Source organism: Micromys minutus, assembly GCF_963924665.1.
Source record: "Micromys minutus genome assembly, chromosome: 1".
Taxonomy (NCBI): Eukaryota; Metazoa; Chordata; class Mammalia; order Rodentia; family Muridae; genus Micromys; species Micromys minutus.
The window spans coordinates 143288377-143360465 of record NC_137969.1 but is presented as its reverse complement, the minus strand read 5'-3'; positions in this window follow the sequence as shown (position 1 = coordinate 143360465).

Genomic DNA, 72089 nt, shown 5'->3' with positions numbered 1-72089 from the left:
CATACTCTAACTTAATCTGTTTTGATCCTGAAGGTGATATTTCAATGCACATCCATCTTACCCTTTTGCCTCATTTTTCAATTTTCTTGGAGCAGCTGCCAAGAGGTGTTATTTATTCGAAATCTCCATACTTACCACTCCCTGACACGTTCTTGATTTATTTGTTTACTTACGTTTTTTCTTAGCAGAACACAAGCTCCAGGGCAAAAATTAATTTTTTTCTTGCTGTATCCCTAGTACCTAGGACTAGTACAAAGCAGCCTCTCTTAATAAATTCCTGCAAAATGGGGCCATTGGTTACTATGCCAGGGTGATGTTGGTGAGGGCCTCATGGGAGAGTGAGGTCACCCCATACCATCTCTTTGTGAGTGGTGGAATATTATTCTCTTAGCTTGGCCTTTTAAAATTTCTGATTTATGTACATGGATCTTTTGCATTCATACACACGTATACACACACACACACATATGGGCCAGGTACCTACAGAATACAGAATAGGATGTCAGAGGCCCTGATTTATGTACATGGATGTTTTGTCCTTTTGTCTACACACACACACACACACACACACACACACACACACAGGCCAGGTACCTACAGAGTACAGAAGAGGATGTCAGAAGCCCTGCAGCTGGATTTCTAGATGCCTTTAAGCTGCTATGTGGGTACTGAGAATCCAGCCCACTGGAAGAGAGGCCTGTGCAGTAAACCACTGGGCCACCTCTTCAGTTCACACTGCCTGTTCTCAAGAGAACACTATACCATTAACTAGTACCTGCCATCTGTGTTGCTATCACCTGATTTGCTTCTGGATCCTTAAATCAGAATGCATTTATGTCAAATGAGCTCGGAATAACTCTGTCTTCATAATGCTTCCCTTTAACAGGAAGAAGGAGCACTGAGTCCTGGTGGAAAGAATGAGGATCTGTTTGCCAGGTGTGCGCCTGGGGCCTGGGCTGAAGGCTGCAGCACAGCGCTGTTCTTCTTGCTCTGTGGCTTTAAGCTTATCCGGTGCATTCACTGAATCACTGATGTGCAGGACTGAGGTGCAGTGTTGTCATCATGAAGCCGAAAGGTTCTGGCTTTTCTTGCACTAAAACCAGTGAGTAGACAGATCATTTGCAACTTTACCTCCAGTTTTAGCTTACATCTGGCCTTCCCTTCCCCTCCCTTCCCTTCCCTTCCCTTCCCTTCCCCTCCCCTCCCTTCCCCTCCCCTCCCTTCCCTTCCCTTCCCTCCCCTCCCCTCCTTTCCCTTCCCTTTTCTTTCTTCTTTTTCCTTTTTTGATCAAGTCTCATATGTCATAGGTTGGCCTTGAACATGTAGTGGAGGAAGGTCTTGGACTTCGAATCCTCCTGTCTCCACCTTCCATATTCTAGAATTACAGGTGTGAGACAGCATGCACAGTGAATGCAAATACTGGGAATCAAAGCCAGGGCTGTGCATGCTAGGAAGGCATTTTCCCGCCCGAGCTACATACCAGCATCTTGGCATTGTCTTTTTGTGTTCTTTGCAAACTATTTATCAGGCTCAGATTCTCCTTTGCCCTCTGGATTTAGGCATGCATAAATTTAGGTTTATGTATCTGTGTTCTTGATACTTTTATATTCTTAGTTATCTTCCTGTGTAGCCAAACTTTGGTGATGTTAAGGTTTTTAATTAGTGATTATTTAAAAAAATTTTATTGGATATGTTTTATTTAAATTTCAAATGATATCCACTTTCCTTGTTTCCTTCATATAAACCTCCTATCTCCTCCTCCCTCCCCCTGTTTCTATGAGGATGCTCCTCTACCCAGTCACACACCCACCCAACTACCACCCAACTACCCTATCCTGCCTCCCCACACTGACATTCCCCTACACTGGAGCATCAAGCCATTGGGTACAGAGAGCTGTGGCACACACACACACACACACACACACACACACACACACACATACACTTCAGTTCAGGTAAAAAACAGTCTTCCATTGTGGTGCGTGTGGTGACCTAAACTTGACCACCCAGAACCAACATGGTGGAAAAAGAAAACAGACTCACATACATGCTGTAGCATGGTCAGGTACAAGGACATAGAGAGTTAAAAAATAAATGTAAACAAATGTCAGAGCATTTTCTTTATTTACTACTACTAATGCTATTTTTTTAAACCAGAATTTCACTTTGTAGCTCTGGCTGTTCTGTCCTGAAACACTCACTATGTAGATAATCCAAGCTGGCCTTGAACTCATAGAGATCCTCCTGCCTCTGCCTCCTGGGATTAAAAGTAAACACCACAATGCTCAGGTCCTTTTGCTGCTCTTTGTGGTGACATCTGCTTGTACCCCTAGACAGTGTCATCATGAGACTCTGTTACCTTCAGTGGTCATAATGCCATTGTTTATTATTGAAAATTCACAACAAATGCAGTTAATACTTTAAAAATGTCTACCATCTATTTTGAATGTAGAGGTTTGTCTTTGTTTCATTTATTGTGAATACTATGCTTTCACAGAACTTTCACTTCTGTGCTTTTTAAAAGCAATAGTAATTACTGTTTGATAGGCAACTCTTTTATTGTTTGAATTTTTATGTTAAAAATATTTTACTAATTCTTCAAAATTTTACATAATGGATTTTGATCTTGTTCATCTTTCCTCCAATTTCTCTTAGATTAACTCACATCTCTGTAGCTCTCTCTGTATTTTTTAAAACTCATCAAGTTCAATTTATGTTGCTCAGATACTCTATGGAATGTTGCCTGCAAGAAAATATAGTTGACTGACCAGAGGTCACACCCTTCAAGAGAACTGACTCTTCCTTTCCCAGCAGGTATAAAAAGGTGCTCCTCAGATAGTGGGTGGACTTCGAGTACACATATCCACTCCATGCTGAAATTTTGGCTAACCAGTGCTTTTTGTCCTACTGCTGTGAGTTCCCAAGTGCAATTGTCTATTGTGTCTGGAAACACTGCATCCTGTGGTCATTCTCCACCTCTGAGTCTTACAGTCTTTCTGCCCTCTCTTCTGTGATTTTCCTTGAACTGTGTAGGAATAAAGATGTTCCATTTCGGGCAGAGCACTCCACAGTCTCTTATTCTCTGTACCATAACATGTCGTGGGTCTCTGTGTTCATAAACTGACAAGCTTCACTGATGACGGTGGAGAGATGTGCCAGTCTGTGGATAAAGCAGGAGGTTCTTTGGAATCCTTTTCATTGTATGTCATTTAACAGAACATCAGTAGAAGGTTCTCCCTCAGAGACCATGACATACCTAGTCACAGGTTCTTGGCCCCAGTAATAGAAATGTTGTAGGGTATTCACTAGATAAAACACATTAGACATGGTTTAATAGGAAGTCTCTATTAGCTGGTCTGCAACTACACTGGGTGTCTGGGATTCCAGTACAGCCTGGGACTTTCTCAGAATGAGTTTTAAGCACAAAACCTATGTCCTGAATTGACACACTTCAGTTAATAAGAACAGTTATCGAGAAAGTGGAACTACAGAGGCCAAAAGCAACATTAGTACAATTAGAGATTTTCTCTGAACTCGATGGGCTGTGATGAGTTAGACCTTTGGTTTACTTTTGGCAGGTGGTGCTGTCTGTGTGTTGAGTTTTACAGCCTGAATGGCTCTTCCGTCATGGAGTCGGTGATACTAAGGTCTGAGGACCTGTTACAGTACCATATTCTTTTTTTTTTTTTTAATTGAAAAACTTTATTTTAAAAAACAAAGATAAATGTACCGATTTTAAAAGCATTTTTGCATAAAAGTATATGAATACACTTTTGTCAGTACTTGACTTTTTTAAAGGTTTGATAGTATGCATTAAAATGTTACTAGTTGCAATGAGCATAAAGTACAAGTAAAACAAGATGTAACCTGGAATTAGTCAAAGTTTTCTTGGTGTGTAAAGATTAAGCATAATGGTTTTCCATTTTCTTTCTTTTTTTTCTTTTCTTGAACGTCATATAGTCTGTAAATTGTTTCTCGGGTCTTCAGAGCTTTCTGGGGTTAGTATCCAATTATCAGTGACTGCATATTATGTCTGTTCATTTGTGACTGGGTTATCTCACTCAGGATGATATCCTCTAGATGCATCAATTTTCTTAAAAATTTCATAAAGTCATTGTTTCTTATAGCTGAGTAGTACTCCATTGTGTAAATATACCACAATTTTTGTATCCATTCATCTACTGAAGGACATCTGGGTACTTTCCAGCTTCTGGCTATTATAAACAGGGCTGCTATGAACATTGTGGTGCATGGGTCTTTGTTGTATGTTGGAGCTTCTCTGGGGTATATGCCCAGAAATGGAATAACTGGGTCTTTAGGTAGTACTATGTTCAATTTTCTGAGGAATCGCCAGACTGATTTCCAGAGTGGTTGTAGCAGTTTACAACCCCACCAACAGTGGAGAAGTGTTCCTCTTTCTCCGCATCCTTGCCAAAATATGCTGTCATCTGAATTTTTGATCTTAGACATTCTGACTGGTGTGAGGTGGAATCTCAGGGTTGTTTTGGTTTGCATTTTCCTGATGGCTAAGGATGTTGAGCACTTCCTTAGATGCTTCCAGCCATTCAATCTTCCTCAATTGAGAACTTTTAGTTTAGCTATGTACTCAATTTTTTAATAGGGTTGTTTGATTCTCTGGTGTCTAGCTTCTTGAGTTCTTTGTATACTTTTGATATTAGGCCTCTGTTTGATGTGGAGTTGGTAAAGATCCTTTCCCAGTCAGTTGACTGCCATTTTGTTTCCTTGACAGTGTCCTTAGCCTTACAGAAACGTTGCAATCTCATTAAGTCCCATTTTTCGAAATTTGACATTAGAGCATGAGCCATTGGTGTTCTGTTCAGGAAAATTGCCCCTGTGCCTATGTGTTCTAAGGTTTTCCCTACTTTCTCTTCTAATAGTTTTAGTGTACCTGGTTTAATGTGGAGATCATTGATCCATTTGCACTTGAGCTTTGTACAACAAGATAAGAAAAGGTCTATTTTCATTCTTCTGCATGCTGAGTGCCAGTTGGACCAACACCATTTGTTGAAGAGGCTGTCCTTTTTCCATTGAATGTTTATAGCTCCTTTGTCAAAAATCAAGTGACCATATATGTGAGGGCTCATTTCTGGATTTTCTATTCTATTCCATTGATCTACATGTCTATCTCTGTACCAGTACCATGCAGTTTTTAACACAATTGTCTTGTAATATAGCTTGAGGTCAGGGATGGTGATTCCTGCAGATGTTTTCCTGTTGTTGAGGATGGATTTCACTATTCTAGGTCTTTTGTTATTCCAGATGAAATGCACATTGCTCTTTCCAACTCTATGAAGAGTTGGGTTAGAATTTTGATGGGGATTGCATTGAATCTGTAGATTGCTTTTGGTAAGATGGCCATTTTTATAAAGTTGATCCTTCCAATCCATGTGCATGGGAGATCTTTCCATTTTCTGAGATCTTCCTCAATTTCCTTCTTCAGAGATTTGAATTTCTTGTCATACAGGTCCTTCACTTGCTTAGTTACAGTCACACCAAGGTACTTCATATTGTTTGTGACAATTGTGAAGGGTATCTTTCCCCTAATTTCTTTCTCCACATGTTTGTCCTTTGAGTAGAAGAAGGTTACTGATTTGTTTGAGTTAATTTTATATCCAGCCACTTTGCTGATTTTGTTTATCAGGTGTAGAAGTTCTCTGGTGGAATTTTTGGGGTCACTTACGTACACTATCATGTCATCTGCAAACAGTGATGTTTTTACCTCTTCCTTTCCAATTTGTATCCCTTTGATTTGCTTTTGCTGTCTAATTGCTCCTGCCAGCACTTCCAGTACTATGTTGAATAGGTAGGGGGAGAGTGGGCAGCCTCATCTAGTCCCTGATTTTAGTGGGATTGCTTCAAGTTTCTCACCGTTAAGTTTGATGTTGGCTGTTGGTTTGCTGTATATTGCTTTTATTATGTTTAGGTATGGACCTTGGAGTCCTGTTCTTTCCAAGACTTTTAACATGAAGGGGTGTTGAATTTTGTCAAATGCTTTCTCAACATCTAATGAGATTACCGTGTGTTTTTTTTCCTTGAGTTTGTTTATATGGTGGATTATGTTGATGGATTTCCATATATTAAACCATCCCTACATCCCAGGTATGAAGCCTACTTGATCATAGTGAATGATTGTTTTGATGTGTTCTTGGATTCAGTTTGCAAGGATTTTGTTGAGTATTTTTGCATCAATGTTCATAAGTGAGGTTGGTCTGAAGTTGTCTTTCCTTGTAGGGTCTTTGTGTGGTTTAGGAACAAGGGTTACTGTGGCCTCAAAAAATGAGTTAGGTAGTGGTCCACCGTACTCTATTTTGTGGAATAGTTTGGAGAGTATTGGTATTAGGTTGTCAATAAATGTCTGGTAGAATTCTGCACTGAACCCATCTGGACCTGGGCTTTTTTTTGGTTGGGTGGCTTTTGATGACTGCTTCTATTTCTTTAGGTGTTATGGGATTATTTAGATGGTTTACCTGGTCCTGATTTAACTTTAGTATCTGGTATCTGTCTAGGAATTCATCCATTTCCTCCAGATTTTCCAGCTTTGTTGAGTATTGGCTTTTATAGTAGGATCTGATGATTTCTTGAATTTCCTCAGTTTCAGTTGTTATGTCTCCACTTTCCTTTCTGATTTTGTTAATTTGGATACTCTCTCTTTGCCCTATAGGTAGTCTGGCTAAGAGTTTATCAATCTTGTTAATTTTCTCAAAGAACCAGCTCTTGGTTTTGTTGATTCTTTGAATGGTTCTTTTTGTTTCTATTTGGTCATTTTCTACTCTGAGTTTGATTATTTCTTGCCGTCTACTCCTCTTGGGTGTATCTGCTTCCTTTTGTTCTAGTGCTTTCAACTGTGCTGTCAAATTGCTAGTGTATGCTCTCTCCAGTTTCTTTTTGGAAGCACTCAGAGCTGTGAGTTTTCCTCTCAGTGCTACTTTCATTGTATCTCATAGGTTTGGGTATGTTGTATTTTCATTTTCATTAAATTTTAGAAAATCCTCAATTTCTTTCTTTATTTCTTCTTTGACCATGCTATCATTTAATAGAGCACTGTTACTTTTCCATGTGTATATGGGTTTTTTGTTATCTTTGTTGTTAAAGACCAGCCTTAGACCATGGTGATCTGATACGATGCGTGGGAGTATTTCAATCTTCTCATATCCATTGTGACTTCTTTTGTGACTGATTATATGGTCAGTTTTGGAGAAGTTGCCAAGAGGTGCTGAGAAGAAGGTGTATTCTTTTGTTTCAGGATGAACTGTTCTGTAGATGTCTATTAATTCCAATTGGTTCATAGTCTCTGTTAGTTTCACTGTGCCCTTGTTCAGTTTCTGTTTCTATGGTCTGTCTATTGATGAGAATGGGGTGTTGAGGCTCCCACTAGTATTGTGTGAGGTGCAATGTATTTTTTGAGCTTTAGTAGGGTTTCTTTTATGAATATGGGTGCTCTTGTATTCAGAGCATATATGTTAAGGATTGATAATTCCTCCTGACAAATTTTCTCTGTAATGAGTAAAAAGTGTTTTTCCTTATCTTTTTTTTTTTTGACAACTTTTGGTTGAAAATCTACTTTATTTGGTATTCGAATGGCTACTCCAGTTTGTTTCTTGGGGCCATTTGCTTGGAAGTTTTTTTCCCAACCTTTTACTCTGAGATAGTGTCTGTCTTTGTCTCTGAGATGAGTTTCCTGTATGCAGCAAAATGCTGGATTCTCTTTATGTATCCAGTATGATAGCCTATGTCTTTTTATTAGGGAATTGAGTTCATTTATGTTAACAGATATTAAGGAACAGTGGTTGCTGTTTCCTACTATTTTTGCTTTTAATGGTAGAATTGTTCCTGTGTGTCTTTCTTCTTTTGGTTTTCTTGCTTAGTTATTTTCTTGTTTTTACTAGGATGTAGTTTCCCTCCTTGTATTGGGTTTTCCACCTATAGTTTGTTGTAGTGCTGGGTTTGTGGTCAGATATTGTGTAAATTTAGTTTTGTCTTGTAATATTTTGGTCTCTCCATCTATGGTGATTGAAAGTTTTGCTGGGTACAGCAGCTTGGACTGACACTTGTGTTCTCTTAGGGTCTGCATGATGTCTCTCCTGGTTTCATAGTCTCTGTTGGGAAGTCGGGTGTGATCCTGATTGGTCTGCCTTTATATGTTACATGACCTTTTTCCCTTACTGTTTTTAGTATTCTTTCTTTGCTTTGGGCACTTGGCGTTTTGACTATTATGTGTCGGGAAGAATTTCTTTTCTGGTCCACTCTATTTGGAGTTCTGTAGGCTTCTTTTATGCTCATGGTCATCTCATTCTTAAGGGTAGGGAAGTTTTCTTCTATGACTTTGTTAAAGATATTTACTGTGCCTCTTAGTTGATATTCTTCGCCCTCTTCTATTCCTATTATCCTTAGGTTTGATCATCTCATTGTGTCCTGGATATTTTGGGTTAGGAGCTTTTTGGCTTATGTATCATCTCTGACAGTTTTGTCTTTGTTTTCAATTTTGTATTTGGCCCCTGAGATTCTCTCTTCCATCTTTTATAGTTTGTTGGAGATGCTTGCATCTGTGACTCGTAATCTCTTTTTTTGGTTTTCTACCTCCAGGGCTGTCTCTTTTAGTGTTTTCTTTATTGTTTCTATTTCCATTTTCATTTCCTTCTTAAATTCCTTCATCTCTTTGGTTCTGTTTTCCTCTAGTTCTTTGATTTCTTTGAGTGTTTTTGTGTTTTCTCTTTAAAAGCTGCTATTTCTTTATGCTTTTCCTCCTGTTCTTGTTTAAGGATCTCCATCATCATCTTGAGGTATAATTTCAAGTCTGAGTCTTCTTTTTCTGGAGTGTTTGGCATTCTGCTGTTTGCTGTGATGGGAGAGCTGGGTTATCATGTTGTCAGGTTGTCTTGGTTTCCACTGGGTAAGTTCTTTTGCTTTTCTCTTGCCGTCCTTTTTTCTGTGATTATTTGTGGTCTTGGTGTCAGTGATTGGTTCCTGTCTCTCCTGTGTTCCTGGCCTGAGTCCCTGGATCTCTGCTGTTTCTAGTGGCAGATGTCTTATGTGTTTAGTCCACACCCATGGGCCATCTGCGTGTAAATTGAGTCCCTATGGCAGAGTTCTTGCTCCCCTGAACCAATGGGGGGGTGCAGTTTCGGTGTGCTTGGCCCAGACCTCTCTGTGCCCCAGCTACACGCAGCACAGTGTCGCCAGGCCTGCATTTCTGGATTTCTGCTGTTCCTGGTTGCAAATGTCCTGAGTGTTTGGTCCTCATGCACCACAATATCATATTCTAATGACCTGTTACCCAGTGCATGTCCAGTTCTGGGGACTCAGTATGATGGTCAATTTTTATTATCAACCTGACTGAATTTAGAATTGCTGTGGAAACATACCCATGAAGTGTTTATTAGGTGTCTACAGACAGATTGAACTGAGAAAAAAGACCCACCCTTTATGGGGGTGGCATCATCTTCATGGGTGATATAAATACCAGCACTCTCTTCTTCCAAACTAGAATGCTATCTGACCAAGTGCCTCAAAAGCCCCAATCTCCTTCTCCTCCATAAAGGACTGCATCTTTGAATTTCCAGCCAAAGTGAACTCCTTCTCCCTTAAGTTGCTTTTGTTAGGTATTGTGTTACAGTAACACTAAAAATAACTTACATATACAAAAGAGCTTCATCAAGATGTAAGCAACAACTATCAATAAAATGTGCTATATTGTAACTTAGAATGACATTACTTAATTTAATATAAAAAGCAGGAAAATTAGAATAAAAGGTTTTATGCTTTGTCACAAATGTAGAATTTCTGAAACAACATTTTATCTTTTTTGCATTTCTTTATATATTTTTTTTGAAAAATGTTGATGTTGCACATTAAGGTTATCAATTTATAGAACATATGTGCCCCAAATCTAATTTGCAAAGCTATTGTTATGTTTAAATTAATTAAATAGAAGTTACTTCTTGCTAGAAAAAGCCTGATTTAGAAAACTTTAATATATTAACATGCATTTAAAGATACTATATAAACCAGTGAAAAAGGATTTGAAGTGCATATTGTTTAGAATGCACCCAAACCCCAATTAAAGGGGGGTTTATTTAGGCTTCCAATCTCACAAAGCCAGACTGATCTCTGATGGAGGAAGGAAAAAATGTCTTAGCCAGATTTGCCTGGGAAAACAAGCATAGTGAAGATTAAAAAAAATCTGGCAATAAATAAAGTTATTTGTAGTTTATGATTTTGGAAATGAACTTCACCTGGGCAGTAGTGCCCATCCTTAATTCTAGCGCTTGGGAGCCAGAAGCAAGTGGATCTCTGTGAGTTCAAGGCCGATCCTGTCTACAAAGAGAGTTCTAGGACACCAAGGGCCCTTACACAGAGGAACTCTTTCTCTAAAACAAATAAACAAATAAGGAAAAAAAGAAAGAAAGGAATAAATAAATAAATAAAGAAAGAAAGAAAGAAAGAAAGAAAGAAAAACCAGAAAACTCAAATCTCTTTGGTTTTTGTTTCTGTGTCTTATGGGAAAATAATATGATCTTCAAGCATGCTATGAATTTTGGTCATGAAAAGAAATGATGGTTGCTGTTCTACAGAGCTATAGGAGAAGATAGAGAACACATGGAATGAGAGGAGATTGTCCAAACCCCGCCCCCCACACACACACAAGAACTTACTCTCTTCCAGGCCTTAGGGAGGATGTTTAACAAAGACATTCTTAGTGCAACCTTAATGGCACAGGTGCCCATTACTTGTTTTTCGAGTTCATCAGGGGAAGGTTTATAGGTAGAGTTCCTCTGGAGACAACCACAGTGACATGGACAAGAAGGTAGGTTATCTCTTTTAAAGCAATATATTGAGGATGCTAGAAAAAAATGTCAACCTCCATAGTTCAGAATATTTTAAAAACGTAATTTTATATTCACGTGCTTAGATTTTTTTTTCTTCTCTAGAAAGAACAGAATATTGCTCCTCACGATAACATGGAGGAGAAAAATTGGCTGATCCAATGGGCTGTAGGAATGGGCTCCCGAGTGCAGTTGTGAAATCCTGTTCCCTGGCTATCTCATCTGCCTGGTATGTTAGGATAGCGATTCGAGGAGGGTTCAGGAGAATCAAGATGACCTCTCAAACTCCATCCAGTCCACACACTGCCCATGTCTGCAATGGAATGTCCATGGTTGGCTAACAGAAAAACAAAAACATCCCTTATTAAGGAGACATTTTACAAAACAAAAAAAAAAAAAGGAAGAATTTGTAATGCTTGGAAATTTTATTTTATAAATAAAAGATCTGTGCTTCATTATCATCTTTATTTGTAATCTGTATTATACAATGATGCCTGCTTTTTTTTTTTAATGACTGATGCACTTCTGTTGTATAGAAGCTCACCAGACCATCACTCAGAGCACTCGACTGACTCGTTCATTCTTGCTAGGCAGGCACATACCTGTGTCTTTGTATTCTGAAAGCCAATGTGGTCCTGGACCAAGGGTGAGGTTAACTCCTGGAATTAGCTCTTGAACTTTCCATGGATCAGATGGGTTTGGAAGTGCTCTCCCTAAGTCTGCTCCTGTAATGCCTTCTATCCTTCCTTACACAAGGTACTTTACCCAGGTTTGAGTCATTGCCATAATTAATCTATTAATCTTCAGTGTTGGCTTTGTGCTTATGCCTAAGAACAAACATGTTTCTCCTGGGCTTCCTCCCTGAAGAAATCTGAGTCTCCCTCTCCCAACAGCCATAACATGTCAATAGTACCTCAGCTGTGGGTAGGAGTCCTGACCATCTCCTTCCTCCATCTTAATCATAATTATTATAATTATCAAGTTTTATTAAAGGATGATATTCCCACCTATAACTTTATCAGTTTTTCTACCTTCAAGAAGATGTACATAACTGTTTTAATATCACATGCTTGCACGGGAGCTCTCTAATGGTTGGTGCCTAATACATAGGGAATACATTCTTGTGTGCTGTCGGGTGACTCTCATGCGTCTTCTCAGGGAGGTCTCATAGCCGTAATATGTGTTGTGCCTTTATGAGGCCATATGAAGACTGTTCTCTTATGTCTTTCCATGACCACACAGTAAGAATGGTTTTGTTTTAACTTAAGGACAGTTTATAGAAATTATACTATTCATCAATGTTTATAAGTAGGACAGTAACAGGTCTACTGCATTTTAATATCTTAAAGAGCCTTAAAACAAATTCTAAGGGAAGGTGGTCATTTGTCTATCGGCTCTTGCATGTATTTACTGGTCCAGCTTCCACTTATTCTGACTTGAAGTTTACTTAAGTCTTAGGGTTTCTATTCCTGCACAAACATCATGACCAAGAAGCAAGTTGGGGAGGAAAGGGTTTATTCACCTATACTTCCATATCGCTGTTCATCACTAAAGGAAGTCAGGACTGGAACTCAAGCAGGTCAGGAAGCAGGAGCTGATGCAGAGGCCATGGAGGGATGTTGTTTACTGTCTTGCTTCCCATGTCTTTGCTCAGCTTTCTTTCTTATAGAACCCAGGTCTATCAGCCCAGGGATGGCACCACTCACAATGGGCTGGGCCCTCCCCCTTAGTCACTAGTTGAGAAAAGGCCTTACAGCTGGATCTCATGGAGGCATTTCCTCAACTGAGGCTCCTTTCTTTGTGATTAACTCCAGCTTGTGTCAAGTTGACATAAAACCAGCCAGTACTACTTGGGAACATGTCTGACTAGATTTGGAGCAGGTGTTTTTAGGAGACGGAGAACAAAATCCTGGGTATAACCTCGTTTGCCTGGATTGGAGAGAGACCCCTGGTGATGGGCATGTCTTACTGAAGTTCTGCTTTATAAGGATTAGTACCCCTTCACTGCCCCAGAAGCAATGGCCAAGAACACCAGGTTCCTGTTTACTGGTCCTTGCTTTATGTAGTGTCATAAGCAATGGGTATGTCTGTATTCCCTGCCACAGACAATGCTGTGATTGCTTCCAATGTCTTTTAGTTCCTTTGAGAGGCACAGTCAGATAACTTGGCAGTGATGATTCAGCCTGAGGAGGATTAATTAATTTCCCTCATTTAATACTGCTATTTCAGATAGAAGCGACACTGTTGGGAGATGCAAAGTCAGAGATCATGTGTACTTGCAAGATGTTCAATGTCTATTTTTAGCAGAGGCACACACTTTTTATATTAAAGAGAAAGCCACAATTACAACTGTACTCTCCCAACTTTTAGTGATGAATGTTTTCAGCCACTATCTTTGTGACCCTCACATAAATTTATGGTTTTGAAATGAATGTTTTGAAAAGAAAACAAAGCTCTACTAACTCTGGCAGAGACTTCCATGTTTTTTGGACATATTCTGTAAACATTCTTATGAAGATTATTTTTCAGAAATACGGTTATTAAATTACCATTTGCATTGCCAAAGTAGATGAGTCTAGTGTTACTATCTAGCTTTTAGTTTTGGTTGGTTTTTTTCCTTTCTCTTTTTCCTTTGAGGAATTGTAATGATTTGAATAAGGAATGTCCCCCGCCCCCAAGTCTTGTGCATTTGAATGATTGATCCCTAGTTGGGGGTTCTGTTTGAGGATGTGGTCTTGTTGGCACTGGACATAGACTTTGTTCAAGTAGAGACACTATTTTGAATTTCTCAGCTTTCTAGTCACAGTTTTGGTTTAAGATGTGAGTTCCCGGCTTACTGCTCCAGCCTCCATGCCTGCCAGTTGCCACACTACCCCACTGTGACAATGATGGACTATCATCACTCTGGAACTGTAACCCCAAATGAGCCCTTCTGTAGGTTGACTTGATCATGGTGTTTATCATAGAAATAGTAAAGTTACTAAGGCAAGTAAAGTTACTTGTCTGGGAAAGCCATCCAGGATGCCAATGGTGGCCTTATTGGTACATGCATACAACTTAAACTCATTTTGTGAAGCATTTGGTTGTTATTTACTTGGCTCCTCTAGGCTTTTGAGATACAAGATGAACAAAGCAACTTAAGACAGTGGTTTCCCAAGCACTATTGCTGATGCCAAGTTGTACTTACTGGCAGGAGCCTGATATGGATGCCTCCTCAGAGGCTCTGCCAGAGCCATACTGATACAGAGGAGGATGCTCACAGCTAACCATCAGACTGAACACAAGGACCCCAATGAAGGAGCTAGAGAAAGGACTGAAGTAGCTGAAAGGGTTTCAACCCCATGGGAAGAACAAAATGATCAACTAACCAAACCCTCCACAGAGCCCAGGGACTAAAACACTAACCAATGAGTTAGCAGGAAGAAATCCATGGAGCAAGGCGCATATGCAGCAGAGGATAGCATTCTCTGGCATCAATGGGAGGAGAGGCCTTTGGTCCAGCGAAGGCTTGTTTTCCCAGTGTAGGGGAATGCCAAGGTGCTGAGGTGGGAGAGGGTGGTTGGGAGAGGGAGCACCTTCATGGAGGCGATGGGAGGGGGATGGTATTGGGGGAGGGGAATAACATCTGAAATGTAAATGCAGAGAATATTAAGAATAAATAAATAAAAGAAAGAGCCTGAAGTGTGGGAGTACCATGCTGAGCCATTGAGAGTGGAGGGAGAAGAGATATTCCATTAAAAAAAAAAAAAGACAGTGGTTTCTTGCATCTCAGCTTTTATCATCTCAGGATGCTCTGACTCAGTAGGTTGGAGTTGCAGATCAGAAATGCATTTATTTGGACATTTTCTCAGTGCGGTTGAAGCAACCAGGCTAGGGACTTTAAACATATTTGATCAAATGCTCCTTTAAAATGTGGCTATTCTGATTAATAGTTCACAAGGCTACACAGAGGCACATGTGCGGTGGTAGGAGGATTGATAAGAGTCCTGAAATCCATGGCCAGAGGTAGTAATCCTCTGTTTCCTCCTGAGCAGCACCAGGGACCGCGTAGGAACATAAAAGGAGCAATGAAAGGTGGAGTGGGGGTTTTCAATGATTGTCTTAGCTGTCCCTGCTCCTCCCACAACACAGACAGGGAAGCTTCTGCAGAGCACACCCGGCTCCCCAGTAGGATGAAGGTGCTGGTATCTGGATTATTATTTCCACGCTCACAAAGACACACTGAAGGCTGCCTCCTCTGCAGCGTGGAACACTATCCTTCGCAAGGCAGAGGAGAGGCAGAGCAACACAGCCCTTTGTGTTAGAAAGTTGATCCATTCATGAGGGCAGAGTTCTGGATACGAAACACATGGGTTTTGAAGGGAACAAGACTTTCAGACCTAAGCTAGTTCCATAGAGAGCTGCAGCAGAGGGACGCAGGAGCACAGTTTATCCACCTGCCCAACACACCTTAGCTAGACATCAACCACATTTTGAGAATGACATAGTGAAAGGAGGGAGTAATGTCTTTATAGACATTGTCTAAATGATTTAGCTAGTGCATAGAGTGAAAGTTGAGCAATGGATGTAGAAATGGTCAAGAGCTGTAGTGATTCATTAACGAGACAGGATTAGAATGCCAGAGGAAGGCTATGGCAATAATCTTGGGAGCAGATGTCAGTCATACGGGATTCACACATTAGTTTTAAGCGTCTCCCGGCTCCTTAAGCCCACCCACTGTCTCCTTCTGCCACTGGAGGCAGCAGAAGTGATTAGTTTCAGATTAAAATTATGTGGCTACACACAGACTTAATCAGCGCAATGGAACTATTGTTTTTGTGTATCAGCTTTAGCCAGTTTACAGGGAGGAATGTAGGCAATAAGGAAAATGGTATTGACCATAGGCACTGTCTGAATGTCTCCTTAGAAATTATTGTCCTAGTGATTGGACATATTTTAATTACTTTTGTTATTTTATTTAAAGATGAGCCTAGAGCATTACAAAATTACAAACCCTTGGGTAGATTAAAACAACTGATTGATCTGGGTGGGTTAAGGACCGAGTCACACTGTAAACAATGGGGGCAGGGAGACAGCTCAGAAGATAGATGCATCTACTGCCAATCCTGGTGAGATGAGTTTGTTATCCTTAGGACCCACAGGGCCGCAGGAAAGAACTGACTTGACTATGTTGTTCACTGACCTCCATACACCTGTCAACACACACACACACACACACACACACACACACACACACACACACACACACTAATATAAAAATTAAAAAATAAAGTCATGAAGCTAATGGTATGTCACCTATGTGCACAGCTACCTTGAGACTCTTTTCAATGTCTCCTAGTTATAAGGACAGCACAGTTCCTTCGTTTGCAGAGCCTTTCAGAGGGCAGCCATACCAGGCTCCTGCCAAGATATCTTGTCATCAGCAATAGTGTCAGAGTTTGGTGTCTGTATATGGGATGGATCCCATAGTGGGGCAGTCTCTGGATGATCTTTCCTTCAGTCTCTGCTCCATTTTTGTCCACAAGTTTCCTTTAGATGGGAACAATTCCTGGTTAAAAGTCTTGAGATAGTTGGGTGGCCCCAGTTGGGATGGAAGCTGGCATAGTGGCACACATCTTTTTCCCCATAACTCAAAGGCAAAGGCAGAGGCAGGAGGATCTCTGAGTTCTATGCCAGCCTGGTCTACCTTGAGAGTTCCAGAATACCCAAATCTACACAAAGAAAATCTGTCTTAACAAACACAAAAACAAAAACCAAACACACAAACAACAACAACAAGAGTTGGAACAGCTCAGTAAAGAGCACTGGTCACTCTTCCAGAAGACCCAGGCTTGATGGTTAAGGAGCCAGATGATATTTCATAACTGTCAGTAACCCTAGATACACTTTCTTTGGCAACTGTGGACACCAGCTATACATGTACATACACACATTCAGGCAAAACATCCTATACATTGGAAAACAAGAGTTGAATGTTCAAATGTTGGGGTACCTTAGCAAGCATGGTGTCCCAGGGAACTTCAGGATTTAACAATTTTGATATGTAAACATTATAATTATTACACTGTATCTCATTTAAGTCAATCAATCAATTTCTTTTCTAAGAAGCCCTCACTATTTTGGTCCCAAATTTCCTTTTGTAGTCTAGATATTGAGTCTAAGAAGACATATGCTTTTATAAAGGTTGTTTGAGCAGAAAATCAATTTCCACAGCAATTCAATAGTTTTGTATAAGTTTATGTTCAAGTACATTCTTCTGGGACCCAGAAGGACCATATAAACAGTAGTGATTGGGTAGAGATGGGGAAATAAGGTCAAATTGTATGAATTAACTGAAAATAAAACATTTCTAATAATATATCTTTATAATTTTCTTTTCCTTACTTCTGATTTTTAAAAGAGAATCTCGCTGTATAGGTTTGGCTAGTCTGAAAGCCAGTATGTGAGTTAGCCCATCTTAAGACTCACAGAGATCTCTCTGTCTCTGCCTCTTAAGTGCTGGGCTTAAAGGCATACACACTACACCAGGGCCCAGTAGTGTATCTTCAAACTAAGAGTGGTGCTGTTTTGCTCAGTGACACAGAAAGCTTCTCTGACTTTAGACTATGAATGTTTGGTTCTGTTTAATGGCAGGATTTCTGAATGGCTGGACTTTTGCACATAAAGACAAACTGCTAAATGTTGCCTTCACAGTTACAAGACGCTGGTATTGACACAGGGGGACTGAATGGAGTTTCTTATGGCTTGCTGAGGCTGGCCCATATCCTTCCTTCTCAAGGCAATGTGGGCATCTTTGATAAAGTCTGCACCACTGATGATGTGACAGTAAGGACCAATGTAAACACCCATTTCACTGTCAAAGTCCAAGACGCCAAGGAAACCACCATCGGGGAAACATGGCTTCTGACTCTTATTAGGGATGCCTGCAGAGCCATCAAGAATAATTCGTCAATCTCGGAAGCTCCCTGGGAAAAACCTTTTTTGGCACGTTGGCCAAAAGCCACTCCTGATATTTCTGTAGTTGGGTTTGGATTAGATTTACCTCTCACACACATGGCCAAAAAACATTGGCCAACTAAGCCAGCAATGAATGAATATCACCCTTTCAAATTATTCTGAGAGAGCCTTTGTTTTTCTCTCTTCCTCTGGAGTTGAATCAAGTGCATTGACATGTTCTCTGGAATGTTAGTGTGTGTCCATATACTAGGAAAAATATAAGCACTTGCTCTGTTTTCTTCGTTTTTATTTTCTTCATTTTTAAAAAATACACCTCTCAAAAAAGTGGTGATTCACGTCTTTGACTGAGATGAAGTTGAACGGTAGTCACAGTATCAGAAAGGATTCTTTCATGATTGTTGGCTAAGTCTTTGATCTCAGCATAGGACAATCTGCAGGGCAAAGCATTCCAGTGTCTCTGCCTAAGAACGAGAGCTGCCAAGCATCACAGGTGCTCCATCTTTCTAGAGAATACCAGAGTTTTCCTCCAGCTGAAGTTTTTCTTGGCAAGAAAACCATGTTGACAGCCCTTGGAGTTCTAAAAGGGGCTCACAGCATCGGAATTCACTGGGTTTTAGGGCTGTAAATTGTTTTATTTGGTTGAGCGTTGAAGGAAAATGATTTTAACACCACCATTCCATTCAAGACTGAAGAAATGGCATCAAGAACAGAGTGGAGTCTTACTATTAATGACTGGTTTTTGTATCGGGTAGTAGGATTTTGTAGTGATACACATTTGATTTCAGTTCTTTAGTTCATAAGCTAGGTGTCAGTCATCTGTAATGATCTCAAGTGCCCTTGGCCTGTCTGCTGTGATTAGAAATCTACTAAGTCTGCTTTAAGGAGAGCTTTGGCTCCCAGGGCAACGTGATGTTTCAGGGAGTCAAATTAATTCTCTACTCAACAAAAATGCAGGCCTGCTGTTCTTCCTGCTTTAGGAGGAGGGTATAGAGAACTGTTAGGGCCTTTGGTCAGTGCCACCACTGATGACTTAGGCTTCAGTTAGGAGCTGAAAATTAATGGACTAACCTCACATCCCTTCTTTCTCTTCACACTCCCTTTCCCCTCCTTCTTGCATGTTGTTCATTTGGTTTTAAGTTTATGCATGTGTTTTGCCTGAATGAATGTCTGTGCACAACACACATGCATGGTAACTGTGGAGGCCAAAAGAGAGTGTCAGATGTCAGATCTCTTAAAACCAGGCTTCTAGATGGCTGCGAGCCTCCATAGGGGTACTGGGATTCAAACATGGTGCCCCTGGAAGAGTAGCAGTTGCTCTTAGCCCCTGAGCTGTCTCCACAGTCCTCCCTTTTTGTTTTAGTCCTACATCCTCCTCCTCCTCATTATCATCTACTCACAATAGTGGCTAACATTTTGTGAATTCTGTGCCAAGCCTCTGTGTTACACACTATTGTTGTTCTCATTTTACACAGGAGAAAAATAGTGCACAGGGAGTCAATAACTTGTAAAGTCATTCCAGAAGTGGGCAATGAGGCCATATTCCAATCTGAGTACTCAGACTGCTATGCTAATTGCTCTAAAAATACCTTTCCATGTGCACGGCTGTTCATTTGTCTTAGTTGTATCATCTTAGTATTTTTTTTTTATTAAAGTCTTTCCCCTCAAAACAATTTTAAATAATAGCAAGAATAAACTGTTTTTTTTTCCCCGTTTGCTGAGGGTCTCTTAGGGACTACAGATTAAAATTTGTGCCATAGTATTTTTCTTCTCCCAGAATGGTCTCCATGTTTATTGGTAGCTGCAGAGGCACTGGAAACAGACACTGAGAATAATAGGTTTTGACTTCCAAAAGCCACGATTGATGGCGAACACATCTCCACTGCTTGCCATGGGTATTTTTATAATATTGCATTTCTGCTATTCTAGATTCCTTTGCAAATGTTTCACTTAAAGAAAGGCAGCTGTAGCATTTCTAGAGAGAACTCAGAGGTGTCTGTCTCTAAAGGGAGGTACTGCGAGACCAGTTTTATAAGCACAGATGTCTGCAACTGTCTAGGAGGAAACCCAAATATATCTTCACAACTCTTGAATTTTTATCATACTTTCCACAGCTGGGTCGAAACAGTCTGGTAGAAAAGCCTGTAAACAAGCGACATTCTCTGGAAACCTATCTGTCTCATTGTGGCAATGACAATGTGCTTCAGTGTAGGGCCACTTTATTAACTCGAGTTAGCTCCCATAAGTCAATTGCTTCTTAGGGAGATACCAGCACTTACTACCTCTTGAACTTTCAAAACAAGCAAATACCAAAGTTGATAACAGCTTCCCACAAGTTTCAGTGTGGCCAAACTCCCCTTCTGAAAATAGTGTCTGTGATGGGACATTTTTATGATTGGGAGCCATTAAACCAATAGAGGTAAAACAAAGCAAAGTAAAGCTTAAGTGTCCAGTTCGCCACACTCATGCTTCAGCTCCACTGTTTCACACTCTGTGTTCACTCCGCCAGCAAATCCTGTCGTCTCACACTTTCTCTACCCAAGTCCCGCCATTTCTCATTTTTTTGCTGACACCACCTTGGACTAAGTTGCCCCCAAGGCTTTTCCAGTTTACATGAAAAGAGAGCTGATTTGTGATGGTCTTCCATCCAGTGAAAAGACTTCTGTCAAAAGGTTATGCTGTTATATATAAAAAAGTAAGGTGTTGTGTTTTTGGGTTTGAAACTCTCCAGAATCTCCAGATATAATTTAAAATGAAATTCAATGTTCTTGGCTGCATATATATTGTTTTTGCTCCAGATCTTCTAAATTGGTCTCCTTGGAACCCTGGAGTCCTGGAGCTCTGGAGCCCTGGAGCCCTGGAGCCCTGGAGCCCTGGAACACTGGACTACTGGAGCACTGGAGCCCTGGAGCACTGGACCACTGGACCACTGGAGCACTGGAGCCCTGGAGCACTGGAAAACTGGAGTCCTGGAGCACTGAAGCACTGGAGCACTGGAGCACTGGACCACTGGACCACTGGAGCCCTGGAGCACTGGAGCCCTGGAGCCCTGGAACACTGGAGCACTGGACCACTGGAGCACTGGAGCACTGGAGCCCTGGAACACTGGAGCACTGGAGCACTGGAGCCCTGGAGACCTGGAGACCTGGAGCACTGGACCACTGGAGCCCTGGAACACTGGAGCACTGGAGCTCTGGAGCACTGGAGCACTGGAGCCCAGGAGCACTGGAGCACTGGAGCCCTGGATCACTGGATCACCGGAGCACTGGAGCCCTGTTGCATGCAAACCCTTCCTTGTCCCCTAAGTTTCTGGCTTAGCAACTGGCTTGTATTCTTTCTGTTCACAAATGTCAAAGAACGTGGGGGTGATGGAGGTGTGTGGGGGTGATGGAGGTGTGTGGAGGTTTTGGAGGTTTGTGGAATTGTGGCAGGTGTTTGGAGTTGTATGGAAGTATATGAAATTGTGTGGAGGTAAGTGGAGGTGTTGGAGGTGTGTGGAGGTGTGAGAAGGTGTGTTCAGGTGTTGGAGGTTTGTGGAGGTATGTGGAGGTGTTGGAAGTTTGTGGAGGTGTATGAGGTGTTGGAGGTGTGTGGAGGTTTTAGAGGTATTGGAGGTGTGGAGGTGTTGGAGGTATTGGAGGTGTTGGTGGTGTTGGAGGTGTGTGGAAGTGTGTGGATGTGTGTGCTGCTATGAATTGTGTGGAGAGAGATTGTTTGCAGGCTGGACCATGGCTTTGCCCATGTTCTACCATTGTTTTCCTAGCACACAGTCATTTTATGGCAGATGGCAGATACATTAGTGATAAAGCAAGATGAACCAAGCACCTCATAGCCTCTGCTTAGGGCATGTTGACCAACATTTAATAGCTTTATCTTACCTCCATTACCTCCCTTGGTTTCTCTAATGAGGAGAAGAAGGATGACCCATCCCTGTATGGCTTTAAATAGCCACAGGTAGCTATGAATAAATTATAAGGGATGGATTATTAAAGGACATTTTGTCTTATCTAGGTGGGCAGTTTGTATCAATATCAGTTGGCTCTGAGTTTATTGTGTGGACCTTTGTGGAGTAAGGATTTTCTGATATAGATCCGATTGATAAATTATGAGCTCCTAGAGTTTTGATTTTATCAGGGTTACTGGGAATTGTGACAATAACTACAGGGGGCAGATACTGGGAATGTGAGAAGTTTGCAGCAGAAAGTTACAAGAGGCAGCCGCTGCTGGAGCCAGAGACTAGCTGACTACAATGTGGAGGCAGAGAGACAGCTGGGGATAGAAAGTAGCAAGAGGTAGATGACATGATGCATGAAACCATTTGTCTTTTTCTAATATTTATTGATATGATGAGGTCCTTGACTAATACAGAGTTCTACTTTTTCTTTCCTTTCATATGAATTCTGAGACACTAGTTTTGTCTAAAAATCACATTGAACCAATAGATTGGGTAGGGTGAAATTAGCATTGTTCTTATTACACACTGGCATGCTTTGGAGTCAGACTTTTATCTGTGACCACAATCTCCCCTTCATTGGTAGTGTGTGGTTTTCAGCACACAGATCATATTCCCATTTTCTTGGATTGATAACTAAGTATTTGGTTTTCATTTGAGTCACTGGAAATGACTATTTTGAGGAGCTTGATTTTAAGACGTCTTCTGTTGGTATCTGTTAGTTAAGCAGTAGGTTTCATCGTGTTTCTTATACATGCTCTCAGTACATTTCAGTCACGCCCATCAGTCATGTGCGGCCATGCATACAGCTATCACTCTCTTGACCTTCTCTTAACTCTGTTGATCTGTCAGGAGCTAGGTCAAAAGTTTTTAAGATATCTCTACTTATTTTTCATTTTATTACATTTAAATTATGTGGTTACTTAGTAAGATCTGTGTTATTTTTACCTTTTGAATTAAGTCTGCCGAGTTATAGCTACCAGTTATAAATATTCGATGTCCACTTGCAAAGAAGGGATTATGGTCATGAAAGATAATTGAATCTATGGTTTGGGTATAGCTTACTTATTTTTAAAAATGATTTATTTTTTATTTTTATTCAAGTCAGTATTTTTGCCTGCATGTAAGTATGTGTACATTTATGTTTCTGGATCCTGGAGCTCAGAAGAGAGCACAGAATCTCCCGTAACTAGAGCTACAGTTATGTGCGAGCATGTGGATGCTGGGAATCCAGCCTCCTACATTTACTTATTTTTATTGTAGCTTCATTTTAATCTACAGTTAAAAAAACTACTTTTATTTCAAACAATATTTATTCAGACATTTAAAAATAGCATCTGTTTCTTTTCTAAATTGTTTTCTAAACTGTTTTAGACATTGGTAGAGACTGTTTAGTTTTCCCCCCACAGTCATTTATCAGACAGGTATTGTACCACCAGCCATCCATGTACGACTTCATACATGACAATAGTACCACCAGCCAGCCATCCATGTGTGACTTCATGCATGACAATAATACTGATGTATTGTCCATGGATACCTTTTGGTTTGTCACATTCCTTGTAACTATATCCTGTCTTTTTATGCAGAGATAATAGTTGGGTTGTTAATTTTATGGAGTGAGTAGAAAAGAGATAAACATATAGTTTTCTTTTTTGTAAATTTAATTTAATTAAAAATTATTGGATATTTTCTTTATTTATATTTCAAATGTTATCCCCTTTTCCAGTTCCCCCTCTAGAAAACCCCCATTAGTCCCCGCTTCCCTTGCCCCCCAAATTTTTAGAGATTTTTAGACAAGTACATTATGCTTGTCTTAGCAGTATACGTTTGAATAATTTATTGAGGAAGGAAATGTGTAGTTTATTTATGAATGTAAGACATTTTCTCTACTGAATTCTCGTAATTGGATGTCTTCTTTTTTCATTTTTATCTTTTTTTTATTGGATATTCTCTGTATTTACAATTCAGGTGTTATTCCCATGCACCAATTCCCTCCCCCTCTCCCTCTCATTGCCTCCATGAAGGTGCTTCCTCTCCCAACCTCCCTTTCTCACTTCAGCACCTTGGTGTCAGGAGCTGACAGAATCAAGAAACTTCCTTAGCCAGAGTAAAGCCATTTTACACAGATCTCAGCCTACGTTTCTATTTCCCACAGTAAAGGGCTTTTCCCAGAAATTAGGTGATCTCACTTTGGTCAGGTAGCTAGCCGAGTAGACAACGGATTCTGCTTGGCAGAACATTCCCTCCTGCACCTGGGTCGTCCCCCTCCTCAACTAATTCTTCACAAAGTGTATTGTGAGAAATTCTTTAACTGGAAAGTTCCCTTAGTTCCATACCTTACTTTCCCAGCCTTATTTCCTTCTTCTACCTGTATAAAACTAGCCTGTGAAAAAATAAAAATTTGTCATCTTGATCAGACCACTTGACTTGCTGGCCTTCTTCGCACTTCTTGTTCACCCATTTTCTCCTAGGTGATCCCCACTTCCCGTTGACTGTCCTGCGGGTCAGGCCACCTTAGCATTCCCCTACACTGGGAAAACAAGCCTTCTCTGGACCTTTCCTCCTGTTGATATCAGAAAATGCCATCCTCTGCTGCATATGCACCTGGAGCTATGGGTTTTTCCATGTGAACTCATTGGTTGGTGTTTTAGTCCCTGGGAATTGTGGTGGTTTTGGATAGTTACTAATTTTATTCTTCCCATGGGGTTGGATGCACCTTCTTTGATGTGCTGTTTATATAGCCTTCTTATCTTCCAAAAAACTATGAAATAGTCTGCAGGGAGGATATTTTTGGTTGCTATTTTAATCCTTCTTTGTATATATTTGTGTTATTAAGGAAACATAGATCAAAATCAAAGCCACAGTGAGGTATTGTCATATGCCATAGATTAATATTACAAGCAATAAACAAACAAAGCCGTAGATGTAGGGAAATTAAAATCTGTATGTCCATGCTGTAGGTAGGGGAAGTAAATTAATCAATGTAGGAAAGACTGGGTGTTTTCATCAGAATTTATATATATACTGTAGCTGTCCTCAGACACACCTGAAGGGGCATCTGATCTCACTATAGATAGTTGTGAGCCACCATGTGGTTGCTGGGATTTGAACTCAGGACCTCTGGAAGTGCAGTTAGTGCTCTTAACCACTGAGCCATCTCTCCAGCCCGGGTTCATCAGAATTTAAATTAGAATTAGAAGTTTATAGCAGCCTTATTCATAATAACCAGAAACTCAAAGCAACCCAGATGTCTGTTCCTCAACTAAAGAATGGATACAGAAAATGTGGTGATCCACACAATGGAATACTACTCAGTCATTATAAACAAAGACATCATGAACTTTGCAGGCAAATGGATGGAACTTGAGAATATCATCCTGAGTGATATAACTCAGACCCAAAAGAACGTTCATGGTATTTACTCACTGATAAGTGGATATTAGCCATAAAATATGGAATACCCACAATACACACCACAGACTCTAAGAAGTTAAACAAGAAGGAAGACTCAAGTGAGGATATTTCAGTCCTACTTAGGAAGAACAAAATAGTCATGGGAGGCAGAGGGAGGAAGGGACCTGGTGGAAGATGGGAGGAGAGGTGAAAAGGGGGAAGGGCAGGATCAGGTTTGAGGGGAGAAAAGAGAGAGGCCCACTGGGCCAGGAGAATCAACAGAAATATGTAGCTGTGGAGAGTATGGGGCTAGGGGCGAACCTCTACAAAGTCCAAAAAGGACCTAGGGTGATGGCTTGCATATGTTTAGCCAAGGGAGTGACACTCTTAGAAGGTGTGGCCCTGTTGGAGTCGGTATGGCCTTGTTGTAGTAGGTGTGTCACTGTGGGTGTGGACTTTAAGACCCTCATCCTATCCTCCTGGAAGCTAGTATTCTGCTAGCAGTCTTCAGATGAAGATGTAGAAATCTCTGCTCCTCCTGCACCATGCCTACCTGGATGCTGCCATGTTACTACCTTGATGATAATGGACTGGACCTCTGAACCTGTAAGCCAGCCCCAATTAAAAGTTGTTCTTATAAGAGTTGCCTTGGTCATGGTGTTTGTTCACAGCAGGAAAACCCTAGGACACCTGGGATCAGGGAGACTCCCAGAAATCAGTGTGGGTGACTTTAATGGAAAATTCCCAGCACTGGGGAGATGGAATCTGAAGGGACCACCTCCAGTAGTTAGACAGGACCCCCAGTAGGATGGGGACACCCACCTACCTACAAAATTTTCCACCCAAAATTGTTCCTGTCTAAAAAAAAATGCAGGGACAAAAGTTGAGCACAGACTGAAAGAATGGCTGAACAGTGACTGGCCCTACTTGTGATCCATCTTATCGGTGAGCTCCAAACTCTGACACTATTACTGATGCTATGTTGTGCTTTCAGACAGGAGCCTAGCATGGCTGAACTCAGAGAGGATCTACCAGCAGCTGACTGAGACAGATGCAGATACTTACAGCCAATAATTGGACTGATGTTGGGGACCCTTATGGAAGATTTAGGGAAAGGACTGAAGGAGCTGAAGGTGATGGCAACTCCATGGGAAGACCAACAGAGTCAACTAACTCTGGGAGTTCCCAGAGACTGATCCACCAACCAAAGAGCATATAGAGGCTGGCCCAAGGCTCCCTGGCACATATGTAACAGAGAACTGCCTTGTCTGTCCTCAGTGGGAGAGGACTTGGTGCCACAGGGAGAGGGGATGCTCAAAGAGGCACCCTCCCAGAAGTTAAAACAAGAGGGACAGGGGAAGAACTCTGTGAGTAGAGACCAGGATGTGGGCATCATTTGGGATAAAAAAATTAATAAAAAAGAATTCTCAGCAATTCTATTCCTGGGTATATGTCTGAAAAATTAACACTAGGTGTTGAAAAGATGGCTCAATGTGTAAAGGTATATGTCACCACACATGGAGCCCTGAATTTGTTCCTAAACATGCCTATGTGCACACATGTGTATGCAACATACACATACATAAAACAAAATATAAGAAAGAAATAAAACTAGTACCTGGAAGAGATACTGTGCTTTTATGTTGATTCTGAAATTATCCAGTAAGTAACCAAAATATGAAACCACCCTAATGTTGACTAGCACACAAGTGGATAAGGAAGTTATACGTACTTGCAATCAAATATTATTCAGCATATGGCTTAGCATCTTTGCTTTCAATCAACAGGAAATCATTTTTGGATATTTGATTTTGCTGTCCATTGTGAACAAAGATTTACTTAAAATTCTTGTGCAAACAGATGTGTGGTGGTTTCAAGACTGAGTTGAGTTGCTGGGCTTGTGGGAGGGTTAGGAGGGAGGGAGGGAGCAGGCAGACTGACACAGGGTCTCATGCAACCGAAGCTTCTCTCCAACTTACTACAGAGCTGAGAATGACCTTGGTCTCAGTCCCCTTGCCTCTACCACGTGCATTCTGAGATGACAGGCATGTCATACTTGGCTCACTTCTGAGTCTTGTTGCACCAGCTCATGGCCAGAGGTCTTTTCCCAGCCTCTGAGTACTTTTCCTGTGTCTCACTGCTGTAATATTTTCTACCCCAGCTTTGTTGATATTTTGCTGGGAACTTGGTATAGGAACTGCTAAGAAGCTGCCTTTGCTAAATGACCCAAACACAAGCCCCCTCGTCAGTGTTCTGTTGCTGTGCTGTGCCGTGTGCAGATCTCCTCAGACTTCTTCATCTGCTGCAGTTCTCTCCATTGTCACATACGTCTACCCTGCTACCCCTTTCAGCCACCCCGCCCTGAGATCTTGAAAGAATTACTTTCTTGTTTCATCTTCCTTTAGAAAGTAACGAACAAGACTATTACAAATGCATCCTCTTTGAATTCTCTGCACAGCCAGAAGCTTCGTATTGGCCTTTATAAACCTCCAGGGAGGGGAGCCATACATCCAGACAGTTACTGTTTCTGTAACATGTGATGAGTTCTTTTTATAGAAAGGAAATACATTAATTTAGGGGACTGCAGAGAGAGTAGCAGGCATGGTGGTTGTAGGAAAAATACCTTTTAGGGGTGAGTTTTAATGATCTGAAGAAAAGCCCTGTTTCCAGGTATGGGAATATTAAAGGAATATCGGCAGAAGCTAGACAGGGCCATATGATCTTTTTCTATATTGATTGTATTGATTGATGCTGCATTTTGTCTGACTCTATCTTTTCTGTGGCATAAGTAAGCATGCAATGTGGAGTCAGCAACAGCCCTGATTTTCCCTGCGGTGGTAAAGATTGCCAAAGGTCTGACTCTCCCACCATTGTTTGTCTCTGTGCCAATTACAAGACCTCTTCCTTGGGACTGCTTATTTAAAAAGCGGTAGATAGATTAATCCTATTAATAAACCATCGTCACTGGCCAATAGGATTATAGTTGGGTGAGTCTCACCCATTCTTTATGGCATCTTGCTTCACAGCATCATTTGCTTTAGTTCTTGCCTGGGATGTTGTGGGTAGATGCTGCCAGCTAACCATGTTAGTAGAAGTGAATTTTGGTCTGACCCTCTATGTACCCACTCTCACAGCAACTGGGCATTTGCCATCCTTGTGAGATGAAAGTCCTCCTGGCACTTGCTGGTTACCCAGAAACCCCTTGGAATTTCATTCTCTTGGCTCCCATGACAGCACTTTATACACTGCTCAGCAGTAGGACCATCTCTTTTCTTATCTCCTTCCTTAAACACTGGTGCTTTCTCAGGCTAAGGAGTGATAATACGTCTCTTTCCAGTGTGTGTGCATTCTGAACGAGTAGAGAAAGAGACAAAGGCAGTGGCTGGAGATCAAGGTTCCAGTCCCTTTCCAATGAAGTTCTGTCAGAGACTGCAGCTTGAGAACCCACTGCCTTTCTGCTGCAACTAGATGGCCTTCTTTACCCAGTCATGTCTGGTGAAGCAGGACACCCTGGGCCTTTGCTTGCAGGGTCAACCCTGCCTCTGTTGGGTTGAGAGTTTTGTTTCCTCTTGTTTGATAAAAGCAAGACTATCTACACAAGCTATGCTGTAAGTCAACTTGCTTGAAGACAAACAATGGCTGGAACCTAGGCCACATTTGTCCAAATGCATTCCCTCATTTAACAGATCTGAGAAGTCACTGATCCATCCTTGAAGGTGAGCATGTGTGCCATGTGTCCTAGGTTCTTGGACCATCTGATATAAGATATGTAATTAATATCCCTCCTCGTTCCATACCCAACACGTCATCAACTCCACCCACACTTCCAGCACTACATCTTTATACCCAAGTTACAATGATTGCTCCTTCAAAGCTTTCCCATTCAGAAAATTGTCAACTAGAACTTTTATTTAAAGGACACAAAATGTTGGGAAAAGATATGGTCAGAAAAATCTAATTTAAATTTACAAAGAAAGTCATATATATTTGTCATTACTAACACACTGTTTTAAATTCTGTGTATGGCTCAATAGAGTTTATTAACATTCACATTTCCCACACTTATGTTTTTCTATTGGGAGGATACTTTAAAAAATTCTAGCCCAGTCACAGAAGAACAGACATAATATGCAGTCACTGATAATTGGATACTAACTCCAGAAAGCTCTGAACACCCCAGAAACAACTTACAGACTATAAGAAGTTCAAGAAAAACAAAGGCCAAAAAAAAAAAAAAGTAAAAAAAAAAAAAAACAAAAAGAAAAATCATTATGTTTAATCTTTATACATGAAGAAAACTTTGACTAATTCCAGGTTACATCTTGCTTTACATGTACTTTATGCTCACTGTAACTAGTAAGATTTTAATGCATACTATCAAACCTTTAAAAAAATCAAGTACTGACAAAAATGTATTCATATACTTTTATGCAAAAATGCTTTTAAAATCTGTATATCTATCTTTGTTTTTTAAAATAAAGTTGTTCATTTAAAAAAATTCTAGCTTTAGAAATTGTCAAGAATGCCAATTGTTACCAACTGTGCCACCGTGTTGTACAATAGACTTCTTGAACTTATTTCTAGAAATATATGTTCAGTATTAGGACTTGAGAAGTGTACACTCTTAAAGTTGTACATGTATCAGAAGTATAATGAAGATGATGTCTTTTTATTTGTTTAAAATTATGTCTTACTCTCTCAATGACCTTTATAACAAAGTCCCTTTAGGCCTCAGGCATCAGCAATGGTAGCGTTGTTCTTGCATGAGTTTGAAGCTTAGTTTGGGAGTCTTCTTCTGAAATGTGGAAATACTTCTGGTTCTGAGAGGAATGACTGATAGTTTTTGCAGGGCATTGGTTAGCATTTCAGGGACATCTCAATCGAATGAAAGAATTCTTAATGGCCTCCATCTCTAATCCTGGGTCAAGTGACAGCCATTGAGGTTGTAGAACTTTGCAAACCCGAGTCTGTCCATGCTTCTTCCTCTACATTGGAAATGCCCTTTACCCATGGAAATGCTGCAGGGAACCCCGGTGAGGTATCAGGAACTGCTCTGGACTGGGTGAAAGGGGGAACACACTGAGGACTTGATGTCAGCTCAGGTCCGGCAGGGAGAACAAGAGCTAGGGAATGAAGCAACATTTAATGAGTTCCTCCTGAGTGCAGGGGATGATTCAGTGCATGTGGGGAGGTAATGTTCATATTTTCCCCTTGTCATTTGCTTGTCTTCTGATCAAGTAGCTGGCATAAAAAGAAAAACGATTGTGGGTCATTGCGCTATTGTGTCAAGAAATGTACTCAGATATGGCTAATGCTTAAGTTCTGGAAGATGCACGTCATCTGTTTGGTCTGCAGCAGCACTCGGCTCCTTGTGGTCCTTGGGATTTCCCTTCAGGTTTTATGGATGCTTTATTGGTGACCTGGAAGAACACATAACCCAGCCGAGCATTCTCTTGGTGGTTGGAAAAAGACTCGCAACTGGTAGAAGTGAGTTTGAGTTTCCAGTGCCTGACCTAAATCTGGGGTCTACATTTCATGGTTGCAACACTATAGTGGTTGTACAACTGTTTCCAAATTCTTTCTCAAGAAATCCTCTAGGATGTTAGATGCAGAACCATTTGCTTACTTCTTTATATATTCAGCAGAATTTATTGAGTAGAGATGGCATCCAAAGCACCAGAGTTACAAAGACAAGTAAGATATGATCTCTGCCTTTGAGACACCAAATCCTCCAGTAAGGGAAACAGACAAAAAAAGTAGGCATTGTGGGATGATGTAGGGATAGAGCTAACCAGAAATCACAAAGGTAAAGGAGTCAGCAGCCGCCTTGAGTTCTGAAGGGGAAGCAGACGTTTGGCCACATCTTAAAGAACATGTAAGGAGTCTGCCAGGAGGAAGGGAATCTAGGTAAAGAAGTGTGTGCTGAGTCATATAATTGCTAGCTTGTGAGGCTATTTTTTTTTTTTTTTTTGGAGTGGAAAGTAACAAGCGTTTTTAACTTAGAAAGAAACTCATCAACATGGAATGGCAGTTTTCTTTCAAGCCAAGTGAGGTCCCTAGAGCAAAAGTTGGGGAAATGGTTTGTATCCGGGGAAACATTGCAAACTATGTGAGCTAAAGACAGCTTTATAGTTACTTGTCTGGACGCTCACATATTTTCACAATAAGATTTTTTTCCTCCCTTCAAGTTCCAGTTTGGAATCACATCAGGGTTCAGAGTCCTTCAATTGTTCATAGATGTGAGATAGGGACATCATGTCTAATGTAATCTTGCTTTGACGATATCTTTATTGGATTTTTCTCTCCTTCCTCCAGAATTATGTACCAATTGTGAGAAGCCAGACCAAAGGCTCTGATGTGGTCAAGGATAAAGTCTGGGTGAGCCAAAAGTGAAGGGGCAGAGATATTAGAAGAGTCAAGGTCCAGCCAGCAGCATGCTTAACCTCATCATACCAAAAGATTGCTAAATTCTTATGAGTAGGGGAATTGGCGGCGAGTGAGCTCTCTTCTACTCAAGGACAAGACTGGGGATTTGTTTATTTGCCTTTGCCTATCTTGGACAGACTGAGCAATTGGGGGAACAGAGGGAGCTGGGATTTGGTGTTGTTTTGGGTTTCTTCTGATGTCATTTAAACATTTCTCTTGTTCCTGACAGTTCTTTCCAGTTTTTAAGGTAAAATTCTCTGTCGATGTGTACAAATCATTAGATGTTTCTTGGGGGAAAGTCATGAGCTCTTACTATTTAGTGATGATTATCATATAACGTATCATAGTTACTTTGGATTGTATTTGGAGTGGCTAGACCATACATGTTGTATGAAATGTTAATTGGTATGTGTTGATTTTACTGGATAGGTGGCTGCTGAACTACATTATGTAATGCTACCAGGAGAAATGTCTATATGGGATGCTTTCTAACCCTTGCAGCCTCCGAATGCCCAACTGCATCTTGTTCGCCTTGTTCACTGCAAAGGAGCTCCGATTATTCCCGACTCCCTAAAACATAACAGAATCCACTCTCAATAATTCATACAAAAGTCACAATTCTGACTCTTCATTTCTCTTGATTATGGCAGTCATATTTTTATCTTTAAAATTTATTCTTTGAGAACTTCCTATGTGCATACAATGTATTTTAGTCACATTTACCACCCTCTTTCAGATTCTTCCAGATTATCCTGATGTTCCCTTCCCCAAAATAATGTTCCCTTCTTTTTTATAAAATAGCCCATGAATGCTGTCCATTTAAGAAAGGCTGTGGTGCCATCCACTGGAAGATGGTCAACCTACTAAAGACCACACCCTTAAAGAAAACTGACTTTTCTACTAGCTGCCATCAATCATTAATAGACCCTTATCTGGGGCTTAAGGGTTTTGAGTTCCCCTCTCTGCTTCCATTCTGGAATGTTGACTGTCTTGATATTGTACAGATCTGGTGCTGGCAGTTACAGCAACTGAGTTCATGACTAAACTGTCATGTCCAGAAGAGTGTTTTGCCTCTGTCCTCCCAGACCTCTGGCTATTATAATCTTTCCTTCCTTCTGTTCTCTCTCCTGTAATGTCCCCTGTGCCTTGCACAGTCTCTTTGCGCATGTAGTTGTTTGTCATGACTAAATGAACATAAGGTATTAATGTAAGTTCTGAGAATGTGGCTTATAGATTGTCGTTTTGATTGGACCACAAATAAATTCAACCAATAAAAATTTATTAATGGGTCATTTGTTTATAACTGTGATCAACACTTACCCAATAAAGCTCAAGGATTGATGTATATGTATGCTTACACAATTAGTTATCATGGCGAATGGCTTATAATACAGTAAAAAATGGATCATCTGAGCCGGACATGGTGGCTCGTGCTTTAATACCAGTGTTCGGGAGACAGAGACTCACATCATTGTGAGTTTCAGGCAGGGCAAAAATACATAGAAATTAAAAGTATTTGAATAGATAAGTCTATAATAAGGACAGAAAAAAATCAAACGAGGACCCAAAAGTGAGAAAGAGATGACTTTGGAAAACCACAATTTTCTTTATTTTATGTGTTTGTCTAAATCCAGGAGAATTACTCACTTCTAGCCTTCATAATTTCAGCCTATATTTAACTTGGATGGGCAAGCATTGTGAGCTCTAAGATTTTGGGTTGGATAGTGATAAGAATATAGAGTTTTTCTAGGTCTCTGAACTATCTTAGAAAAACACCCCTCTAATAGATGCACTAGTGTGTTAGCAGTCTTAGAGAAGCTTAACAGGATAGTTTGTCCATTACATTCCCTAAACAAAAGTGGATTAGAGAGATTGTCAAGAAGGCTCAGTGGGTATAAGGTCTTATTGCATAAACACCAGCCTCTTAGCCTGAGTTCAAACCCTGGAATTTACTTAAAAGTGGAAGGCAAGGCTCTAGAGAGATGGCTTAGTGGTTAAGAGCAATGGCTGCTCTCCCAGAGGACCTGAGTTCAATTCCCAGCAACCACATGGCAGCTCACAGTGACCTGGCACATCCACACAGACATGTAGGCAGAATGCCAGTGCACATAAAAATAAGTAAATCTTTTTAAAAAGTGGAAAGCAAGAAGCAACTCCACCCAGTGGCTCTCTGACCTCATACATGCTATGTACATGTGCCCCCATCATACATACATAAAATGACAAATTAAAATTTTAACAGTGGATTAGAGATTATTAAACTTAAAAATATTACAGTGTTACACAGTTTTACACACTGGTAATTAGCCCTGGGTAAATATAACTTGAGTTTTAAAGGATACCTATGTGACTTGATTATTACTATTTACAAATGGTTGTGAAATGAATAGTGAACGGCAAAGTTTTAGGTACAGCAAGTGTACTCTGAAAGTGTATTTGGTTCAATCTCCTGAAAACTCAGATTCCTAATAGGAAGTATTGAAACTAATAAACTTTTAGAGAATTCCTGGTTTATTATGCTTTTACTCAATGTTTTTTTACTGGAAAGCTTACAACACATAATTACCAGAACCTCTGTGTCTTAGGTCCTTGGCTTCAGTCTTTTATTAGGAAGCTGCCCCAGGCTTACACAGAGGGCATGAATTCTCTGGATATCCCAGAATTAGGTGGTAGATTTATACCCGATAGACATTATGGGAAGTGTTTGAGGTATAAGAGTTGAATGGACTGGGAGTGTAGCTGAGTGGTAAAGTGTTTGAATAGGAGGCATGAGCCACAGGCTCAGTCTTTTTTTTTTTTTTTTTTTTTTTTTTAAACGATTTTATTTTTCAAAACAAAGATAGATGTAAAGATTTTAAACATTTTTTGCTTAAAATTATACATTTTTGTCAGTACTGTTTTTTCAGACATTAAAATAAATTTTACCTAAAACCATGTGAATATGTTTTTTAGTCGGTACTTGATTTTTTTCAAGGGCTTGACAGTATGCATTGAAAACGTACTAGTTGCAATAAGCGTAAAGTACATGCAAAACAAAACGCAACATGGAAATAGTCAAAGTCTTCTTGTTTTGTGAATATATGTATAGTTTTGTTTTCTTTATTTCTTGGACTTCATACAGTCTGTGAGTTGTTTCTGGGGGAGTGCAAGCCTCTGGGGTTAGCATCCCACTATCAGTGACTGCATATTATGTCTGTTCTTTTGTGACTGGGTTATCTCACTCAGGATGATCTTCTCTAGATGCAGCCATTTTCTTAAGAATTTGGTTAAGTCATTGTTTCTGGTGGCTGAGTAGTATTCCATTGTGTATATGTACCACAATTTTTGTATCCATTCGTCTTCTGAAGGACATCTGGGTTCCTTCCAGCTTCTGGCTATTATAAATAGAGCCGCTATGAACATTGTGGTGCATATATCTTTGTTGTGTATTAAAGTGTCTCTGGGGTATATGCCCAGAAGTGGAATAGCTGGGTCTTCAGGTAGTACTATATCCAATTTTCTGAGGTATCGCCAGACCGATTTCCAGAGTGGTTGTATTAGCTTGCAACCCCACCAACAGTGGAGAAGTGTTCCTATTTCTCCGCAGCCTCGCCAGCATCTGCTGTCATCTGAGTTTTGGATCTTGGCCAATCTGACTGGAGTGAGGTGGAATCTTAGGGTTGTTTTGATTTGCATTTCCCTGATGGCTAAGGATGTCGAGCACTTCCTCAGATGTTTTTCGGCCATTCGGAGTTCCTCAACTGAAAAAGATTTGTTTAGCTCTGTACCCCATTTTTTAATAGGGTTATTTGATTCTCTGGTGTCGAGCTTTTTGAGTTCCTTGTACACCTTAGATATTAGGCCTCTATCTGATGTGGTGTTGGTAAAGATCTTTTCCCATTCTGTTGGTTGCCGTTTTGTTTTCTTGACGATGTCCTTAGCCTTACAGAAACTTTGCAATCTCATTAAGTCCCATTTGTTAATCTTTGACCTTAGAGCTTGAGCCATTGGTGTTTTGTTTAGGAAATTTTCTCCTGTGCCTATGTGTTCTAAGGTTTTCCCTACTTTCTCATCTAATAATTCCAGTGTATCAGGTTTAATGTGGAGATCTTTAATCCATTTACACTTGAGCTTTGTACAAGGAGATAAGAACGGGTCTATTTTCATTCTTTTGCATGTTGAGTGCCAGTTGGACCAGCACCATTTGTTGAATAGGCTGTCCTTTTTCCATTGAATGTTTACTGCTCCTTTGTCAAAAATCAGGTGACCATATACATGAGGGCTCATTTCTGAATCTTCTATTCTATTCCATTGATCCACTTGCCTATTTCTGTACCAGTACCATGCAGTTTTCAGCACAATTGCCTTGTAATATAGCTTGAGGTCAGGGATAGTGATTCCCGCTGATGTTTTTTTGTTGTTGAGGATGGTTTTCGCTATTCTAGGTCTTTTGTTATTCCAGATGAAATTGCACATTGATCTTTCCAATTCCATGAAGAACTGGGTTGGAATTTTGATGTGGATTGCATTGAATCTGTAGATTGCTTTTGGTAGGATGGCCATTTTTAAGATGTTGATCTTTCCAATCCATGAGCATGGGAGATCTTTCCATTTTCTGAGATCCTCCTCAATTTCTTTCTTCAGAGGTTTGAAGTTCTTGTCATACAGGTCTTTCACTTCCTTAGTTAGAGTCACACCAAGGTATTTCATAGCTTTTGTAACTATTGTGAAGGGTACCTTTTCCCCAATTTCTTTCTCCACATGTTTGTTTTTTGAGTATAGGAATGCTACTGATTTGTTTGAGTTAATTTTGTATCCGGCCACTTTGCTGAACTTGTTTATCAGCTGTAGGAGTTCTCTGGTGGAATTTTTGGGGTCACTCAAGTACACTATCATGTCATCGGCAAAGAGTGATGTTTTTATCTCTTCCTTTCCGATTTGTATCCCCTTGATCTCCTTTTGCTGTCTAATTGCTCCAGCCAGGACTTCCAGTACTATGTTGAATAGGTAGGGAGAGAGTGGGCAGCCTTGTCGAGTCCCTGATTTTAGTGGGATTGCTTCAAGTTTCTCGCCATTAAGTTTGATGTTGGCTGTTGGTTTGCTGTATATTGCTTTTATTATGTTTAAATATGGGCCTTGGATTCCTGTTCTTTCCAGGACTTTTAACATGAAGGGGTGTTGGATTTTGTCGAATGCTTTCTCAGCGTCTAGTGAGAGGCTCAGTCTTTAGAACTGGAAAATAAAAGGTTAGCCCATTTGTGACAAGACTGAACATTATATTAGGAGTGAGAGTAGACTGGTCACATGTAGGACATTACAGACCTGCTGATGCTCCATGGTGGCTGATGACTCCTTCCAAGGATCCACTAGTGTTTCACATTTGAACTGTTGCTGTCACACAGACATGGGGTGCAAGTGTAATGGTGGAGAATAAGCCATTCACAGCATGTCCTCTACAAACAGTATTATCCTAGAAAAGCAAGAACATGGTCTAGAACTCTTGGGTAAATTTGTACGTACTAGAAGGAGAAAAAGTTTTCTGATTATTACATGGGACTATAATACATGTGCATTCACCCACAATAGCCTTATGGGCACATAGATACATTTTTAAAAATTTATTTGGAACTTACATTTTTTCAGTCATATTTGGCAGCAAGGGTCTTTACATGTTGAGCCTTTCCAGTGCCCTCAGATAATATGTGTGCATGGATTTTATTTTTGACAATTTCACACATGAAGTACCTGTGTGGATTCTTGTTACCCCTCTTACCCTCATCTCTTCCTTCTACTTCTTCTGGCTTCCCTTTTCACAGCTGATCTCTCTCCCATTCCCATCTCATCTGCCTTTCCCCCTCCCCTCTTCCCCTCCCCTCCTTCTTTCCCTCCCTTCCATTCTCCCCCTCCCCTCCTCCTCTCCCTTCTCCTCCTCCCCTCCCCTCCTTTTCCCTCCCCACATCCCTCCCCTCCCCCTCCCTTCCCCACTTTCGCTTGCTCTGTGTCTACAGGTCTTAGCCAGGCAGCTGCCCCAGCACTATGCTCATGACCACAGCCTACATGCCACACCTAGAAGACAGTGTTTCATGGCTTCCGTTTTTTTCTGGCCTTTACAGTCTTCCAGCCACTTCTGTGATATTCCTTGGTCCGTGGAGTGCCATGGAGGGGTGGGGGTCTTTAAAGAGGACTCCACAGTGAGAACCCAAGAGAAAACCAGTAAGAACGTAACAAAACAAGATCCTTCAAAGTCACACTTGTCCATGTATTCTCTGTCAAAGAGTTGAGGGGGAGTTTTTGTTATTAGCTGAATTTCTTTATTTGTTACATTTTTGTACATTGGCATGTTTTCTACTTCTTTTCAGGTAATTTTGCAAACCTGATTTTTTCTAGCAAGTTGTCCATTTCACCTAAATTCATTTGTTACTGTCTTATTTTATAGTGTTGTACTATATCACCTTATAGTTAATAGATACCATATAATGGATTGGGGTGTGTGTGTGTGTGTGTGTGTGTGTGTGTGTGTGTGTGTGTATGTGTGTGCATGTGTGTGCACCTGTCTGTATATATGGATATATGCATACACATATATACAGGTATTTATATATATAACATATACATATATATGTATGCATATATGTATTATATAAGAATGGTAGTGGCATCACTGCTTTCATATCTGATTTTATTCATTTAAGTCTTTTTTTTTCTTGGACAGTGTAAGTTTTTATTTTTCACTCATCCTTTTGGCCTTTGAGAGCTCTATTCTAATCGAGTGGTTGATTTTTCTCAGTTGCTGCTGGAAGCCCATGTAAAGTGCAGTTCTTTTTCTAAGAAACTCAGTTCACATAGACACCTGACATGTAGAAGCTGTGTTCAAAGACTTACCATGTAGTTCCATGCAGTAAGAATATCCATAACACCTGATAATTTCAGTATCTGTGGTCATACATCTTTGTATAACTGGCAATATGAAAATAGATGTGCAAGAAGCATTTGGGCAAGGAAAAGCTGGATTATATTTTGTCATATACTGTTTACAGGGCTTTTAAAAACTTATTGTTATTATAAACACATATGTATATATGTAATTCCTAAATATATAAGCACAACCTACTCGTGTCACCGTTACGGTGACCATCTGGTATTCGGTAACCAGTTGGTGTGCTCTTCTTGGGGACACTGTGCTTCTCCTGTTCTTGTCATTCCTTGTTTGCCTATAATTCTTTGTTTAGGGTTGAGCCCTCATGTATTTGCTCTGTCCACATTGGCATGTGTGCTGGTTTGAATAAGAATAGCACCCTTAGGCTCATAGAGTTGAATACTTGATCACCAAGAAGTATCACTATTTGGAAGGATTAGGGGGTGTGGCCTTGTTGGAGGAAGTGTGTCACTGTGTAGACGGTCTTTGAGGTCTCAAATATGCTCAAGCTGCACTCAGTATGGCACCTAGTCTCTTCTTGCTGCCTGTGGATCACATGTAGAACTCTTGGCTCTTTCCCCAGCACCATGTCAGCTTGTATGCTGCTATGCTTCTAGCCGTGAGAATAATGCACTACACTTCTGAGAGTGTGAGCCAGCCCCAATTAAATGTTCTCCTTTATAAGAGTTACTGTAGTCATGGTATCTCTTCACAGCAATAAAACACTGAGTAAGACAGCATGCTCACTGGTATTGTTCTCGCTTAGATCCTGTTTAGGCTGACATACCAATAAGACTTTATGGATCCAGCTTCTGATGTGAGTAGGAGATGCAATCTCACAACAAACTTCCTGATCCTCTGGCTCTTACAGCCTTTCTGCTCCATCTTCTGGACTGATTCCTGAGGCTTAGATCTAGGAGTTGAATTGTAGGGAGTAGAAGTTTAAAATTTTTAGGTAAAACTGGAATTCTAATTTAGGAAGATTCTCTTTTGGTAGTAGACCCTTGTGGCTTATGAACTTACAATATGGTGGTGAGGAATATTCAAATGGAAAGGAAAAAAATGACTGTGGGTAGAATTATCAAGTAGATATTACTATGTAACAAACTATGCCAGTTAGAGAGCTGGGGAGGGAAGGTAAACAATGAAAATATTATTCATTATTTTCACTCTATTATTCAATGAAAACAAATGTTTGCATATGTGTCTGCATGTGTTGAGCATGTGTTGTTTGCCTATGCATGTCTGTGTAGAGATGAGTTGTCAGGTGTCATTCTGTTCCTCTTCGTCTTATTTTTGGTGACAGAGTGTCTTATTAGACCTGGAACTTACTTCCTATTTTGGCTATACTTCCTGGCCAGGGAGCCAATTGAAGCTGAGATGACAGGTATGGGCCTGTCATATGTCAAGGACACAGCTTTTACATGGGTTCTAGGAATCTGACTCAGACCCTCATGCTGCATGGCCAGCATTGTCCCACTGGGATATCTTCTCAGCCTTTTATATCTCCTTGCCTGGCCATGCTCTGCTTCTGCATGGAGCAGATAACTCGAGAATGCAGAGAATTACCTAAGTATTAGGAATTCTTGGGGGAGTTTGATCTCTCCTTTTCTGATGAGTGTGACGCATCAACAGGCTTTGTTTGTTTTTCAGTTGGGGAGGACTCTGGAGAAACTGTCTTGTTACTCCACAAATATCTTAAAGCTGTGGAATTTCCCCTCTGGAATTATTGTATGTGAACGGATTCCTTCAGTTTACAATGGAAAAGCATGAAATCATACCCGGCTTGGCTGTTGCTATTATTCATTTAGCAGGCTTATTCTTTTAACAGTGAAACTTCGATCATGCTTTACTATTAGTTGCATGGCAATTTTTATGTATTGCATGGTTTATGCATTTGACAGTTCACTGTTTGAAAGGGCGCTCTGTCTGTGACTGGCCATTACTGTGGTTGTGTCTCCGTTAATGCTCTGTGTATTCTGTTTTAAAGACAATCATCAATTCTGGTTGTCAACCATGCCAAATAGCACATTTTACTTTCTTGCTGATAATAGCAACTCCCAGGTGCTTCAAATGTATATGTCACATGGGGCCGTCCACAGTATACACTGTGGTTATGTCTATAAATGTCAGACACATGCATCAAATAGTCCAGAGAAAGCCACAATGAAAAGAAATAGAATGTGCTGGGATAGGGAGAAGATTCTGTCCTACAAGTGGATGCAGGCTGCCCCATCTGTCAGCTGTGCACGGCCTTTCTCTTACACCACATTCATTTCTGAGATCTGGTGATCCTGAGGTACCTTTCCTGGCACTGTTCCTGTGGTATTTCCCCACGCAGGATCTGGATCGGCGATTGGCTGATCTTGGATATGGTTCTGAATTGATCTTTACCTTCTAAAAGAGAAGCTAAGTAGATACTAGAGGTCCTGGGCCTGCTGGCTGCCCTGGACTAGTTTGGAATCCTGGATGTCAGCCAACAGCAGGTCCAAGTAGCATTTCTGAGGGGTTGAGACTTCTGCCTCAATTGAGGTGGCTCTGCACTGGATTCCCAGCACTGCTAGGAAAATAAATTCTGAAACATGGTCTTCAAAATAAAGTATGTGCTCCCACCCCAACAAGCCAACCATCTTTCAGTTGCCACACAAAGAATTGCCCCGATTTCATAACAAATCATCTTCCGTTTTAAATTCCTCCAACTCCTCCACAAGCACTGTCTCGTGTGGTTCTCCACTGTATCATTTAGACTCCACTTGGCTTATGAACAATTTCAATTTCACTCATTCAGTTTTTCCTTTTTCAGCAGTAATTTCTTCTTGTGATTCTCTGGCGAGGTGGAAGATTCCAATGCTTGGCTTCCATGTCCATTGTTAGCATCAGTTAACACACGTGTCTTCGCCACGCCTGCATTTCCCAGCAAGAATATACTCATGTACAACTCCTCAACTTATTTCATTTTATTGCAAAAACCCGGCAATTGTTTCACATGATTATATGGTTTTTGGATTCATTTTTATTATAGTTGAGTCTGTCAGTGGATGAGCCTGTCTCTGATGAATAGACATTTAGTATAATGAATAACGCTCTATTCAGATGACTTATTACCTACAGAAATCAGACTGAAGAACCCCTCCAATTCACCCTCAGGGCCCACAGATTATCAGTGTCGAGGGTATTGACAAGACCAAAATCACAGATTCTAAAACAGAGGAGCCAACATATATAAAAAGTGGTAAGGCACTTGGGGGAAACATTGACCATCATTAGAAGACAAACATTCTCTCACATATTTTAAAAACGAGTCTCAGTGTTTTACAGTCCATTTCTTACCTGGACCATAATGTAATAACATCCCCCCATGTACTCTATCCTATCCTTAATTAGGACACCTGGGAAGGAATCATTTTGATTGCTTTCTGTTTTCTTGTGGAATTTGAACTATTTGTCCTAAGTTACCTGTTCTATTGTGCTGAGATTTTACAAGGTCATTTTTTTCAATCTGATTTTTTTCTTTCATTTGAGACTATAATATAAGTACATGCTTTCTCCTTTTCTTCTTCTTCCCAACATCTACAAACACCCCACACTTAAGACTCAGGATTATCCTGGAAGTGGGGAGGAGAGATGGTAGGAGCTAGAGAATAAGGGAGTTTTCTGTGAGATTATGTCTCCTAGCAACGTCAAAAGCCACAACCATGACGTGTGACCAGCATGACAAGTCAAATTTTAGGTGAACACGGATGGACCAATGGACATGTCAAAGTGGGTGGGGACAGAAAATGAAGCCTCAACCCCTTCACCAAGAACTGCAGGTACCTAAAGAATGCTGAATGAGAGAACAGTCTTCTCTAGGGAAGAGATCCCCAAATGGTTAGTACCACTTGGCCAGACCTGAAAGCTTAGTAGGCCATGTTAATCTTGAAATTTTCTTAAGTTATCTATTACAATTTTCTTCTGTTCTTTTTGTGTTTGGCTTCCACGGACTCTTAACTATTTGAATGCTGATTTTTTAATTTATTTGTCCCATTTTATCTTCTTTCTTGCCACTTTATTATTCTTTGTCTTTTTAATACACTTTGGGAAAATGTCTTCTAACTCATCTTCCAACTGCTCTCAGAAATTTCAGTTCAGCAATCACATGTTTGTGTTTCTAAGGACTGCCTTTTAATTTCTGGATTAAATGAAGCATACTCCTTTCTGCTAATAATTCCTGTTACTGTATGTATGTCCATGCATGCTGTGTGTAATAAGAGTCCAAGAAAGCAAAACATAAAAATAATGGGAGGAAATTATTAATGAATAACTTAAGAATATTTCAAGGTTAACATGGCCTATGCTTTCAAGGACTGGCCATTTGGTATTGAATAACCAATAACGGTTAGGTTTCAATGTGGTGAGTCTGTCTTTACTTCACTCCATTTTTGGCAGATGTTAATGATGGAATTTGGTCACTTTGTAGCATATATATATATATATATATATATACATATACATATATATATATATATATATATATATATACACATATATACATATATATATACATATATATTTATTTCTCTTTATATATATAAAGTATATATACAAATATATATAAATAAATATATAAATAAAAAATATACATTTCTCTTTTTGCTTTTGGCCTGCCTTTCACATTAGAGACCCTCTTTAAAATGCCTTGTGATTTTGGCTGCCGACCAAGTTTGCTGGCTGCTTCGTCAATATGGCAGTGATAGTTGCCCTTGTCATGGCTTCCTGTGGGTTCTGTGATCTAGTCTGGCAGTTTCTAGAGACTGCAAATATTTTTAAACCTTTTCCCTTGGGAGGCCAGAGTCTCCAGACTCTCTTCGACTGTTGTCTGGAAAGATAATCCTTTTTTTCCCCTATACGTAGCATGCCCTACACGTGGTGTGCCCTGGCTGGTAGAACTTTCTAGAGGGAGAAAACCTCAAGTCTTATGTGGAGGAGAGTTGTAATGATATCTGGTGAGCTGCAGTAAGACACTAGTCCTGCCTTTGCTTCTCACGCCGCAGCGTCCTGAGCATTGGGGGCAGGGCATGTCTTCCCTTTAGTTCTACTACTACCTGAGTTTATTAACAAAATTCCTACTTATCTACTTCTTTCTGACTTTTCCTACAGACTCTTCTTTCAGGCCCATGTTCCTTGTGTGATTTTTATTACGGCATTTGAAAACAGGGTTGCACTTTCTATCTGTTCTTAATGCTGGGAGCTTATTCCTTAGCGCATGCTACTCCTATTGTTTTATACAATTGCATCAGCATCTGTGCACTGGGCTCCATCCCATGCCTTTGTGGACATGGATGGTGTATTAGACTTGAGTGCAGTTATGTCAGTGAGGTTGATGAGCAGATGCTCTTACTTAATGCTTTTATCAGTCCTTTGAATGATCGCCAAGTATATTCAGCACACATGCATTAAATCCGCTGATAGCATTCATTAGGCAGTACTAGTAAAAAGCAAAACCAAACAAATGTCCCAATGGAAGGGGAAACACAGGACCATAAACAAAGGACACACGTCTATACACATCGATTAGTGTGCATTAGCTATGCTTGGAAAACGGAAGAACTAAAACCTTGTAACTGCTGACACTGTAAATAGTAAACCACCACTTACATGCTTTTATACAGTCATACACGTTACTGAATTTCATTAGTGGTGGTGGGAGAAAAGGGTGCTTATTATTCTAGAATCAATGTTAGGCCATTGTTATAATTTTATTTGTGGGTCTGAGGTTTTACAAATGAGAAGACTTTGTAAATACATCAGACAAAAACATTGAAAAGGAAATTTTAAAAGTCTGCCTTCAGTTTTATTTGGATGAGGATAAATCAATTCGATTATTTAATCTGGTGAAAAAAAAGCCACAACAGAACAGTAACCACAACAAAACAGGACCAGCCATCTTCTCACTGGTGAAAGCATTTTGTCTCGGAGATGGAGATGTGACCCCGTCTTACTTGCTAGGCAGAAGATCCTAATTCATAATCTTTTCATTTGGTTTGAGTTAAGGAATGCATTTACCCATCAGGATAAGCACTGCTTAAGGCGTCATCCACTGAGCAGGGGCATCTGTAGATATTTGGAGATTTGTGGATAGAGTACAGAGCCTCAATCTGGGAGACTCAGACTGATTTTCTTACAGGGCATTGGGTGACTGCACCGTCACATCAAGCTGTCCCATACTGCAATGCCCAGGGCTCCTGCTTTCCTTTATGTGAAGCAAGGACATAACTCCCTACACCCCAATTTTGGTAAAATATCATTGTGATGAGAAGTGAGACTACATTGAAAGCCACCTGGCAGAAATGGAGAAATCACCCAGTCTTTGGAAAGGGCTTTGACTAGATGTATTAACTCAGAATGTCTCTTTCTATCCATGCAAAGTGGCAGAACGTGGGCTCCGAGAGCCTCTCACTCACTGTAGGCTGGTGTGACAGCTTAGCATCTTCCTCCCAGGCATTCTCACGAGAGGTACTGCAGCTTTTTAGTTGTTTTTATCTTCATCTTAAAAGGGGATTTATTTTTTACTGTACATGCATGTACGTGTTTTGCCTGTGTGTATGTATGCGTACCGCATGCGCATCTTGGGCCTGAAGAGGATGCCAAGTCTGGAACTAGAGTTCTAGATGATTCCGAGATACCATGTTGATGCTGGGAACTGAACTCAGGTCCCAGGCAAAAGCAAAAGGAACAATCACAGAACCATCTCTCCAGCCTCATTTTTTCATCTTTTAAAGCAAGGGTGAAAATAATCCTTTGGAGCACATAGAATGAATGAGCACAGAAACACAATGTACTTGAGACAGGATCCAAAACACATTAAAGGACTTGATATGTTGGTAATTACATTGTTTTTTGATTGAGAGATTTAACAATGGCTGATGTATAAGTTAGTGGCACATGTGTGTGCACACAGAAGTCTGTACCTTCGCTTACTTGAGGCTTGGCTTCCTGTTTAGAAGGCGGGTGCATGAATAGAAAGCAACAGATGAGGGGGGACTCTGGGTGAAAAGGCAACAGAGTCACCGGAACAGAGGCTCTGTGCTCTGAACCCTGTCATCCACAGCCTGGTTATGTCAAAAATTCAGTTGATTAGGCAAGCTTTGACTGTACCCCAGTCAAATAGCCTTATCCTAGTGTGTGTTGCCTCTCAAGCAGCTTTCCCCATAGCAGTGGAAGTTACCTCAGTGCCTTACACATGCTAGGCAGTCACTCTATCCATGGTCACATCCTGCTCCTCTGACCAAGAGCAAAGTAGAGACTCAACCGTTCCAGACCACTGTCCACTGTTGAGAGATGTCAGTTCATGGATGTGAAGCAGAAACTGTACCTAACTTTCTTCAATTCCTTCACCTATTTGATTGGATTTTTTTTCTATACTTCTTTAAGAGATTTGTGTGTTTCCTCTTTAAGGGCTTCTACTTGTTTACATGTGTTCTGTATTTCTTTGAAGGAGTTATTGGGCCCAACAACGACTCAATGACTGAATCAGGATTAGTCAGGCAATGAAACTACCTCTTTTTCTAAATGCCTTCTGTGTTCTGGCTGGTTTTATATCAACTTGACACAAGCTAGAGTCATCAGAGAGGAAGGAGCCTCAGCTGAGGAAATGCCTTCATGAAATCCAGCTGTAAGACATTTTCTCAATTAGTGATCAGCAGAGGAGGACTCAGCCCATGGTGGGTGGTGCCATCCCTGGGCTGATGCTCCTGGCTTCTACAAGGAAGCAGGCTGAGCAACCCATGGGGAGCAAACAAGTAAGCAGCACCCCTTCATGGCTTCTGCATCAGCTCCTGCCTCCAGGTTCCTGCCCTGCTTCAGTTCCTATTCTGATGTCCTTTGGTGATGAACAGTGATGTGGAAATAATCCCTTCCTCTCTGGTTTGCTTTTTGGTTTTGGTTTTTCATTGCAGCAATAGAAACCACATATGACATTTGGATCTTGGGATGTGAAGTTGTTTGTGCTTTAAGTGGGTGCCATTGCCAGGGTGAGAGTCACGTTTCCTCTGTGGTTCCTGTTGAGACCTTGAAGTCAGGAGTCTCTGAGCCTTCCCAACACAATGTCTGCAGAGGACTTCAGCCATTTTGAAGCTGAGTGATAAGGAGGCATATACTTATTTAATTTTGTCTACCTCAACTTTTGCGTATATCTGAAATTTTTATAAAGACAGTTTATAAAAAACAAACCAGAAATACCTAGAATAGCGAAATCCATCCTCAACAACAAGAAAACATCTGTGGGAATCACTATTCCTGACCTCAAGCTATATTACAAGGCAATTGTGCTAAAAACTGCATGGTACTGGTACAGAGATAGACACGTGGATCAATGGAATAGAATAGAAGACCCAGAAATGAGCCCTCATGTATGGTCACTTGATTTTTGACAAAGGAGCTATAAACATTCAATGGGAAAAGAACAGCCTCTTCAACAAATGGTGTTGGTCCAACTGGCACTCAGCATGGAAAAGAATGAAAATAGACCCTTTCTTATCCTCTTGTACAAAGGTCAAGTACAAGTGGATCAAAGCTCTCCACATTAAACCAGGTACACTGAAACTATTAGAAGAGAAAGTAGGGAAAACCTTAGAACACATAGGCACAGGAGAAAATTTCCTGAACAGAACACCAATGGCTCATGCTCTAAGGTCAAATATTGACAAATGGGACTTAATGAGATTGCAAAGTTTCTGTAAGGCTAAGGACACTGTCAAGAAAACAAAACGGCAGCCAACAGATTGGGAAAAGATCTTTACCAACCCCACATCTGATAGAGGCCTAATATCGAAAGTATACAAAGAACTCAAGAGTTAGACACCAGAGAATCAAACAACTCTATTAAAAATGGGGTACAGAGCTAAACAAAAAGTTCTCAATTGAGGAATATCAAATGGCTGAGAAGCATCTAAGGAAGTGCTCAACATCCTTAGCCATCAGGGAAATGCAAACCAAAACAACCCTGAGATTCCACCTCACACCAACTAGAATGGCTAAGATCAAAAATTCAGATAACAGCAGGTGCTGGCTGAAAGAAGAACACTCCACCACTGTTGGTGGGGTTGTAAACTGGTACAGCCACTCTGGAAATCAGTCTGTCGATTCCTCAGAAAACTGGACATAGTAGTACCTGAAGACCCAGTTATTTCACTTCTGGGAATATACCCCAGAGAAGCTCCAACATACAACAAAGACACATGCACCACGATGTTCATAGCAGCTCTATTTATAATAGCCAGAAGCTGGAAAGAACCCAGATGTCCTTCAGTAGATGAATGGATACAAAAATTGAGGTATATTTACACAATGGAGTACAACTCTGCTACTAGGAACAGTGACTTTATGAAACTCCTAGAAAAATGGATATATCTAGAGAATATCATCCTGAGTGAGATAACCCAATCATGAAGGAATAAATATAATATGCAGTCACTGATAATTGGATACTAGCCCCAGAAAGATCTGAATACCTAAAAAACAACTCACAGACTATATGAAGTTCAAAAAAAAAAAAAAAAAAAAAAAAAGAAAAAGAAAAACAGAAGTGAAAAACCATTATGCTTAATCTTTACACACCAAGAAAACTTTGACTATCTCCAGGTTACATCTGGTTTTACATGTACTTTATGCTCATTGTAACTAGTAAGATTTTAATGCACATTATCAAACTTAAAAAAATCAAGTACTGACAAAAATGTATTCATATACTTTTATGCAAAAATGCTTAAAATCTGAACATTTATCTTTGTTTCTTTAAAATAAAGTTGTTCAATTTATAAAAACAAACAAACAAAAAAGCAAACCAAACAGATACAGGGAACCTGGGAGTGTTTGCTGTGGGGATTTTATTTTCTGTTAATTATTGTATTAGGTTTGTGCTACTGAGAGGGTGAGAACCTACGTCATCCCTCTACATGAAACTGATGAAGGTGCAGGAGAGCTAGCTGCATCCGGTCCTCCTGCCGTGGTCCGCCCTGGTTAGTCGACACATCGTTATCAGAGTTGACTATTGCCTGTGCACTATGTATGTCTCATGGACAGCAGGACGGGGAGGCAGAGCACTTGAGTCTAGGCTCACTGTGCTCTCTAAGAGCACATCTTGCTGTGCAAGTCTTCTGACATTCATCCTGGGCCAGATGCTGAGTTCTAGCCGCTTTCTTCCTCATCTGCAGCATGTTGCTGCTACCGCCTACTTGATGAATTGTTTTGTGGTTCAAGAAATACATGAGCTGGTCCATGGCCCCTACTATGTTTGTAGCAGAGGATGTCCTTGTCTGGCCTCAGTGGGAGGGGAGCCACTCGGTTCTGTGGAGGCTTGATGCCCCTGAGAAGGGGGACGCTGGAGGGGTGAGGCAGGAGTGCGTGGGTGGGGGTGGGGGAGTACCCTTTTAGAGACAAAGAGAAGGAGGGATGGGAGGGGCTCGCAGAGGGGGATGGGGAAGGGGAGGGCAACATTTGAAATCAAATAATTAAAAAGAAAAGTAACACATCTAAATAATTAGAAAATTTATAAATCATATAGCATGAAGACAAGCTGTAGCATGTACTGTGTAGAGAAATACCTATTTTACTAATAGAAGCTTGTTAGAAGCTTTAATATGATTGACATTTTAAATCTCCACATGAAATTATTGATAGGGTCTTACCTTTAATATTATGTTTCTCTTTTCCCTTTTTTGAGACAAGTCTTATTAAATAGCCCAGGCTAGCCTTGATCTCCAGATGCCACCATAGCTGAGTTTTCTTTTTAAATTTTAAGCTGAGTAAAGTGTTATAGGCTATAATAAAATCATCACAACATACCTGGATGATAAAATGGAATTAATTCACAAGTTGTCTTCTAACAGTTTACTTCACAAAACTGTAATACCTGCCTCATTTGCATGTAGTCCAGACTTCCCAGAGCCGTATCTCACTGGCACTACACTATGATCATTTTTTTCTTGAGTTAAAAGGAAGAGGAGGAAGCCAGCTGCAGCCTTGACACATGTAATTACACTCTGTGTCACAGCAGTAGTTACATATGGGCTCTTTAATTCGAAAGCAATATCAGCTACATGCAATTCCATGTATTGAAAGTAACATGAGACAAATGTCTGTCAAGTGGTACAGAGTCAGGTTACTAGGACTAAACAGAAGAAATCATTTTTAGTACGTTGTGAACACATGGCCAGTGAGCTGTGTGAGGTTGAGGACTAATTGTACTTTATGGGGTGCTGAAATGATACTTAAGTCCTGAATTTGGCTCACTTCCATTTGGCAGGGAAAGAGAATCCAGGTGGCGTGCGCAGCAACTCCTTGTGAAATTTTTAATCCCTGCCTGGAAAAATACCAGTTGTAAGGATGCATCTCTTCAACAGAAATTGGCTGTGGAAACTTAGGTTATGAGGCTGGCTGGCTTAAGCCACACAAATGTGAGGTGCTTATCGAGGACATTGCTTTGAGTTCTGGGAGTTGGGGATGGTGATAGTGTGAATTTGTGCATGAAGTTTATACATTTTACTGAAAAATCTCATTTGCTTTCTGACTAGAGAGAAAAGCACATCTTACCAATTCTATCTAGTGGGGTTGGAAACAATACATGTGTATGTAAGTTAAAAGCATGTTTCTTAATTTTGAAGGGACTCAGAACGAGCCTCGGAACCTGGACACCACGTGGCTGCATAGCATGGCTTCTGTTACCCAACTCATTAGGATTGACATGGCTTTAGGAAAAATGACTCTGCTAGGCTGGTCACACCTTAGAAAGTGAGTGGCTGCTTTGCTTCAGAGCAGGCTGGTCTCAGGGCTGCTGCCTGTGTCCGAGCATTTCTGTCCTCTCAGGGACTTACCCATCCCTAGTCCCAACTGCAATCATTTCGGGGCAGGTGACATCGGCAAATCTGACTGTCTACCCATAAGGCCCTCGATAAAAGCAGCCCACAGACTTCCACCATGGTTTCTATTGTCTTGCCCATGTCACCTGTGCTGCCACGTGTTTAATAAGTTCTCTGTTTCTGCCCTTGTCTGTCTTGCTTGTCAAAGTCTTTGCCTGCATATCAGGGTCACAGACCTTACTGTTAGTCACACAGGACATCAGCATCTCCACATCGAAGGACCTTTTCAGCTTGCCTTCCTCCTTCCCTCCCTCCTTTCTTTGTTTCTTTGTTTGTTTCTCTTTCTTCCTTCCTTCCATCCCTCCCTCTCTCCCTCCCTCCCTTCCTCTCTCCCTCCCTCCCTCCCTCTTTTCTTTCTTTCTTTCTTTCTTTCTTTCTTTCTTTCTTTCTTTCTTTCTTTCTTTCTTTCTTTCTTTCTTTCTTTCTTTCTTTCTTTCTTCTGCATGAATACTGAAGTCCTTCCTAGCTCTAATGCACTTCAGCCTTCATTGCAAATCTTACTTTTTTCTTATGGGTGTGAAATTTTATTTAGAAGAGAATCTGTTTGGGAAAGAAATGGTAAAGTAGGTTGGGGGGGATATAATATAAAACGTATCCATGTCTTCTGTATTTAGAAGATATCATCTAAACAGGGAGGTTAGCTTGGCAATGCTACTGAATATCTGATAAGAATAGCCTGAAGCAAATCCTAAGCAGTTTATAGCATGGGTATCTGTTCTCGTTCTGTTGACAGAGACATTGACTATAACTTTGAAAAAATCATTTAAACCTCAATGGCTTTAATTTTTTTTTAAATTTTTTTTCCTTTGTAAAATGAGAATCACAAATTAGTTGACTCGAATCTTTTTGCTGGTTCTATGATTTGGTCTTTGAAGATTTATACCAAGACCAAGTAAGTCATTTGTTCTAATTTAGCTCACTATGATGCTTTCTACATTATTCTAGGATAACAGATTAATTTCCTAACTCTATCTATCCAGCCTCTCCCCTCTCTGTCACTACTTGACATTAGTTTGAATTCTTGATCCTAACTGGCCCCAGATTCAAAGTGTTGGGGTTATAGTTGTGCACTACCAGGTTCAGATTGAATTCCTTTATTATCAATGATACATTTAATTTTAGAGCTGACATCAGACTGTTTTAAAAGATGAAGTATATATCTGCGTGTCCTTCCATCCTATATACTTTTCATCAAAGGCTCTTCTTTTATTGCTCCTAAGATGTGTGGGACAGAGATGCACCCCTGTGGGACCTTGGGCCAGAACTCTCATACAGCTCTCTGGTCAGAGATAAGAGTGACTTCTGCCATCTCTGCCTCTGGGTCCAGCTTGCCCGTATTTCCTTTGTTGCCATGAGACACTGGGCTAGGCTGAATTGAGCCAGCAAGAGGCTCCAGTGCAGGGTGCAAAAACCTTCTGGAGAGAAAATCTCTTCCCAAACAGTGGTGTTAACAGCTCTTAAAATGAAAGCTTTTAGGCAGCGGAATGTTTCTTACACATTTACATGTTTACTTGTAAGCAAAAGACACACACACTCACACACAGACACACAGACACACACACACACACACACACACACACACACACACACACACACACACATATATATATATACATACTATGTTTTTTGAACTAGTTTAGTCTGACAACCGGTATTATCTATTGGCTTGGCCTGAGGGCTTGGGAAGAGATTGTCTACATATTTGGGGGTGGTCTTGCTTCTGCCTGGAGATTATATGACCTATGATCATATCTACCTATGGAGGAGAGACTTGGGGCATGGCCCTCACTGGAGTGTACAACCACTTCTAGTCACATTGCCTGTGGTACTGGGTACAGACTTAGTGGTGTGACCACTTTAAGATTATCCAAACTTCTACCCATAACACCTTGCTCTGTAAGTAAGCCTAATAAAGTCATTGGTTCCACAAGGTGAACTTTGGTGAAATTGAACTTCAGTTTGTCGCTGGGACCTTAAAATGAGTCGGGTAGACGTTGTGTAGTCCCCCACAGGGCAAAAGTTCTTGGAATACTTTCCTTCATTCTGGGTTATGTGAGTACATTGACTGGGACTCCAAGTACCATGCTGAATGTGGAGAGCAGACATTCTTGTTTGATCTGAGTTATATGTAAGGACAACAGCCTTTTACTATTACATAGACTTTTAGATGCAAGAATATTGGTTTAGGAAATAACCCTATATTCTTTTTATTTCTATGTTTTTTTCTAAAAATTTGAATTTGAATTAGTATTACATTTTATTATGTGCTTTTTAATAAAAAATTTAATAAAAAAATTCATGAAGATTTTTTTCTTCTTTAGTCTGATAATTTATAGGATTGCATTGGTGATTCTGAATCTTTCATCAGTTTGTAGCTGTTAAAAATAACTCTTGTTTTGTTTCTCTTCTCCTTAATCTTTTTTTCTTTCTCTTCCTCATTTAACTAAATTTTTTCTCTTTGCCTTTCTTTCTTCATGCTTCTTCTCCTCCTCTTCCTCTTCCTTTTTTAGTAGTTTGTAGGATCTTGTTGTGTGTTCAGCAACTAGTCTATTGCTGGGATACATCCACAGTCCTATGTGTTACTTGTCTTTGTTAATATTTTATTAAAGGTCTGTCTGTCTGTCTATCTATCTATCTATCTATCTATCTATCTATCTATCTATCTATCTATCCATCCATCCATTCACATATCCATCCATCCATCCATCCATCCATCCATCCATCCATCATCCATCCATCCATCCATCATCCATCCATCCATCCATCCATCCATCCATCCATCCATCCATCCATCCACCTATCTGTCTGTTTGAGACAAGACCTTTCTACATAGTCCTGACTTTCCTGAAAGTCAATGTGTAGAGCAAGCTGGACTCAAATTCACAGAGATCCCTGCCTCCATCTCCTGAGTGCTGGGATTAATGATGTGTAGCGCCTCACCTGGTTGTTGTTAAGGAAGTTTTTTCTTTTATGTTGAGATACATTGGCCATAGTTTTATTTTGCTTTTCCATTTTTTGAACTTTTCCTCTTTTTTTTTATACCACAGCACTACTACCTTCATGGAACAAAAGCTACTACCTCCTTTCTATTCTGACAATTTTCTTTTCTTTATTTTTTTTTCAGTTTGAGTTGGTTTGCTTCCCTATAATTGATATTACTTCCCCAACTGGTGGATAGTATTACATAATGAAACTGTTTGAAGGTAGACATATATTTGAGATGTGGGGCTAAAATTATTAATTCAATAGTGTTTATGCCTCTTATATTTTATTTCTTCTTTCTCTTTATCTCTCTTTCCTTTCTCCCTCCCTCCCTCCTTTCCTTCCTTCCATCTTTCCTTTCTTCCAACCTTCCTTCTATCCTTCCTTCTTTCTTCCTTCCATCTTTCTTTCCATCCATCCTTCATTCCTTTGTTCCTTTGTTCCTTCCTTTTTTTCTGTTGATTGGGTTTCTCTATATAACCCTGGCTATCCTGAATTATGTATCCCTCTCTGCCTGTCCTCAAATTCACAGATTGTGTGCCTCTATGCTAAGATTAAAGGCATGTGCAGAATGTTTTGATATGTCATTTTGTACTGGGTGAGTTGAAGATTGTGGTTTTAATTAAACAGTTTTTGATGTATGAGCCAAGTTTGTCTGTGGAGTTATCTGTAGCTTTATTATGACCTTTCCATTTCTCTTTCATTCTAGAGTGGCTGATTATTCTGCCTTGTTTCTGAGCTTGAGTTCTTTATTACATTAGCATTTCCCTGTTTCTATGTTTTGAATCATAGATCCCTGATTTTATTCTTGTTTTCTTTCTAATATACTTGCATTTGTGTTTTTTATTTTTTGAAATTCTAAGATTCCTTCCCTCCTCTCTTTTCCTTTCAATATTTTCCATATATTCTTTTTGCTCACTCTCAAATGGGAGGCCTCTTTTTCTTTAATTGTTGTTATGTGTACATTTCTGTATATCTGTAAATATGTATGTGCAACCTGCTTGGATGTGTAAAGTTCCCTGCATGTATAGGTACCTTCTGATCTTTGCTACTTGCTTTTGTGGGGGCATATATTCATGGCATGCTGCCTTTTATGGCAAGATCAAGTCCTGTAAATGCTTTATATTGCATTGTGGTCATGACTGTTGTGTGTATTGTTTTGTTTTGCTGAAATTATTTTAATTTTTTCAAGGGCATAATTTGTCTTAGTTGTAGCTCATCTATTTCTTCTTTCAATTCAGCATTTTCTTTCCCATAGCTCACTACTTTCTTACTTAATAAATTGACTATTGGTAACTTCCACTGAGCCCAACTGCTTGGACATTTCATGTGTGTGCCACAGAAACGTCACAGAATTTGTTTATGTTATTGACCAGATTCTGCTGTGGTTATTGAGAAATAAGTGTTTATACATCTTGCTTTCTAATACTCAAATGCTCTGAATGCTTGCACATCTCTGAGATCTTCATAAATCACTTCCCAGAAGAATAATTGATAAACTGGGTTCTTCTATGAAATTATACTTGTAAGATTAGCTATATGTTCTAAATAGAACATATGTGACTATTTTTTCTACACATTCCTGATAACCCCAGTTATTTTCATGCAGTAATTTAAGGTTTTTTATTCTTTTGTTGAATTATGAATAGTATTTGTAAATGTTCATGTCAGGACAATATAAAATAATACAAAGGGGCTTTAAGGAAGACAATTTTAAAGCCCTTAAAAATCTTTTCTTGAAGCCTACAGCATTCAATGGCTTTTCCAATGCAGACTTCCAAAGTCTTCCACATTCCCCCAGAGACAGTATGATCAGGTTTATCATAGGAACAGCCTCACTCTTTGTATAGCTTCTGCATTAGTTACTTTTGCTATGATAAAATATTATGACCAAAAGCAGTCTAAGAAAGAAAAACTTTATTCTGGCTTATGATTCCAGAGTCCATCATGGTGGGAGATAGAATGCTACAGTGACAGGGACAAGAATAACTTTTTTTCTTAAATTGGATATTCTCTGTATTTCCATTTCAGATGTCATCCCCTTCTCCCAATCTCATGTCACTCCCCCTCCCATTTCCTCCATGAAGGTACTCCCTCTCCCAACCACCCTCTTTCACCTCAGCACCTCAGTACCTTAGCATTCTCTTACACTGGGAAAATGAGTCCTCACTGGACCAAAGGCCTCTCCTCCCATTGATGCCAGAAAATGCTAACCTCTGCTGCTTATGCACCTGGGACCATAGATCTCTTCATAACAACTCATTGGTTGGTGTTTTAGTCCTTGGGAGCTGTGGTGGATTTGGTTAGTTGATCATTTTGTTCTTCCCATGAGGTTGCAGACTTCAGTCCTTTCTCTAGCTCTTTCATTGGGGTCCTCTTCTTCAGTCTGACCATTAGCTGCAACCATCCTCCTCTGTATCTGTATGACTCTGGCAAAGCCTCTGAGGAGGCATCCGTATCATGTTCCTGCAAGTAAGCACTACTTGGCATCAGCAATAGTGCTTGAGTTTAGTGGATGCATATGAAATAGATCCCCAGATGAGGCAGTCTCTGGATGATCTTTTCTCCAATCCCTCCTCTATTTTTCCCCTTATTTCTTCCCTCAAGCATTTTGTTCTCCCTTCTAAGAAGGACTGAGGCATCCACCTTATGGCCTTCCTTTTCTTTGAGCTTCAGAAGGTCTGTGAACTGTTTCTTGTGTATCCTAAGCTTTTGGGGCTAGTATCTGCTTATAAGTGAATACATACCAGGAGTGTTCTTTTGTGACTGGGTTACCTCAGGAACAAGAATTTTGACTTAATACACTTCATCTTCACACTGGAAGAGAGATGGAAAAGAAAACTGGACCGACTAAAAATTCCCAATGCCCAACTAAGTGATGTAGTTCTTCCAGAAAGGCTCTATCTTCTAAAGGTTCTGGAACCTTCTCAAATAACACTAATAACTGTAGACCATGAATTTAAATACACAGTACTATAAAGGTCACTTTTTTTAAATTTAAACCACCCTGAGAAGAAGTAAAAAATTTTGTTGTTAAGAGGCTTACATGAAAAAAAAAAAAAAAGCAAAAGACAAAAACTTTGGATTTCACACAATAGTGTACCTTAGCATTTGGAAAATCTATTTGCATTTCTTGTGTTGTTTTTCAATTCCAAGGCAGTTGAGTTGGTAAGTCACAGTGTCTTAACACTGTGGGTCACAATAGGGTCCTGTCATTGAATGTGAGGCTTGCAAAAAATTGGCAGTGATGAAAATTAATTGACAGTCAAACATGCAGTGAGTCTGAGGTGGCTCTGAAATTGTTCACCTGAGTTACATTGTGTGACTTCACTGTGGCCCTGATTCTGTACTTCATACTCTGAACATCTTTGCCTTACTCCAGACAGCATCACATAACACTGCTTGGAATACCTTTGCTAAGATTTGAGAGTACTGAATGTTATAAATCAGAATGCTTTATCATACAGAAAGTTTTAAGCCTTATAAAAGCATAATAGCTTAGTTATAAAAACCAAACAAACATTTTCTGCTATCACAACTTAGCATGCATCAGATGTATCTTCTGAACTGTGTTAGAATGTTTTATTTCAAAAATTACTGTTTGAACTGCTGTATATAGATAATGGCTATCAGAGAAGTTAACAACTGGTAAAAAAATGCAAGGACATCTTTTTTAAAGTTAATTAATTAATTAATTAATTAATATAAGTACTCCGTAGCTGTCTTGAGACACACCAGAAGAGAACAACACAACCCCTACACCTATGGCTTAGGGGACATCTCTGAGAGATGCAAAGATTGTAAGAACCAGAGGACCAGGATATCTGCTATGAGATGGTGACTTCTATATGAAAGTGATGCTGCATCCATGACATCTACACATTGTGATTACCTCAGCAAGTCTATATAATAACAACTATAGCTGACATGCTAACATGGATGTGGGGAATCTTATAAGCCTCACTCCTAAATGAAATTTCCAGTCAATCAATGGCTCCCTACAGAGAGAGAGAGAGAGAGAGAGAGAGAGAGAGAGAGAGAGAGAGAGAGAGAGAGAGTCCATTTTCTCCAGAGATGAGCCTATGATAGGTTATCTGGTCCGAAGTAATCATCCTTAGCCACAAATGAGCATCACTTAAGGGATCATAGTAGATCCTTTACATTATAAATACTTTATATATAATTGCTACAAAAATAATTAAGATGATGTCATGAATTTGAAAATGGCAAGGGGGATATAGGTAGTGTTGGAGGGGGAAGAAGAAAGAATAGATGATGTAAATACAGTATACATACATGATAATCTTAAAAGAACTCACCAAAACAACAAAATTTAACTAATATTAAATGGATCTTCATTTTGGATTAGGACAGAAATTTTAGAAATGTATGAAATAGTCCTAAATACATCCCTACCATTTTCCACTGAGTGTTTATGCAATGAGAAGTTCTCAGGAGTGATGAATGTCTTAGGATTTTACTAACAGACACCATGACCAATGCAACTCCTACAAAGTACATTTAATGAGGGCTGGCTTACAGGTTTATAGGTTAAGCTCATTATTGTCAAGGCAGGGACATGGTAGCATCTGGACAGACATGGGGCCGAAGGAGTTGAGAGTTCTACATCTTCATCCAAAGGAAGGTGGGAGAAGACTGGCTTCCAGGCATCTCAGTCTCCAATCCCACCCACACAGTGACATACTTCAAACAAGGCCACACATACTCCAACAACCTCCTAATAGTGTCACTCACTGGGTCAAGCATATTTGAACCATCACAATGAATATAAAATGAAAGTTTTAAATAACCCTGGAAATTGTTGAAAATGATCTGTGCAGTAGTGAATGGTCTGCCAATATTTAAGTATTTTTGTAAAAATAAGCAAATCCACCTTTGTGAATACAAACTCACCCTGTATATAATAATTTGTAAAATCATTGTAAAATATATATACAATTGTTTTAAAATAAATTTATAAGTTACTATCTGTAGATGTTTGGTTTTTTTTTTTTTTTTTTTGTATGTGTGTTTATTTTATATACCTACATACCAGAGGTCACTTAAAAACTTCTGGAAACAAAAGGGGCTGAGAGTGGAAAATATTTAAGAAGCCCTGTGCTAAAATGGCCCCCGGCCTCTACCTCTGCTTCCCTTGCTGTGGTGGCATATGTCACCAAAATGATGACGTCTACATTGTTGTTATTGTTTGGTCCTTTTTGCCTCATTTGTTCTTTTACTTTATTTATTATTATCTAAATTGTCTAAGAAGTTGGGTTGTAGGTGAAGACAATAATAATGTCGCCATGGGCATATCTTCCTATATTTACTTCATCAGGGTAGAAGGGACAGTCAGTCGCCTTTCTAGACTTTCAAAGTACTATCACCATAGGCATATGGATAATTACTACTAATGTTCAAATCATTTAGGAATCTTTGCCTCAGTCATGTCACCTGAAAAGCAGAGAGGTCACCATAGCTCCCCCTGGAGAAGTACTCGGGGAATGTCTACAGATGGTGGGCTCTTAACCTGCTTAATGTTGTGACCCTTCAGTATTGTTTCCCATGGGATGACCCCTCTCCATAATATTCTTGCTGCTACTTCATAACTGTGAGTTTTCTACTGTTGTGAATTGTAACATCAATATCTGTATCTTCCGATGGTCTTAGATAAGCCCCGTGAAGGGGTTGACCCCAAAAGGGTCATGACCACAGGTTGAGAACCACTGAGCATTGTGTGGCTCAGGTGGGTGACAGGCTAGGGGGACTTTAGCCACTAGGTGGCAGGGTAGCGTTGTTGGAACTTGGCCATCTCACACTGAATCCAGTGGACTTCACCTGCACTCAAGCTAACCTCTGCTTCCTTCCCTATCATTTGTGCACTCTTCTGACTCTACATTCTTAGTTCCTAAGACCTTTAGACTGGTGCCGAAGTGTTCCTTCTTTTAGACATCAAGGGAAGAACTTCTAGCTAAGTATTTGTCACTGCTGCTCCTAATACCTCATGACCTTTTTGGCTACTGACTGTGTCTGCTTCCAAAGACAGCAAGCATCTATGTGAAGAAGTTTTGATTGTTTTATTTCTCATGAGGGGTACTGATGTTGAGAAAAATTTCTACATGAGCTCATGTGATTTTTCGTGATGTGACATCAAGGGGAGCCTTGGGACAGATGTGGGGCTCAGTGTTAAGGTGAAGAATACACCATTCCCAGCACCTGGGAAACAATTTCATATTGAGCTTATCTCACTGGACTGAGTAAACTGTTGCATTGCCACAGTCTTTAACATTGATCCTCATGCGGTGAACCCTATCCATAATAGGCTTTGTAACTATAAATGCCTTATATTTTCCAAGTGTCATTGAGAGTGGTAGAGAGCTTTCTAATTGAAGTTAATATAGCAAAGGAATATATGGGGAGTGCAGTTGTTTCCTTTTTTGCTGTTAGTTAGATGGTGGAAAGCTTAGGAACAGGGAAGGGTTGCAAGAAAAGGTGCCTGTCTTAGTTTGGGTTTCATTGCCATGAAGAGACACCATAACCAAGGCAACCCTTATAGCAAACAACATGTAATTGGGTCTGGCTTACAAGTTCAGAGGTGCAGTCCATTATCATCACGGTGGAAGCATGGCAGGGGTGGCATGGGAAGAGCTAAGAGTTCTACATCTTCATCTGAATGCAACCAGGAGAAGGCGTCAAGGCCCACCCCCACAGTGACACATTTCCTCCAAGGCCACACCTACACCAACAAGGCCACACCTCCTAACCATGCCACTCCTTGGGTCAAGCATATTCAAACCACCACAAAGACTCAAATCACCTTCTCTCCTTCCAAATAAGGAAAGGTATGGTTTTCAAAGATGCAACCTATAAAATGATAATTTAAACAAAAGATAAATTTTATATTTATTTTATATTTTTTATATTTATATTTATATTTATTAAAAGATAAAGTATATTCAGTATGCTCAGGTCTCCTCATTTGAGTTGAAGGCATTGTTTGTCTTTGTGTGCTTCATTAAAATTCATGACTCATGCATAGGGTTATGCTTTTAGGTGAATTTGCCTTTGGTGTGTTATATTAGCAAGAGGAAGTAGATCCAGATCGTATTTTGATGGGGTCATGGTATTTGACACTTCTAGATAGGATCCATAGAACACATGTTCTGTATCTACAAGGAGGTGGAGTAGTGGAGACTTGGGGGTTATAGCAGATTAAGTCAGATAATGTGTATTTAATTTTTAGCCCAGAGCACTCTTGATCAGTGTTGTTATTATGACAGCATGTCTCATGCGTTCCAGATGCTAGAAGTCGGCAGACTTGGTTATTTCCTCCAGGGACCTAAAATTTGGTAGAGATGCAGTTCACAGAAAACAATAATGGTGTATATAGTAAAGACTACTTCATGAAAAAAAAATAAGGATACAATCATGGAAAACATGGGGTGGAAGCACACAGACTTATTAGGAGGAGTTTCCAGAGACAATATTTTTATGGTGTGAGAAACTAGAATAAGGGGTGAGGAATGTGGAAAGGAGGTAGGGAGAGTTCCAAAAATTGAGCACAGGCCTGTCTGAAAAGCCAGAACTGGGACCAAGCAGGGTAACTTCTGAGCAATGAAAAGTAGTTCTGTGGTTGGAGGATAGAGTAGTGGTACCTGTATAGCAATGAGGCTACATGATTGGCAGTGAAAGAGAGAGTGGAAAGTGGTGGCCTTAAGAGCTCCATCTTACTGTTGTTATTTGAGGCTGACACTGACTAGGCTGATGTAGAAAACCTAGTTGTTAGATTAGCTCTGCATACTGTTCATGGGATGAAGATACTGGACCATCATTTGGTTTTAGAAATGCTCTGTAGAAAAGTGAGCTTGGAGATCACCATACAGAATTGCACACCTCGATCAGAATGCTTCTGCTTCTCTCCTTGCCATTCTTCCTTCTTTCTCTCAGAAGGGCTGAAGTTATGTAAAACTTGCTCAGCAGTCAACCATGAATAAGCCTGCAGAGAGTAATTAAGGACCCTTTAGGGGGAAGGGGTGTTGTTTGAGTATTCAGGGATTGCAAAATGGTTTTGTGTTTGAGAAGTAGTAATCATACAGCAAACCCATGAGGCTGTTTAATCTCACTGTCACTTCTCTCTACCTAGATAAGCAGTATTAGTAGACCACTGCAGATTTTCCTTCATCTTCCTCCAGGACCAAACCCAGAGAAAGTTCTGTGTGTACAGAGAACATTTCCTGGTCTTGAAAGGGATTATACCTCAGTTTAATAATATGTGATAGAAACACCCCAGTATTTTTTAAAAATATTCAATCTAAACGTTTGATGCCTGTAAACCATTATACGGTGTACTGTACTATATTTCAATCAATGATTCAATTATCAATTCTTCAGGTTGTTCTCTGTGACCCTGAGATCACTGTAACAAATGTGTATATTTATAAATCTTAGAGTTTTCTTATGAGCTATTACAGTGGGTGCCATATGGTGAGCTGTATAAGCCAAATGCATACAGTTGAATGCATATTGAGTTTCGCCAGATATTGTCTGGGCATACTGGTACAGCCAATAGTTCCAGAATATGTAAACATTAGCAGGAGAATAAGTTCAAAGTCATCCTGAGCTGCATAGCAAGTCAAGTGAGAGGCTAGCCTGGGCTATGGGAGATTGTCTCAAAATCCACAAATATAAAAGTATTTTATCAGATTCTTTGCTGAAACTTAACAGCAAATTATTGGGATATCATAGTGCTAATCACCTAGGAGATAAACTATGAAACCTTGTTATTTAATTTAGTTTCTGTTGCAGTAGGCTAAAGTGTCTTTTCATTTGCTTGTTGGGTTTCAGGTTGTGTTATTTTTGTGTGCCATCAGTTAATGTAGTTGCTATTTTTTCCTACTAAGCTATTTATCCTTTTCACATTATATACAACTTGCTTTCTGATCTGTCATTTAGATTTGAGTTTTCTATTCTCTCTGGGAAATACGATGACTTCTCTGGGTTGACAAATAATTAGATAGTACAGAACTGACTGTCTTCCTACTCTCCCTTAATCATGTTATATATTCAGTTATTAAAGTTAAAAATAATCTCTTGTGAAAATGATGTGAGAGCAGCTGCTCCTTACCCTTTGAGAATTCCCTATGTGAGTGTATGTTTTGATCACAGAGACTGAGGCAGCATGGACAGGGCCTGCACAGTTCAGCACCAGAGGGTCTTAGAGCTCACAGAAGTAGACATAAGTCCCTACCCCAACCTAGAACGCATCTCTATTTGATGGTCAATTGCAAATGAAGACAGAGTCTCACTGGAGAAACAAACCACACTTAAGGGTAGGTTATATGCCCAGCAATAGATGACCAATATACAACCAACTAAATGGTATCTTTGGAGGTTGTCTTATAATGTCAGGTATTTAAAATAAAACTTTACAGGTACTTTGCATATATATTATGTCTTTTAGTTTTGTGCTCTATGGGCTTTCTGAATGTGCAAATGTGTGTCTCTGTGTTTATGTACATTTGTTGTGCCTTGGACTCTTTCTTTTTAGGCTGTTTTGTCATATTCCAATTTGTTTTTGTTTTGTTTTGTTTTATGTTATTTTATTGCATTATTATTTTTTGATTCATAATTAGAGAAGTATGGAGCCAGAGGAAAAGGGTGATGAGGAGGAACTGGGAAAAGTAGAGGGTGGGGAAATTACACATAGAATTGTAGGATGATGCCATTATACAGGGAAGTGGGTCCTGGATAAGATGAAGCCTATTAGTGGATGAGAAGAAAGGATAGGCGGGGACAATGTTTTTGTAAGGCAGGAGAGAGGAGGAAGAGAGAAAAATCAAGATGGAGACAGAGAAGGAGGATCTAAACCCAGGTGGTCTTAATTGTCGATAAGTAGATATAAATATTTTTAAGGGTTTCTAGAGGTCAATTTGTCTTATCTAGGTGAGCAGTTTATATCTTTGCCAACTGGTTGTAAGCTTATTGTGTAGATGGATTGTGGACTGAGAATTTAACATATAAGTCTGATTGGTATATTACAAGTTTTTAGAGCATTGATTTTACTGGGCTGTGGGGAATGTGAACAGAGTTCCCGGCAGTCAGAGAGACAGCTGGAAAGGGCATCTAAGGAACTGTGTGGCAGAGAAGCAGCCGGGGCACAAGGATCCAGCTCAGTGAGGATCCACTCGTAGTGAGAACACATGGAACTGTTAGCCGCCGACCTTTTTATTTTTTACTGCAACATAGAATATACTATATGAAAAAAATCCATTTTTAATAAAAGAAAAAATGCAGTGTTGTTCCCCTAATTTCTTCTTCAGTCTGTTTGTTCTTCATCTTTAGGAAGCCTACTGATTTTTGTGTATTAATTTTGTATTTTGCCACTATAAATTCTTTTTGATGAAAGTGATTATTAGTCATAGAAGTTTCCTGGGGTCCTTTATATATGAAACCACATCATCTACAAATAAAGATACTTTGACTAATTTTCTGATTTTTAGATTTCTTTCATGTGCATCTGTATTTTCCTTTTGTGTGCCTGTGTGAGGGTGTCACATCACCTTGTACAGAAGTTATAGACAGTTGTGGGCTGCCATGTTGATGGTGAAAATTGAACTCAGGTCCTCTAGAAGAGCAGGCAGTGTTCTTAACTGCTGAGCCATCTCTCCAGCCCCAATTTCTTCTTTTCTTATTTGTAGCCCTTTGATCTCTTTAAGTTGTCTTATTGCTCTAGCTAAGATATCAAATACTATGTTGAAAAGGTGGGGGAGGGGAGAGTTAACAACCTTGTCTTGTTTGTGATTTCAGTTGGAAATACTTTTTTTCCAGTTGGAAATACTTTTCAGTTGGCTGTGGGCTTGGTATAATTGCCTGTATTATGTTGAGGTATATCCTTGTATTCCTAATCTCTCCAGGACTTTTAGTATGAAAGGTTATTAGATTTTTGTCAAAGTACTTTTGTATATGATGTGGGTTTTGTCTTTCTGTTTATATTGTGGGCTACATTTATCAATTTATATATGTTGAATTATTTCTGCATCTTTGGGAGGAAGCATACTTGATCATGATGAATGATCTTTCAGGTGTGTTCTTGGGTTTGGTTTGCAAGTATTTTATTAAAAATCTTGGTTCATAAAGGATAGTAGTCTATAATTTTCTTTTTTTTTTTTCTAGTTCAGTTTGTGTGATTTTGGTATCAGAATGATAGTGGTTGTGTAAAGGAATTAGGAAATGCTCCTTCAGTTTCTATTTTTGTACAATAATTTATGGAGTAGTAACATTAATTCTTCCTGAATGTCTGTTAGAATTTTGCAATGAATTAATCTGGCTCCAGTTTTTGTTGGTTGGGAGACTTTTAATTATTGTTTCTACTTCTCTAGGGTTTGGGTATGTTTAAATTGCTTATTCAATATCAATTGAACTTTGATATGTTATATATCAAAAAATTTATCCACCTTTCTTTTTAAGGTTTTCCAGTGTGGATACAGAGTTTCTTCTTTTCAGAGAGAGAGAGAGAGAGAGAGAGAGAGAGAGAGAGAGAGAGAGAGAACAGGAAATTGGGTAGGCATGAGGATGTGGAGAAAGATCACTGAGGAGTTGGGGAAGAGAAAAATATGTAAGACCAAAATATATTCTATAAGTTTTTAAACAAAAAGTTGAGATATGAAGTTAAAAACAGATTCTGGACACTAAGAAAAAATATGAAGGCCTATAGCTGGGCACAAGGTAACCAAGCTAGACAGAGAATTGGATAAACAAGGTTCTGGTAGAGTAATGGCACCTGTAAAGCATCTGAAGCCCTTGAGGTGTCTTTTCATTTATCCTTATTTCTAATGCAGCTAATTGTAAGGAACAATGCCTTCTAATAAGAAGCTCCACCTACTTAAAGAGATCCCAGATCATCTGGCAGGTAAGGAGTTAACTAACAAGGAATCTAGCTATAACTTAGTAGCAATGAACACATAGAGAACTTGCATAATTAATAGTACTTGAGACTCTTATTTAGGTCAGAGGGTAGTAACACTGGCTAAATGACAAATAGCAGGCAGCCAAACTCAATGATTAATAAAACCAGTATTAGAAATGGATGAAAGAGTGTATCAGTCACCCCTAACTGGGTGTGAAGTGCAAGACCAGTAGATGATCATCTCTGTTGTTGGGTCAGGGGGTTATGCACAGAGTATAAACTATGACCTAGATATAGCCCCGTGACTGATAAGATAAAGCCTAAGAAGAATGTCCTCTGAGCAAAATAGGGCCATAAGAGCAAATAAATGCAGAAGGAAGAACTTAGATAAGGGGTTATAGATGTAGTCTGTAGGGAAGTAAGCAAGTAAAACTTAAAATAAATGGCTCAAAGTTACTGTTTCCTTAAACTCTGCTCACAATGCCATTGCTAGTAGCTAGCTAAGCATTATATAAGCAGCAGTAGGAAAAATAAAAATGATTTGTTCTTGAAGTGAGTGAGCCTAAAATCTTGTGCCTCTGTCTATCATTACCCCACCCCCTCTTCCCTATGATGTTCATGGCTGCTCTATTAGGGCACTGTGGAGTTAATTTTACATATTCTTCTGTACTTATTAGTAACTCTTACTTTTTTTATACTCCCATGGGTATGCATAATTAATCTTCATTGGCTTAAGACAACACAGTATACTGTTCCAGGTCAATCTTTGATAGTTGTGAGTGTTTAACATCCTAGGTCCATGTGTCTCATACAACTGGGACATTAATGGTACCATTATACTCAGAACTACTCAACAATTCTAAGAGCTTCTGAGAAAATTATGTGTTCATGTTTATAAGATAAAATAGTCTGTGTGTGTCTATTAAATACACTTGGTCTATGGTATAGATTAACTTAACTCAGGTTTTTCTTTTCTTTAGATTTGGATGATTTTTCTAACTCTCAAGTTAGGTGGTAAAGTCATTCACTATTAGTGTATCATGACCTGTCTGACTTTTTAATGTCTATTACTGTTTGTTTATGAAATTGTAGGTCTCAACATTCAGTACATATATATACATATATTTATAATTACATATTAATAATCTTGAATAATTATTTCCTTTATTAGTATGAAGTGGACCTCTTTATAACTTGTAATTTTACTTTAAATGCCACGTTATTAACTATAACAATAGCCATGACAACTTATTTGCTTGATTTATTGAGTTTCATCTTTTGATCCTCAGTCTATTGGTGTCTTTGTCAGTGAGATATGTTTCTTGAAGTCAACAGATATTTGAGCATTGCTTTTAAAATTCAATCAGTTGTCTAAGTTAGGGCCATTTATACTTAAGGATGTTACTGAGTAATATTTCCAATATATTGAATTTTACATGTTCTTTTTTTTCTGAATGGCTGGATTATTTGTTGTTTTCTTTCTCTCCTATGAGGACTTAGAACATTGCTGCCCTAGTGTATTAAACACAATAAATTACTTCCTTGCTCTTATTTCTTTATCTATTCCTGTCATTAAATTTATTCTTTTTTATATTGCCATATATGTAAAGGAAGATGATGGAGTTAAAGTGCTTTCACTCTGGAGCTTTGAGAATCAGAGACATTAAATACATTGAAGCATTGCGGTGTTAGTTTGACTTGTGAATTCTTATCTTGTAGCTTATGCTAGTGCTGATCCTGTATGGCCAAGTGTCCCATGTGTCACTTTAGTTGATTTATTTGTAAAAATGTGTCAGGGGCTTCTACTGGCTGCTAACTTTAGGCTGGAGGCAATCAATATCCAGAATTATTCTCAGTAAATGAGCTCTGTTTCTCCAGACATCAAGGGCACAAAATGCCCCATTGCCTTAGTACCACACTTCCTGGCTGAATCTCTTGCCAATGGTACGTTGTGGCTTGTCAGTATCTAGCCATCTCATTTCACAATTGTTTCCCATACTAGAGTTGGTTGATTCAGGTGCCCTGACTTTCATTTCCTTTGTTTTTCAGACTCATAGGCTATCTTAGGTTTAAATAAGTTTCTTCTTCTAAGGTGCCACCAGATTTAGCATTTAGAGTAAGGAACTGTCTATCCATTACTGACTCTTTCAGCTGAAGAAATAATTATTTCAGCTAGACCAGCAACTGGATTTAAGGCCTGTGAAAGCTGTGTGTCTGTCTGATGGAAGGACCACCAATCCCCTTGCACCAGGGCTGTCTGGATTAGCTTTTGGATGAGGCTTCACTTGATCTGTTTATTCTAAGAGTTGACTAACTAGAACTGTGTTAGGCTTGGTTTTTCTTTCTGTTGCTTGGCCTTTTTACTTCTCTGAACTTCTCATCTGTCTTCTAGCTGCCTCTGTGAAGTCTGAAGATCTTTCACTCTCCTTGCCTTGGGGATATGGTCTATCTTTGGTCTTTTATTCTCTCACTGGGTCATAAAGAGGCAGCTTTCAAACTTCTATCTGTTAGGTGAAAGGGGCTTCTTAAGAGTGTTCTAGTAACTTTTCTGTCACTGTTAAGAGACATTATGACAAAGGCAACTTATAAAACAAAATATTTAATAAGAGATTGCTTAATATTTTAGCTGTGGGGTTATGTACAGATCATAGGGTCCCCACAGACTACTAGAGACCACCAGGAGTCCAATTCATATGCAAAAACAAAGAATATTTATTCAAGCTTGAGCTCAGACCCTTCAACCTCTCCAGCACAATAGACAGTGTAGAAGGTCCTGAGCTGGTACAAGCCTTACCTATTTATCATGGTTGCTGTAGCAGAGTGAGGGGCTTTCCAACATGGCAGTTACATGATTGGTTCATATTGATTGGTACACTTCTACTGGCTACTAATGATTTCAGCTTGATGTAAACAATGGTTGCTAGCTCAGTAAATTTACTTAGACATTAGGCATGTTCCCCTTAAAAACTGATTGATTGTTGCTAGGAGTAAAGTCGCTATTTGCCTTAGGAATTCGATTGTTACCAGGGTGACATGGTTCCTGGAACAAATTGGAGGTTTTTGGTAGCTGAGTCTATTCAGAGGGCAAGTTAATCATAAAATGAAGTTTGAAAGCAATATGGAGTAGTTTGTAATGTTAATCTGGACCCTTCAGGTGAGTCCATTGTGGGATGTATGGCAGCAGACAGTCAGGTATGGCAGTGGACCAGTAGCTGAGAATGTTATCCTGATCCACAAGTTGGAGTTGGAGGGAGGGGAGAGGTGAGAGGTAAGAGGTGGGGAGAGAGGGAGAGCGAGGAGTGAGAGAGAGAGAATGGGCATATCATAGCCTTTTGAAACTTCAGCGTTTACCCCATAGTGATCTCCTCCAACAAAGCCACACCTCCCAATTCTTCCTAAAATACTTCCATCAATTAGGAACCAAGATTTTAAATATAGAAGCCTATGGGGTGCTCATTCAAACCACCACAGGGAGAAAGGGTCTATTTTGGCTCTTAATTTAATTTGGGGCATACAAAGGGAAGGCATGGCTGAAGGACCATCCTTTATGTGGCTGTAGAAGGCTGCATGTTAGGATCTCAGTAATTAAAAGGTGAGAGATGAATACACTCTCACTAAACCTGGTGTTAATGAGGGTAGATAAGAGGCTTCTAACAAGTGAATGTGTAATTCTAAACAGATGGAAATATGATTTCTAGTCTTTGCTCTCTTCTCCAAAGTTTGTGGGCTATCTGCTTACCAGCCAAACCATATAAGAACACAATGATAATTCTCTATGTGATAATTCTGTATATTTGTAACGTGGCTTCATTTTGATCAACTAGGAGTCCACACACTCTGTACTCTCAGAAAGGATATATTATCAGATACTAAGAGCAGTGAAAGCAGACACTTACAAATGAATGTGGTGATTACATGATCTGATGTATTTCTACCTCAAGATGAAATATCCAGCTGTGTTTTGTGATTAACTTAGAATGTATTTTGCAATTATGTCAGACTTCAAATACAAAAACTCTACTTAGACATTTATCCTAGGTTCTGCACGGACCACTTTGAATGGCATAATTGGCAGCAGAAGCCTTTATAATATTCCAAGAGAATGTTCATCGTGTGTGTTATATTTCAACCAAGTGCACAGCAGCTATTTTCTCTATTCCAAGAGTTCCTTTCTGAGTGGTGGTCGGCCTGGGGCTGGAGATCAAATTAAACTGGTTTTACACAGGAACAAGTAAAATTGGCATCTTTATACACAGCCTGTTATGGGAAGCCAGAGAGGAGCCTACAGACTATACATTTAAATAGAGAAGTTCAAATAAAACTGATGCACTTATACTTCATATATTTTTTATTATTAGCTGCCATTGGGTCCAGCTATGAACAATTGCTTGCAATTAGCATGATTATTTTTCATTTTTTTTCTGTTAAAGATGGTGTTTTGCATCTCTTCAGTAATTGGATTTTAAGTTTTGAGAACTGTTTTGGGATTTCATTTTAAAAATGAAAACATTCAAGAAATAAAAGTGGCCTGAACCCCTGTAGGCCTGGGGGAACCCTGGAGGAAGTCATGACTACAGTTTAAGGCATGCAGAGTTAATTTTCACTCAGTGATTGAGGATGTTAGAGGACAGTTCAGTTACATAATTCACACACACACACACACACACACACACACACACACACACAAATTAATGAGAGCTTGTTATCTTTCAGATTTCTCTGCTTTTTATGTTAATGCTTGTTTTTTTCTGCCTTTCTCTAGCTTTGTTTCTCGGTTGCCCAAGTAACAATACTGATCCATTAATGAATGAGGTTGTGCTATTTTCCCATCTGTGTCATGGTGCTAAGATTTTTCTCACGAACCTTAACTTGTATTATACTGAATATTCTTCATTTAAATGGAATACTAAAATATTAGTTATTAATATGACCTGGGCAGCCAGAGTCCTACTGATTTTTAAATCAGCTCTAGCACAATTATTGGGGGATTACCCCCTATCTCATTTTCTATGCACTAGACAGTTTTCTTTCCAGGTGTTCTCCACATTATACTTGCTGTATGAATCTTGTCCGGGATGCTTCTGCCCAGGCAGTGTCTCCTGGGAGGACATTTCACTCTCACATGCTCCTAGTGCAGTATATCTAATGGAGACCTCCTGTTTTGTCTTCCTCTTCTTTTCCTTCACTCTCCTTCTCCTCATTATGCCTACCTCCAACCCCAAGCAGGTAACATAAGCTCTACCTACTTCTATTCTTCCCCAGCTATTGGCTTTAGCCACTTTTATTGAACCAATAGCTTTAAATTGGGGGACAAGGTTTATATAGCATCACTTGGTATTCATGAGGATCTGTTTGCATTTGGGGGCAATGAGATCTTGGGGGCCACTATTTAGCATTTGAATACATAGCAGCACCAGACCAAACTCCAGTACTTTACTGTTTAGATACCCATCCCTGTTTCTTAATTTTAGAAATGACATTCAAGCTTAGAGAAATGAAGATCCACAGAGGGTCTGACAGTGTCAGTCTCAGAAAGCCGTCTCTCTTTCCCTTCTGTGTCAATCCCCCTCGTACTCATCTCTGTTCTGCATCTGTTCTCTTTTCTAAAACGTTAGTGTTTTTCTGACCGTGTCTGAACAATGATGCCTATGAGTCATTCATTCAACTTCTTTTTAAAGACATTCCAGACTATAGGTATAGAAAAGGACTTTCAGCCCAGAAGCCTGGAACTAAGGACAACAATTGACAAACGGAACCTCCTAATAGTGAAAAACTTCTGCATGATGAAGACATAACTGATTGAAGAGGAGGCTAGTGAAAGGGGAGAGAATATTTACCAAACATACAACTGTGGAACTGGCTGAAGACTAATGTCTAAAATATATAAAGAACTCAAAAGTAAATGACCAGTTCAGAAAATGGGATTTGGATCTGAAAAGAGAATTCTAAGAAAAAACAAAAACAACCCCTTCAACCCAACCCAAACTAAAAACAAACAAACAAGCAACCCCCAAAATAAAACAAACAAACAAACAGAAAAACCCAAGCCCACCATCCTTAGCAGTTAGGGAGATGCAACTCAAAACAACTTTGAGATTTTATCTTAGCCCAGTCAGAAAGGCAAAGATCAACAAAACAGCTGACAAACATGCTGGAGGGGATGGGGAGAAAAGAGAACCCTCATTTGTTGCTGGGAAACATGCATACTGGTTCAGCCATTCTGGAATTCAATGTGGAGTACCCTCGCAAACCAAAACCAAGCCATGACTACATTCTAAATATTTATCTTTATATTCACAGGTAAATGCAGTTCACACCCTATATCAAAGTAACCTCCATTGGTAACAGATGGATACTATGACAGAAAACAATGGATGATCAAAATGTACAGAAGAGGAGATCACATGAAGCCCAGTCCCAGCTGACACATCTACAATATAGATTTCATACCCAAGGCTCAGGGATAGCCATTAGATTGTAAGATTCAGAGGAAGAAGTTTGCTGTGAGATTGTGTCTTCTAGAAATATCAAAGAGATTACTCCCATGAAGTCGCATCAACATGGCTACCTAATGTGTCCTGAATAGGGATAGCATCAGTGGGCATGCTTGCAGGGAAGGAGGGAAAGCTCACAGGGCCTCAACCCTAAACAAAGAGCTACAAGCAACAGGGAAATGTTGAAAGTGGAAGAAATTTTCTTCTACAATGAAGAGCCCCATAACTAGTTATCCAATATCAAGTGGTCAGTCCTAAGATCATATACACACAGATAACATTACTCATATATTTAGAAGTGTGTGTGTATGTGTCTGTGTGTGAAACATTAAGAAAAATCAGTC